The sequence below is a fragment of the Taudactylus pleione genome, unplaced genomic scaffold (assembly GCF_031769625.1).
Source record: "Taudactylus pleione unplaced genomic scaffold, aTauple2 ptg000089l, whole genome shotgun sequence".
Classification (NCBI taxonomy): Eukaryota; Metazoa; Chordata; class Amphibia; order Anura; family Myobatrachidae; genus Taudactylus; species Taudactylus pleione.
The window spans coordinates 7303383-7375471 of record NW_028284491.1 but is presented as its reverse complement, the minus strand read 5'-3'; the positions used below and the strand labels follow the sequence as shown (position 1 = coordinate 7375471).

At 44.6% G+C, this 72089-nt stretch overlaps 1 protein-coding gene across 1 annotated transcript; it reads left to right on the top strand.

Moving 5' to 3' along the window:
• Window positions 1–26750: 26750 nt before the first annotated feature.
• LOC148527325 (keratin, type II cytoskeletal 80-like) lies at window positions 26751–70870 on the top strand. Its single transcript, XM_088469139.1, has 9 exons — window positions 26751–27319; window positions 36970–37178; window positions 42971–43031; window positions 54329–54424; window positions 55802–55966; window positions 61407–61532; window positions 66994–67214; window positions 67632–67672; window positions 69491–70870. Exons 1-9 carry the CDS (start codon window positions 27056–27058, stop codon window positions 69574–69576), a joined length of 1269 nt encoding a protein of 422 aa, XP_088325265.1. The 5' UTR covers window positions 26751–27055; the 3' UTR covers window positions 69577–70870.
• The last annotated feature ends 1219 nt before the right edge of the window (window positions 70871–72089 follow it).

Below are 72089 nucleotides of genomic sequence, written 5' to 3'. Positions count from 1 at the left end.
GAACACTCCCCGGAAATGTATATAACTCATTCCAAAGAAACAGCTTAGAATGACATTTGCGACAATATAAAGTCGGCTCTTCAAGAAAGCATAAAAATATATACCAAGGGGTAATTTAGTATTACATTAGGAGCAAGGTGGTATAGTCTTAAAACTAAATAAAATGCATACGATTCTTTCCCAACAAGCAGTTTGACATAAACAGTAGTAATAATGTAAAATAGCATTTTCAGTAATGCATTAATTCCCTTTATCAAAAAGCAGTTCAGCAATACATTAGTGCTACAGCAAAATAGTCTTTCAATAAATACATGCGTTCCTTTACATATAAGCAATTCAATATAACATCAGTGAAGAAGTAAAACAGTCTTCTATATATATATATATACATGTATTTCTTTACTATAAAGCAGTTCAGCATAACACACACAGATATAGGTATAAGTATCCCATACCCAAGGGTGCAGAGACGGGGGGGAGCGGGTGCTAGTTACCCGGGCTCGGGCTTGCTGGAGGTGCCCAATGGGGGCACGGGTCTGATGCATCCCCCCTCCCTCTTACCTCAAGCTGCTGTGTGCTGGGCTGTAGTGGAAAACTGCTCGCTGCTGCTGAGCTGCACTCGCAGCAGTCTCCTATGCGTCTGAGGGGGAGCGATCACACAGATCGCGCCCCACCTTGGCTTTGCGCTGGACTGAGGGGCTCACAGCATCCCCCTCCCCGGGGTGCGTCAAAAAGGATTAAAAAAAAAAAAGTTTATACTAAGTGGGCGTGGCGATGCCTCCTGCGATTAGGCCACACCCCCTTCCCCTGGGCCCGGCACGCCTCTCTCTACGCCCCTGCGCATATCAAATTAATCAGCACAGTCTGCTGGTGCGTCCTAGTCGCATCTTCAGCAAAAAAAAAAGATGCTCAACGCTAGCAGAGTAGCACAGGACCTGGCGGCACCCTTACACCGGACAAGTCGCTCAATGTTGTGTATTGAGGCTAGATGTATGAGGACACATCTGTATATACATCGTACATGCCACCCTTTCCCTCTTAGAGGGAGGAAAGGCCAGATCATCGTCTTCGAAACACATATTGCTTTTCAAATGATTGTACTATAACCTGTGCAGTAATCTCTCATAAATATGGCTAAAATTAGTGACAGACATAATGTCACACAATCATGGCAGTTTAATAAAAGATACTGTTGACATGTGTGTGCTATTTGGTGGTGGTATGCAGAGTTAATAGCACCCTGTGGAATGCCCTCCCACACACAATAAAACTTTTCACTAGTTTCCAAACATTCAAGTGTTCTCTGAAAAACTCACCTCTTCAGACAAGCTTATCAGATACCAGGACCGCCCACATAACCTTTTACAGTTTCCCTATCTAACTCCCTTCTTATAGTAAACACCTATCACATCTTCTCTTTCTTCAATTTAGCATCCTCCTAACCTTAGGCCAACTTTCCAGTGTGATTGGATTATACAGCCCACCAAGAACATCTGCAATCGGGCTGGACCAATTTGCAATATGTACAGTAGCACCTATCCTTGTGTATCAACACCTATTGTATTTCCCTTTAGATTGTAAGCTTGCGAGCAGGGCCCTCTTACCTTTATGTATGTCTTTTCTGTGTGTCTTTTATGTATGTATGTATGTATGTATGTATGTCTGTCTTTTACAACCCAGTAAAATGTTAATGTTGATTCAAGTTGTAAAGCGCAATGGAATTTGCTGCGCTATATAAGAAACTGTTAATAAATAAATAATAATAAACATCAGTGAAACTGCAGATGCACCAAACAGTCCAGGTACTTAACTAGGTGTTAGGTTTATTAAAGTGTAGTAGTAGTTACTGGTACTCACAGTTACACACTTGTTGATCTAGATGGAGCAAAGCTTGAACAGGACATACAGAGCTCAAGCCAGTGATGTATGGAGGTGGCGGGGCAAGTATAGGCAGGATGTGTTGTACATACAGGCCAATATGCAAGATATCTGCAGGATGTCTAGAGCTAAGAGGAACAAGTCGGTGTGCCACTGTGACGCTCATACACAGTGGTAAGATGGAGCTGCGCATCAGCAGAAGACCAAACAACGGCCATCTTGGTAAGAGGTAGTGCAGTAGTGCACTCCATATTTCAACACCTCCCACACGGCAAACTTCTCCATGTTACACAACTTTTTCTCAAACATTTTTTGCAGCAACCAGTAAAACAATTGAGGGTTAGACAAACAAGAACATATCAACGTTTCAAGCAAGTTCTAGTCCACATTTCTCTAGAAATATGACCAATGACTGTGACGTAACCCTCTTGGTGAGCACCTCTGCAGGATTCTTCTCACTAAATGTGTGAACCACAGCAATGGATCCTTTCTTCACGAGCTCTAGATTAAAGTGATGCCTGATGTCAATGTCTTGGATGTACTATGATGCTTGCTGCTGTACGATAGATTAATCGCACCTTTGTTGTCACACTCAATGTTGATGGTGTCTTCCTTGTTTATAATACTCAGTTGATGATTCAGCAGAGGACACAGATGGTGATACTCACGCAGATTCCTTATAAGACCTCCATGGGTTTATTGCTAATTACCCCTTAAACCAGGGGTCTTTAACCTGTGGAGCTCTGTCGGGTGGCCCGCCGAACGGGGGCACCTGCTCCCCACGGCCAGCCAACAAGCTCCATTTGCCAGTGGCGCGCTGAGATATTGTTACCAGCAGGCGCCCTGCTCCCTACCTGCAACCACCAGCTGGAGGCTGGAGCTCCGGCTTCCGGCTTCTGCAGTGCACTATGGGCTCTATTTACTACAATCCGCAAATTGAATGCACATTGTAGTGTGATATTACCGAGTGAATTCGCATTGCGAATTCAGGCAATATCACAGGGATTTACTACAAATCCCTTGCAGGGACAGAGCTTGCGATAAAGCTCTGTCCCTGCAAATCCCCTTCTGAGCCTTATCACGGTATTTTCGGAAAAATACTGTGATTAAGTGCCCGCGCATGCGCCAACCGGGCGCCGCTGCTACCCCCATCTGGCGCTAAGCCCCGCCCCCTGCGATCGCGGACCCCCCTTCCCCCCCGCGACCCCCCTCTCCCTTACTTACACTTACCTGCATGCTCCAGGCCTCCGGTGATGTTCTCCATTCCTCCGGTCAGGTGATCTCCCGTACTGCACTGGGGCCTGATCATCTGATGACCGGGCAGCAGTGCACTGTGGGAGACCAGCTGACCGGAGGGGAGTCATCACCGGAGGCCCGATCACCGGTCCCTGGAGTCAGGTAAGTAATTTTTTTTTTACTATTTTTTTTCTTTTTTTTACAGTAATCAGCTTGCGGTCTGTTTAGACCACACAGCTGATTACAGGGACCGACTCCCGGCTCTACTTTCCCCGTTAGAGCAGGCCAGGAGTCCGGTAACCGGGGGAGACCCTGGATAACGCCACCTCCAGGTGGCGTTATCACAGGGCTTTCCCCGATATTTTTTTCACATTTATTTTTAGTAACTATGGTCGGATCACATTTCCCATTACAGTTATGGGAAATGCGATCTGCTTTACTAAAAATAAGTGATACTTAGGGCTTGGAGTAGAATTTTACGAATTCTACTCCAATTGCCCTGTAATAACTATAGGTGATACTAACATAATGTGAAAAGGGTGTGAAAACACCCTTTTTCACATTATTTTAGTAAACATAATGTTGATAAATAGAGCCCTATGGGAGAGATGTCATGACGTCTCTACCATAATTCAGACAGAAGAGCAGCCAGGCAGACCGGAGGCAGCAGACACGGGAGCAGGGTTTAAGGTAAGTAGTAGTATTTTCTTTTTTGTAAGTGGCTTCACTACTTCCAGGGGCCATTACTATTAGGGGCATTTCTATTAGGGGCACTATTACTAGGAGGCATTACTATTAGGGGCACTATTACTAGGGGTATTACTATTAGGGGCACTCTTACGAGGGTATTACTATTGGGGACACTATCACTAGGGGTATTACTATTAGGGGCACTCTTACGAGGGTTTTACTATTGGGGGCACTACTACTAGGGGGCATTACTGTTAGGGGCACTAATACTAGGGGGCATTACTACTAGGGGGCATTTCTATTATGGGCAATACTACTAGGGGGCATTTCTATTAGGGGCACTAGTACTGGGGGCACTAATACTGGGGCACCACTAATGGGGTCATTGCATAAAGGGCACCTCTCTTTGGGGCACTACATAATGGGCACTACCACTACTGGGTACACTGCATAAGGGGCATTAGCACTGTGGGCTCTACATAAGGGGCAGCACTACTGGGGGCACTGAATTAGGGGTACTACCACTACTGGTGGAACTACATAAGAGACATTACCACTGTGGGCATTGCATAATGGGCAGACTACTTGGGGCACTGAATAAGGGCTAATACCACTACTGAGGGCACTATATAAGAGGCATTACCACTGTGGGCACTGCACTACCACTACTGAGGGCATGGCATATGGGGCACTACCACTACTGGGGGCACTGCACATGGGGCACTGCCACTACTGGGGCACTGCATAAGGGGCACCACTACAGTGGGCATTGCATTAGGGGCACTACTGCTGTGGGCATTATGTGTAAGTGGTACTACTACTGTGGGCATTGTGTATAAGGGGCACTACCACTGTGGACATTATGTATAAGGTGCACAAATGTGGGCATTGTGGGCATGTGTGTCATACACGAATAAGGGACACGACCAGTAGCAGTCCAAATTTCAAATAGAGGAACTACGCCAACTGCAGGTGAGTCCTGGCCGGTGATATTTGGCAGCGTTTGAAATGACAGTTGGTGTGGCTCCCCTATTTGAATTTTGGACTGCGCTGCAGACCCACCTCTGGAGCCGCCACGGGACACGACTATGTGGTGTAATGTGAATTGGGTTAATCAAGATTGTGCTACTGTGTGGTGTGTACCTTAGTGCCCTCGGGCTTCATTGAATTTTTTAATGTGGACCACACTGTGTAAAAGGTTGAAGACCCCTGCCTTAAACCATCCTTATCTTAACTTAACACTAAACTTAAACAAATAAATAAAGACAAGGACAAAATCACAGCTTGGATAAAAAGGTCACAGCTTTTATTTATCAATTAAATTAATTAACCCAAACGAGGTGGCTAAGAGACGCTGCAATCTCAGTTCCAGCTTTCTAGATGCGGGGACGACTGAAACGCCCCCTATAGACTCACTTACGCTGCAATGGACTCGCCTCCCTCCTGGGCATAGTCCGACACTTCCGCACAGGAAGCGCCCAGGTCCCCCCGCACATAGGAGGAATAAAAAACCTCACCATATACTTTGAGGGCCAGCACCCTCACAACGTTTTCTTGCGCCACATAAAGCCACTGAGATGCAGCGTTCTCCCACCAAAGCCAGCTTCCCAGGGAAACTGGCCCACCACCCATAAAAGAAACTATTCCAAAAAAGACAACGAATCCTCAACAAAAAGCCCTAAACCTAGAGCATTAAGATGTACTTCAGGACGAAAAAATCTAGCAAGGTCCAACCCAAAAAGCTATTCCTAACCACCAAGCCTCAAAATGACAACACATGCCTGTTCAATGCCACGATTACCTTTTTCCTTGCTCTGTCCAAGGCTTATGATCACGGGCACCACACCAAACCAAACTGGGAACAATATCTGACCAGACAAATGCGCACATCCGTCCACAACAACCGAACCTCATCCATAATCTCTCACAGCCTCACAATCAGCTCTAAACCTTTCACATACCAATGCCGTTACCACTCACATGCAACACCAGTCAGGCGCTCCCCATTGAGCTGAAGACTCAACCAATAAGCCTTCTACACAGATGCACACTTCAGGACACGTATGCCTATCCATCGTACATGCTGCAGATCGATGGGCCTGCAGGAGTCAGTCCTGGTGGGAAATTCCTTTCGCACAACCTTTAAGGGCTTTGGAGAGCAGAAACGACTTAGAAGGGTCCTCAAGCCCCCTCAACTTACAAAAGAAGGAAATTTCTGCCAGTGCCGAAGCCACAGATGCCTAAGAGCGACCATGCTGGTAATGCCCCCAAACAAATGATGAAAGCATGCCCCTGGAAGACTTACCTTCCTGAGAGCCCTGTGTATAGAAAGCCTGCCAGTCCTGCCAGGCAGCTGAATAAGCCTTCAGAGTTGCTGGCACCAGCAGCTACCATGCCAGGCCCTATATGCCGGCCTGATAAACTGCCATGCAAACGGAGGGCAAGGTAACCCCCTGCAGAAGCCGCTGATGCCAGCAATCAGAAACGGGCAAAATCAAAATGAGACAAAGTATCAGCAATCACATTATGCACCCCTGGCATGAAAACAAATGCCGGAAGAAAGGCTGGTATCTAAGCAACGCAAAACTAAATGTCCCAAAAGCCGCAAAGCTGGAGGAGAGGAAGTCCTCTGGTTGTTGATAGCCTGCATTACCCCCAGATTGTCACACCAGAACAACACCTGCTGACTACTCAAAAGACCCCCCCCAAAGCTCTACTTCTACGACAATCGGAAACAATTCGAACAAATGCTAGTTGCTAGTTAGGTCTTCCGCATGAACACTCAAGTGGCCAGGACGGAGCACACCATTCACTGTAAAAAAAGGCACAGAAACCAGACAAGCCAGCCACATCGGTGAAAAGCTGTAATGTGGTATTAGCCACAGAGGCAGAAGGCCAAATGGGTTCACCATTAAATAGCACAGAAAACTGGACCAAGGGCCTGATTCAGAGCCGGACGCTCTTTAAGAGTGCTCGTTCTGAATCAGGTCGTTTTTTTTTGTTGTTGTTGCGGTCTCCTGGCCGCTTGCTAAGCTGTGAGAGAGGCCAGGCGATGGTCGCGACCATTGGGGCTTGCGACGAGAGCCTTGTGGTAGGGGCTCGTCCGTCGTAAGCCCCAGAGAGCTTCCTGCTCTAACAGAGCAGGAAGCTCTCCACTGACATCACTGGTGATGTCAGTAGTGCCTCCCACAAACGGCAGGCATTCCTTCGGGAACACCTCCGTTTGTGTAGCCACCCCCCCTCCCCGCCTACAAAACGGGGCGAGCTGTCGATCAACATCGACAGCCGCCCCTTTTGTAGTGAGTCCCCGGAACGAGAGAATTTCTCTCTCGCTCCGGGTCTTGCACATGCGCGCGCCGCGCGTGCGCAGTACTCCACCATCGACCCACTTGCGAGCGCTATGCATATCTGAATCAGGCCACAAGTGAGGAGGTCATCCACAAATCTCAGAAGACAACCACACATGGTGATGAGACTGGCTTGCCCTGGCCGAAGCCCTCTACAACTGTCTACAGAAAACCCACCTCAATGGGTTAAAACAGCAAAATGAAATGATATTAGCAAGGACTGCGCTGTACGCGGCTCAATGCTAAACATCGCCAAACCACTTGCAATTTGATAAGCAACTTGACCACCTTCTAACACGGCTAATGACAGCACCCCGAAATCATGTAGATCTAGATGCCCAACTAAGAAAAGGTAGAGTGGGAACCCTAGATATTAAAATGCGCTACCGGAAACCCCTAAAACCTAAAACAAAGCCGAAGCGGAAAAGAGGAGATCAGAACAGACATAACTCCACTCCGAACCTATAAAGAGAAAGTCGTACAAATAATGCGCAATACCAGCCTGGCAAGTGCCAGCGGAAATGTACCAGTGTAAAAAAGGACTGAATTGCTCAAAATAGGTGCAGGGTGGCACACAACCCATGGGTAAACTGTTATATGAATAAATCGCCCCCAAATGAAAACCCATATATGCATGGTATTGGGGTGTAAAGGCAACGCTGGAAAATAACTAGCATTGCCAACAAAGCCCTAAACCGAAATTACGAATAAGTTACAAGGCCTCAGCAACCAACTGATAAACCACCCTGCAAGCTGACTAAGTAATCGCGTCATGAATAGAACTACATGGGGGTAGGATAATGCTGATTGGGGCGGTACCTCCTGGGAGCCTTATTAGGGGCAACCCCCGGGAAGGACAAGGGGATGGGCCCTATATACTACCCGATGAAACCTTAGCATAAACCTTAACCCGCAAAACATAAGGAAACTACCTGGCAGAAGCAAAATTCGGGGCGCTTGAACATTAAGCTGCCCGGCAAAAAGGTTACTAAAACCGAACTGAAAACCATGTAAAAGAAAGGTAGCGGCCGAATCATTGTGGTACCATGCTAACCAAATACAGCAGACAGTTCAGCAAACAAACGGACAACCTAGCCATGACCAACACTTTTTGCACTATCTACCCGATAAACTGCTACACTCTCGGAATCATGTCGGCAATCCTTGGCTGGGTGTTATCCACCGAGATGAACTAGGAAGGCCGAAAACGACAGGCGGCACAACGCGTGCACCTAGAGTCGTTGAAAGTGAAACCTTCATTTCGCCATGCCCAGTCCACCGGTTTTAGGCAAAGATGCCTTGTGGAAGCACCGGATCCACAGGAGGCCGACGCTGTAGCAAAACCTTGAACCACAGTTCTACATCCTTAACCCCTAGAAGCATAACCCACTTGCCGTACTGTTTGCACCTGAACTGCAAATCGTACTCCTTCCAAGCCACCCCTTTTGAGCGGGTGAACTTATCATGCACCAAGCAAATATACTCAATTACATTCGTATGTTCCTCTGGCCGCGTCTGTAAATAGCATGTCACACCGGACAAACATTCAGGACTACGTGCTCAGGAACAGCAGCCGCACCAGCCACCGTGGGATCCTGATGATTTACCAGAGCTGGGGATGGCAAATCTGAAACTAAAACAGAAAGGTGAGACACCAAAATGGGAGCCGGGGAAGATGCAGGGGGCTGGATCATACAGGGGGCGGCGGCGGAGTGGAGTCAGCTTGCAAATGACCCGCCGCATAGCGAGAGAGGTGAGGCAGGAGTGACGGTAAAAGGTGAAGGCGGGGTCACCAAAATAGGTGCGGGACAGATGGAGCGGGGGGGAAAAAGTATTAGCAAGAGTTCCTGGAGGCCAAAAGGGGGAAACTGTAGGGAGACAAGGTATAGGGGGGGGCGGGGGGATGATAAACAGAGACAGGAGGAGAAACTGAAACAGAAGGAAAAAACAGAGGGATAAACAGTATGAAGCCTGAGGCCAAGAGGCATAGGAAAAGGAAGAAACCTGTGAAAATTGTAAAAAGAGCCATAAGGCAGGGATGCAGGAAGCACTGGGATAGAAAGGGAAGATAAAGGAGTGAAGCTCCTAGCAGGGCCACTAGGGGATAAATGAGGTGGAGCAGCCAGGAGACCTGGGGCATACAAGGGGTCTGGCTGCAGGGGTTGGATCCAATGCATGAATGGATCCAAAATGGCTGCCAAAGTACAAATGGTCGCCGGAATAGTCACACCAGTGGCACCCGTCGATACTAAGGGAGGGGGAGAAAGCAGAGTGCCCAGTGGGGGCCGCAGGAGCGGCCGCTCCTGCTGGGGCATCAGAAGAGAACAAGGGCACAGGCATCAAGCCCTGTGCAGCAGGGAGAATGGACCAAGGCAGCGGGTAGGGGAGAGGGAGGGGTCCGGGCACAGGTGCGTGGGTAGCCGCGGCTCTGAGAGGACAGACAAACTCAGCTAAGTGGCGCGGGGAGGGGGCGCAGATCCACTAGCCAAAACGTAGAAGAAACTAAGGAAAAGAAAAGGAAAGATAATAAAGAACAGATGATAATAAAGTATATGCAAAGTTAAACCAGGATAGGAAAGTAAAGAACAGGGAAAGTGAAAACCAGGAAAGGAACGAAAAATACAAGCAAATCACAGATCAAATGATACTCAGCCACTGGAACACTCCAGAATTGACAAATAGGCTGTGCACAGGACAAACCACACTTATATACATGAAAAACCACACAACAGTTGACCTAAACTAATCTGCCTAGTAACAAGGCTGTCAAGTCAGCCAATCGTCAAAACACCCAGGATTCTTATCTATTCTTAAGCCCATTCAGCTTTTGCCTGCCAGTATCGGGAATCTGCACATGAACAGGTCCTGCGAGATCACACACAGATTACACAGGCAGAGGCAATTGTGGGGCAGTGCAGGGGTGACCTGCATTCTCGGAAATGGGGGCATGTCATCCCCGTTTTCCGGGAGTGCCAAGGCCAGGGTCTGTGTTCATGGAAGTAGACTTTCTGGCCTTGAAAGCTGGCCAGCCTGCGTAAGCTGAGGCTTACTCAGCTGGCCGGTGCCGAACACCAACGATCGACGCGATGGTGATCCCAGGCTGTGCCCTTGCTCACAGCGCTGGGATCGCAGATGCTGACAGGAGGCATCTCTTCACTTCAGATTCAGCATTAGCATTTTAGCAGGATGGAATTGCAAAGCCACTTGGGTGCGGCTTTGCAATTCCATCCACTGCTGAATCAGCCCCTCAGTTCACTCTAAGGGCGGTATTCATTTAGCTGCGATAAAAAGGAAAATGTATTGCCGGAAATGTTTTTGCCCTATTCGCCAGTTTTGGTGTGATCGTTTTGCGTATGTTCGCAATGCGTGCTCCCGTTTTTCGCCGTATCCAATTACAAAAGACGTGAAAATGCACATATGCGATAATTGCACATGGTGAAACTAGCGAAAAATACAGCACATTTTGGGGTAATCAGTCTGTACCCCATAAAAAGCCTTACTGACATAGGAAATCAATATAGAAGTGTATTAATAGCCCTAATAAAAGTTTTTTGGGTTCTTACATTGTGTAAACTGGTTGTTATATGCATATTTGTGTAAGATTGATAAAAAGCAATATTTTAGGAGAAAATAATTGCTTCAGTTAAATTAAGGGTACATTAAAATGGGTGCTAGTAAATTTTTGTGTCTTTAAAGTGCACTTTCAAAAAATTTTTAAAATACACCAGCTACAGTCATCTGCAATGTTTAAAACCCCTGTCCCTTCCATACAGCCCCCCAAAATACTTGCCCCAGTACTTTAAACCCATTTTCCAACATTTTTTACTTTTTAACCCCAAAAGTGACATGTCATTTTTAGGGGAATTAAGTTAAATAATAAAAAAAAAATTCCTAATTATTCATTAGGGGAGTCCCCAAATTTTTAGACAAAACTAGGGATTTTGCAGACTTTTCACCTGCTCTGAGATGGTGAAAACTTTTCACCAGTTTCTGTCCATGGTCTATTCGCACATGCAAACACTTTGGGAATTGGATAGCGCTATACGCACTTATGTACGTAACGTTCGCACCTGCGAACACTTTTCACCAAAATGCGACTTTTTGTACCTAATTGAATTTCCCCCTAAGTCTCTTTGGGGTGAAAAGTTTCCTTTGCTGATTCTGTCAATGCCATGTATTCGGCCTCGGTGGTAGACTAGGCCACAATGGGTTGTTTTTTACTTGAACATCTTATTGCTGCACCCGCCAGTAGCCAGAAGTACCCAGTATAAGAATGGTGATCATCCTCATCTGTTCCCCAGACAGCACCACAGGATGACTCCAGCGTGGAGTTTCCAGACCTGGTAAGCTCTAACTTTAAGGTAGATGTCCCTTTTACATACCTTAGATTTCTCTCAACAGCTTTCCAATGTTAGCTGAATGGTGGAAATTGAGCTCTAATATGTATTAATATTATATTTGATGTATAAATATGACGGTGAGTGAATGGGAGCAGAAATAGGAGAGGCAAAAAGATAAATGATAAGATAACATAAAATAATAAAGCCATATTAAGACCAAATAAAAACTGCAGCACTAAATTTTAAAATAAAAAAAAAGCTGAAAAAACAGAAGAATAGTAGCGCTCCCTATATGGTCTTAGTGTGAGAAAAGCTGCTGCCAGAGAGAGAAGAATTGTGCAATAACTTCAGATACTAGAGAATAACTGGTTGGCTGCGCTGATTCAACAACACTCTTGATGGAATGGTTTAGTAATTATTTGATAAACGATGTGAAATAATAAAGAATAATTTTAATTAAACAATTGCATATTATAAATATAAAATCCTAAATTGTGCATATATGCTTCATACAATACTAATAAATTGAAATGCATACATATAAATATAAAAACAGTTGGTTATAAAAAATATATAGGATGCAAAGAAGAAAAAAGGGGGATAAAAACAAAAATGATAAAAGAAAAAATCAGTATAGTTAATCAGCTCTTCCTGGTTGTTTATATAACAAGCCTGAAGGTTAGAACTGTGGCCCTGATTCAGAGCCGCTCGCTCTGAATCAGGGCCGGGCTTTTTTTTTTTTGGAGCGGCCTCTTGGCCGCTCGCATAGCTGTGGGTTACCACCCACAGCTATAGCGAGCGGCCATGATGATGGTCACGATGGTCAAGACCATCACGACCATCGGGCTTGCGACGAGACCCTTGTGGTAGGGTCTCGTTCATCGCAAGCCCCAGAGAGCTTTCGGCTCTAACAGAGCCAGAAGCTCTCCACTGACATCACTTGTGATGTCAGTGGGGCCGCCCCCAAACGGCAGGTGTTCTCATGGGAACGCCTCCGTTTGGGCAGCCACCCCCCCGGCCCGCCCACCAAAGGGGGCGAGCTGTCACTCAACATCGACAGCTCGCCCCCTTTGGTGCGAGACCCGGAGCGATGGAGTGCCCGTCGCTAGCTGGGTCTCGCGCATGAGCACGACGGAGCCGGCTCCATCGTGCACATGCGCTGTGGGCCACCATCGACCCGGTTGCGAGCGCTTGCGACCGGGTCTGAATCAGGCCCTGTATCCTTTTGGTAAATAAATTTTGTTTCATGGCGATATATGTGGCAGTTTCTTTACCAAAAGGATACAGGTAGGGTGAGTGATCGGGATAGTTTTACCGCTATTGGTTCTATTAGTATATTAGTGCTGTAGTTTTTATTTCATTAATCCCATTTATTTTATTTATTTCTATGTTTTTATTTGGTTTTAATCTGGTTTTATAATTTTATGTTATTGTATCCTTTATCTTTTTGCCTCTTCTATTTCTGCTCCCATCCACTCACCGTAAATATTTATACATCAAATATAATATTAGTACATATTAGTGCTCAATTTACACCATTCAGCTAACTATTATTTATTGAGCAGCTCCCTAATACTGACCAAGCGCAAAAAGCCTTTTCCAATTAAACTAGCTTTCCAATGTTGCCTCTTAGAGTTGGTGGCAAACTGACAGTCTCTACTTATCGCATGCGTAATATCAGGGCAAGTTCCAACACTTGCGCCCATCAAGTGCCCAATGGCGTTTTTATAAGCAACGTTCTTCATGTCTTCAGCTTCTCCCTCATTCATCGGTGACAGGTCTTTGGTTAATCTGGTACCTTTTTCAATAGGAGTGTCTATTGACTTAAGCCGCATACACACTATATGGTGTGTGAATGCAGCAACATCGGCAGTGGTGGACCCGGCTGGGGTGCCAGCATCGGCAAGTGTACACACACTTGCCGATGCCAACCAGCGTCGTACGACAGCAGGGGGTTTGATGGAGCGGTTCCATGCTGAATTCAGCAGCATGGCATCGCTCACGATATCTCCAGATTGGGTTGCATGTACAGCTGCGGGAGTGCGGATCATTGGTGATTAGGACCATACGCACCAGACGATATGAACGATAAGTCATTGAATGATATCGCTATACAACAATGATAGTTTTCCTCCTATATAGAGACATTGATCAGTCTGTGATCTTTCAAAATACAGTTCTTGCAGTACAACATATGACTTGATGTACCAGCATCGACCACTCTGCTTTAGGCCACATAATGCTTTCTTTAGGAAGCAAACTTCTCCTTCTTTGAACATGTTCTCATTATAATGTTCTGGAGGTTCCATGTATATTTCACCTGTCAGTTCTCCATTAAGAAAGCCGAGTTGAAGTCCAATAGGCACAACTGCATGTTATGCAAAGCAGATATAGCAATAAGCATACGTAGTGTGCTATATCTCGCTACAGGAACGTAAGTATCACTGAAGTCAATACCAGGTATCTGCGTGTAGCCTTTTGCAACAAGGCAGTCTTTGTAGTGGGCAATAGTTCCATCTACCTTCATTTTTGCAGAATTCCCACTTTCTCTTGACTGTCTTGCGGTGACTTGGTCTCTCAACTACAGTCCACGTATCATTGTCATTTAGTGACAATTGTACGTACACTTGTCTATAGCTGACTTCCACTCACACCAGTCATTTCTTTAATTTGCCTCTTGGACAATACAGCCTTTTATGAAGATTTGAACTGTGTTGAACCATTGTTTTATTGATTGGTAAATGAAAGTCTTGCAAAACATGTAAGGAAAAGGAAAAATTAAAAGGGAAATTTAAAAAAATAAAGTCACACTAAAGGTGGGCGATTCAATTATACGTGATGTTGGGCTTCCATGTGTATGGGTCACCTATACATACAGTAGCGCAGAGTTTCCCAAACTGCCATTGCAGTCCAGGTTTTAAGGCTATCCATGCTTGAGTCCAGATAGTTGAATCAAATTGACTGAGAAACTAATTAAGTCACCTGCAGGACCGCCAAGAGCCGGGGCGGGCCTGGGTAACAGGGGGTGTGGCCTAATTGTGGGAGGCGTGGCCACGCCCCCTTCAAAAAAAATTCTTCCGCGCCGCACTGTGCGCGCTGGCGAGGGGGGTGCTCTGAGCACCGATCACACTGATCGCACTCCCCTGGCTTTGTGCCGGGCTGAGGGGGCTCAGAGCACCCCCCTCGCCAGCGCGCAGCTTTGTGCTGTGCTGCTGTGAGGGAGGGGGGGTGGCGTCGGAAGCCCGTGCAATTTGTACCCGCTCCTTCCCCCTCTCGGCGACCCTGGTCACCTGTGCTCAAGCATGGATAGCCTTAAAACCTGGACTGTAATAGCAGAGTATGGTAAACTCTGCAGTAGCGCAACATCACGTATTTGCCTGCTTACCCCAAATATGTGATATTCAGGTGGTGATGTGTAGCCATTACTGGCGTTCACGCACCCTGCTGATGGCACTCCAACATCATGTACATAAAATACATTTTATTATGCATAATCACAAGTCATATATAGAACCTTATGGAAGCGGAATTAAATACCGTTTTGCTCAATAAGAACCCTACGTGTCTGATAACTGTGTTTCCCCTTGCTATCAGCTCCAGTAAATCATAAAACCGCCCTTGACAGGATAAAGAAGAAAAGTTTTTAATACCTTTCAAAGCCCATCTCTCCTATTACATGGCTTCCACATGCCATTCCCAGGGACCAGTCACTCTTTTTAATTTCATGTTCATGCCCTTCAATCAAATGATACCACAAACTATGTTTAAGGATATAACACAAAAAGTAGTAAATGTGATCAGCCCTCTGGGATAGATTTGTCTACGATATAGAAAAAGTAAGGGGAAATAGAATAATGGATATGGTCAAAGTGACACACTGCAATGCAGTTCCAGAAATCACACCTGTTACTGCCTTTGTAAGAGTGATGTTCAAAAACAAACGTGCACAATAGAAGAAGGTATCCAGTGAATAAAATTACATATAACTTTATTTGACTGAATGAGTCCTGTATAAACACAATGTTTTCAAAATAGACATTAAGGGCCAAATGTAATAGGATGAGAGCTTAGATAATGTGAGTTTAGCAGTAATATCTCACATTAGTCGAGTTTTATCTTCAAAATGGGAAAACATCTGGATGAGAGTTTAAATCATGAGAGTTTTTTGAGTCTGCAAACATGCGAGTTTCCCTGTTCTCTAACTCTATTACACTGGCTGAGTATAAAAAGTGTGAGAGGTTATTGCTAAACTCTCACATTTTCTAAACTCTCACCCTATTACATTTGGCCCATAAGGCCGGCCATACACGGGGAGATTTGAACACGTACAACACCTCGGTACGTTATCAAATTCAGCCCGATGCATCGCATGCTGCTGTGAATGATAAACGATGCATCTTACAATATGCTTCGGTTACCTATTCAACAGCATGACAGATCACAGATCTTATGGTTTTTCCAGAAGATCTACAATGCCGATGAACAACGGTGGGGACGCGCTTCGCCATCGTACAGCATGCCAAACCACACATGATGTGCACGATTGATCGTTGAGATCAATCGAAATCGTGCACATCGTCTAAAAATTCTTACCGTGTATGGGCCGCATAAGGCCTGATTCAGCAGAGGACAGAATTGCAAAGCTGCACGCTTCTGTCATTTATTTACGGTAATGCAACAGGAGGCGTCATGCCTCCTGCATGCATTACTTATCCGAGCTGCATCCAAGGATGCAGCATTGGATAATCTGTGATAACATCGGCCGGGGTCACGCAATCCGGCCTCCGCAGACACAAGAAAGAGGCCAAGATATCTTCGTCAACCGACGGAGATCCTTGTCTCTTCCCTCTGTGGTGAAAAACCTCTGTTTCGGGATACGGAGGCCATCGCCGCCCCCTCCTGCCCACAAATAGCAGTAGACTGTTAATCACTGCACATGCACAGTACGATTTTCAAAATCCCAGAAAACGGCATTTACGTCATTTTTGCATTTAGTACATCCCGCCCAATGTACCAACCAATCAGCTTCTGTTATTTTTCTAGCACAGCCATAAAGTTACAGTTAAGTGCTGACTGGTTGGTACTTGATCTCTCTCCATGTTATCTATCTCCAAGATTTGATAAATCTCCCCCTTGGAGAAAGAAAAAGTGGAGCAGATGACCTAAGCATCCAGTCAGCTTCTAAACTAAATTTCGTTAGCTTTGTAAGGCTTAATATATCTCCCCCTGGATATTAACATACAAACAGGTAAGAGGACCCTTCTCTCAAGTATAATCCCCCTCCCCCCCAAAACCTAACCCTAACATCGCTACGCTACCTAAACCCCCCACGGCTAACGCTAAAGGCGCCCTGGATTTACCCTTCTTCGGTCTGGTGTCCTTCGGCATCGGGATTAAGATAGGCGTCGGTATTTTGATGCCTATCTTAAGTCTCTTGTCAGGATTTCAGTGTAGGTATTGAGATCGGCAGCATCGCGGTCACTGGTCTCATAAATGCATCCCGTATAATCTATAGGACAATAGGAGTTTGTTGCATGCAATGTCCATGGTAATGTCCTCTCATGTGGCTGGGTGAGTAGGTGAAAGGTGAAGCTTCACCAAGAGGTGTCTAAAACCAAGTACTGGCCCTGCTCCCATTGGTCCTGATTTCAGCAGACAATCAATCCTAATTGACGGACACCCAAAAGTGCATGATTTACAGTGAAGATAGATGAACTCTGTCAAACAGTGGGTATTGTTTGGTGGATTGAGGGCATAATATTCACATCAAACTAATAAACTTCTCAGGTGGCATTAATTAGTCTTACTTCAACGTACTTTCATACTGTTCTTGCCCAACTCTCCCTGATTGTTAGGGAGACTCCCTGAGATAGCAGTAATCTCCCTGACTCCCTGAAGAGTCTAGCAATTTCCCTGATTGCACCTTACCCCAATTATGAAGCTCTGTCGAAGCTGGATAATTGGCTGAGACAAGATCAGTTTAAAATTGCATCGCAGCGACGCCATCTTGCAACTGGCCGCAAGACGCCATCTTGGAAATGAGATCGCAAGATGCCATTTTGCGAATGGCTGCCTAAGCGCCATTTTAGATAAACTCACACTTTAGTACATGTGGCGATATTACTATTAGCATCATGCGATTGCATCTGTGACTATCGCCATAAGTTACAGCGATTCATCAAAAGCCCATTTCATGACTTTACGTAATTTGGGTGTTCTGGATAAAGTGTGTATATTATTATAATTCCCCTAAAGGATTTATTTCAGAAATGGCTGTACAGTATGTCAAAATTGGATTGTATTAGCTAAACAGAGCAAATGGCCACGTGACAACTAGCCTGTGAAGACAAACTTCATGGACATAACGTCTGCTCTCACTCCAGGTGGCCCTGCTCGAATACAGCAAGAGTGTCGTTTGTAGCACCTTACATTAGCAGGCTTTCTACAATAAAATACCTTCAAAGCCAAGAGTGTTATCTGAGGTTTGGGTCTTGTAGCTGTGCTAATTTGCATCTACACAGGCCCTGGGAGAACAAAGACCAGTATTTTGGAGCCTGAAAAGGGTGGGGGCTGCTGGGGCATGAGCAAGTCATGGAACTATAATACTCAGCATTCCACACTGCTAGGTGTTCACTTCTAGGGATAGCTAAGAGCGAAGAAGTGCTCCCCATGTCGGTCTATGGTGGTCTCCCTCCACACAGATTCTCTAAGACTTCAGATCAGCGTTATCTCTGTGCTCTAATGAATTCACGTGCCTGTAGAGGCTCATGCTATAATTGCGTAATCACTGTGAGTTTAAGTGAGATTTAAGTGCACCATTTCTCATACACACATTAATACGCACAATTGCTCTGTTAACTAGTCACATATTAGCGAATGCATAAGACCCTGTATGAAAACGCTGAATATTAGCTCCATGCACACAAATCTGCCCCACGTTAACTAGCGTCTTTACATCAAATCCCACATACTCACACATTACATATTCACATACAAGGTTCCATAAGCTTTAAAGTATAAGATTCAAGTATGCACATTTACTATAATTGCTATGAAATAAAGATTATTTCGTAACTAAGGTTTTATACGTGATAAGTAAGCCATGTTCGGTATTGTACTGATGCGTACTCTCTCAACAGTATTCCGGTAATATCGATGGAGAGATCGCAACATGCATTCTCAACTTATGGACCACAGAGACTTCAAGCAACAAAATGTACATTATATTAACAACTGTTAGGATTTGCATGAGGCGGGAAACCAGAGACCTCCAGTTGTTAGAGGCTGGACTGTGTCTATTTGAACTAACCTGTTAAATTCCTTGTAACATATGCCCTCTCCTTTAGGATCAATGGTATTAGCAACAAACTTCTCTATTGTGTTGTTTATTCCTGGGGGGTATAAATATGTGTGCTCTGACCCTAGGTTCCTAGTCTTTGTGCTGAATGCTGATTGACGAGGGGTTTCTTGCTGATGCCTAACATCTGGACCAGAGAGCGCTGCGTATGTATAATTGTACTTGGGTCTGTATAATCTCTTTGCGCTAAGATTATATGAGGATCATAGCGTGTAACTGCTGTACTTTTACTTGAATAATACTTTGTGCTTTGGAACCACAGGTTCTAGGTCTGGAGTCTTTATTTACTGTATGACTGCGTACGGAAATTAGCGTCATCCTTAGAGGTTTATAGGCAGGATATTAGAAGGTATAGGCAGGGGTATATAGAGGTTCAAAGGCAGTATCTTTAGTTGGGGGCTCATCGTGAAGTCACTTACCCGCTCACACAGCACTTACGGTTATCGATTTCTCACCAAAGGGTGGAGTGGCCACATGCAGGGTTTACCTGCAACTGCTCGGTGCTGAGAGATCGCTACTCGTTTTCGTGTGAGCCAGGGACAAGAGAGGAAAATGTTTGTTTTCCTTTGTTGATAGAACCTTATGTTTAGAGGGGAGCCGCAGTATTGAACACCCGGCTGAATCGCAGTTTTGCACACAGTAAAGACGCACTTTTGTGTACGCAGCTAAAGGTTGTCATACAGTTGTGTGGTAGTCACATTATTGTGTATGCGACTGTCGCACAATAGCGTATACGTAATTCCGGTCGTGCTGCCACGTGTTTAAACAAAGCCATTTAGGTTTACATTCTTTTCAATTGTTGTCAATATCTGGGTTAACATGTATTTTTCTGCGCAGGAAAAAAGTGTGTAACAGTGAGTATTTGTTGGTAGGGGTAACTTGTTCCCTAAAGTTAGAGGTACCGTATGACCTTTAAGGGCTAAGTGCTAGCCGCTCGGTAAGCAGCTTACCGTTCTATACACAGTAGCAGGTGTACATGTTGTCTTGTTGTAGAGAGGTGCGTGGAAGTAGCCAACTTAAACTTCCATAGGTGAGGAAGTTGCCTTCTTAAATCTTATCCGGGTGGGTGGACTAGCCTTCTTCAAATCTTCACAGGTGTGTGGGTGCTGCCGTTAAATCGTCCACAGGTAAGTGAAAGTATCTTGACTGTCTTTCACCAGTTTAAATCTTTATTGAAAAACATAAGAGTTGTCTCAGAATGGGAGCCATGCAAACAATAGAGATGTTAGACAATGTGCTGCTAATGGAAGCGCCGTTTGGATCGGCCCGTCGTATTATGCATACTAAGTACGGTACTTATGCAATAAGGTATTGTGATGTATGGTTTAAAATGACGATGAAGAGTGTTAGACCGTTTCCCAGAATTCGTAGTTTTGATAAAGATGTATTAGATAATGTCCGGGATCACATCAGTCTGATGCGCTCCCGAGAGAAAAAGGTCAAATATTATGAATGTTTAAAGTTGTGGCAGCATGAAGGGGATGCGTGGCTTAAAAATGCGCAAGCAATGCAAACTAGCGTTGCGAGCGCATTGCCAGAGAATACATCCGCGACGCTGAATTGCAATGCGGGCGAGCCACAAAATGGCATGCACGTGCAGCTAGGTAGCGTTGTGGAAGGTATTACCAGCAGTTCACACGCACCACCCCCACCTTATGTGGATGGAGGTGCAAGTACAGTTATCAAAAATACCCATAAAAATGTAACAAGCAATTTGTACCCTCTCTTAAGCAACTATAAAGAAAATGTTCATGATGTGGATGATGAGCCTATTGTAATGTCTGCCATTTCCCATGCTGTACAGATGATAGATGCTGCATCACAACAGTCACGAGTGGTGCCGCCATCTCCATCGGTAACATCAAGGGAAGTGCTAACACCCTCTGCACCCGTAGAGGAAATTGTTAATACCATATGTAGCAGCAACAGATTAAACCCCCAGCCAGGTAACAAGGTCAAAGGTAGCAGCGCTACCGGTCTGCATCCCATTTGGACAATAACTGTTCCGAATGGAAATGCAGATGTGAACGGTGTAGTGCCCATGGGGAAGTGGTAATGCATTGTCCTTGGACAAGAGCAGAACTAAATTCCATCATAAATTATTTCCCCGATCCCAAAAAGGAACTAGCCAAATGTCAGAGATTTTTGAGGAATTTGGGTAGTTCTCATGAGCCAACTAATAAAGATTGGTGTGTGGTGTTAAGGGCCTGTCTACCACGCAATACCGACATGACAAAATTTGTCACGAATTGTGTATGGGATGGTGACGTTCCCTTAACAGACCAAGTAAACCAAGATATTATTACCCGGGTTCAGACCTCACAGCCTGGCTGGAGGGGAGTCACAATAGATACCCTCATAGAATCTGCCATAGAACATGATAAACACATCTCAAAGAAGAGAGAGACCCAGAGCGAAAACTAATGGCTGTCAGTATCCAAGCTCTGGAAGGAAAGACTGTAACATCACAGCCAGTAGACACACCTGCACTATACACACACTTGCACCTGAACAGTTACACGTCCTCACCAATCCCACAACACAGCAAACACATCTTTACCCCACATATCATACACAACCACAGGTCCCATGCTACCCACAAACTTCATACCTCCCACCATCCTTATCCTCCATATTCCTACCCATACCCACCATCTTTCCCTCTTGCTCAACTCCCACAACAATCCTTTCATCCACCCCGTTCAAAAAAGATGTTTTAACTGTCACCAAGTGGGACACATAAGTAAGTACTGCAAAGTGAAGAACACCACACATGAACACGGGTTTCCCATGGGTTCATAGGCAACCCCACTATCTTCTCCCAGGCCTTATATGACTGTTTACAATCTTTTCAACCTGCCAATGGATCTGTTCTAATGTAAAATGTGGACAATTTATTGTTGTATTTAGGTCATGTTTAAATGATATTTAACTGTTGTGCTTTATCTCTCACACGCAGGACACAAGGTTGCTAAGGATAAACGGCAGCCATGCCAGGCTAAGGTCAAATACTCGGAATACTATCCAACCCAGGGGCCAAGGCATTATTTAGAGCAGTAGCCATTAATAACAAGATTTAATGGCAGGAACCTGTATGCAGATACTATATCCCTAGAATTATTCAAAGTGATAGGGGGACTCATTTTACAGGTGACGTTTCCCAGAACATGTGTAAGGTGATGGGTAATAAAACCAAGATCATTTGAGACTGTCATTTCTTTTATCTGTCCTCCCTTTGAGATAAAAAGATGAATAAGAATAACAGAAATTGAAAGTGTTCTTAACTAACATGTCTAATGCAAACTGTCATGATGTCAAACCTGGGGAATTTGTTATGGTCCAAATTTTTTTAGTTCAGGTCTTCTGACTGATTGGTGGAAAGGTCCGTATCTGACAATTGTTGACAAAGTACCACATCCTCAAAGGGTGGCCGGGGAAGATACGTGGGTCCATTCCACTCACTATAGGGAGGTTAACCAACTAGTGGAGATACAAGGCAGAGACGAGGCCGATAACGTGGACCTGTCAATTGCGAGCTTGTGCCGGAAGGATTAAAAAGGTGACGGTGAAATACCTGAGCTAAAAAAATGTGTAGATCAGTGCTCCCAGCAATGGAGTGGTCTGCTGTGGTCATCCTAGTTCTTTCTTCCAGAGTTTTTGTTGTGATGATCTGTTTGGGGATACCCAGTTTCTGTGATAGAGGACCGATAGAGGAGATGGGATTTGATGGCAGCGCTGATAGAGTGGAGTCAGAAGGAGTGCAATGCCAATCAGGGGAGTGTCTGACCAATCTTAATACTGTTATTGTTAAGAAAGCTGTTATTCCGGATACTCGGGGACGGTGTGGAGGTTTATCGTCTGAAGATTCCTGTATTTGTGAACTTTGTGGGTCCCTAGTTGATGAGAATTGTATCCAGCGGTGCCAGCCTAAATATAACCCATACTGGGGTGGGTATCCTTTAGAGGATTATCATAGTATGGTAGGCAAAGTGTTAAATCAAACTGATTGCTGGGTGTGTTCAAATGTGCCACAGGGACAGCATAATGTAGGGTTGGTGCCATTTTCACTGAATATCACGGAAATTTTAGAATTACAGAAAGGGAAAACATTGGATGGAAAATTCCTCTCATCCAAACCACCTCATTTCAAACTCTATCAATTCCAAGTAGATAGATCACTTTTGTGTTTAAACATAACCAACCCCAATAAACCCGGGAGTTGGGAAGTGACAGGGAATAATCAGACGATGACCTTCTCACAAAGAGCTGATAATGAGTCCATAAACCATGATCTGTTACGCTCAATTAAATCTAGTGGGAGACATTTTAGGTACCGGTATGCATTGAGTTCCACCAAAGAAATTATTGGTAAGGTGCCAGATGGTTATTGTGCTAAAATAATACAGCCAGAAACTTGCATGTACCAGATGGAAGACCCAGAAATAGGATTGTTTGCAAAGGAAATGTGCTTAATGATAATAATGCATACCATTCCTTATGTTCTCCCTGATAATGTATATTTTATATGTGGAAGAAAAGCGTATAAGTGGCTCTCCCCGAGTACCGAAGGTTTGTGTTACCTGGGAAGAGTAGTCCCAGAAGTTATGACCCTCACACATGTTGAAATGCTTGGTATACATAAAAACACACCATCACCATATCTTCACACACAATATGAATACAGAGGCAAACGACATATGATACCTGGTGACGTGCACAAAGCCACTCAGTTAATTAGTGAGACAACTGGCTTTCAAGTTTTAGTCGCATTGGATCCCACCAGGATCGCTCGGGGTACATTAAACTTTAGATATATTCAGGAACTTGCTAAATTAATAGATAATATCACCGAGATGTACGATGACACATTCAGGTATACAGGGAGAGAATTGCAAGTGTACAAGAAAGAACTGGTGCAACACAGGCTAGTGTTAAATTATTTAACTGCTGTTACTGGAGGGTATTGCGTAACGTTGGCCACCCAATTTGGAGAAAAATGTTGCACCTAAGTCACCAATGATACCAGCGACCCTAAGGAAGGGTTAGACCGGAAGATGGATGAAATTCTGCAGCTAAAATGGGAATTTCGTAAGAACCATAATGCTTCAGTGGCTGAAGTAGGGGAGAAGATAGAAGGATGGGTTTCATGGCTGAACCCAGTGAAATGGTTCTCAGGTCTAGGGGAATGGGTCCAGGAAGTGATCGCCAGCATCGGCAAATTCTTAATCCTTATACTGATTGTCATCTTAATAATTGGCATATGTGTCCGGTGTGTTCCTATTGTGTTGAAGTGTGGAAAATGTAAAAATAGAGTAAAACGAAAGAACAAAATTATGTCAGTATAAATACCGAGGTAAATACAGAACTGCATTACAACCCTGAACTAGGAAATACCATCATTTAATGTATTATATTTAGACATGCATAGAATGTATTATTGAAATGTTATTTTAAAACATCTCAGATAATGTAAAGTCTCAAATTTCCCCTTCAAGACTGCCTTTATAGGACTGGTGTATCCTCACACCTTTCACATGATCTTCCAAGATCTGCGGTGTGCGTATAATAGTAGTTTTATGTCCCTACTCAGAGACACATTATTGATGGATTAAAAACCACCTTGTGCCATCCCATAATAACACTAAATAGTATATAAATGTAAGCCTAAATTATATTTTAAAATCAGATTGTGATAGCATGTTGTTCGCTATCAAAGGGTGGACTGTCGAAGCTGGATAACTGGCTGAGACAAGATCAGTTTAAAATTGGATCGCAGCGACGCCATCTTGCGACTGGCCGCAAGACGCCATCTTGGAAATGAGATCGCAAGACGCCATTTTGCGAATGGCCGCCTAAGCGCCATTTTAGATAAACTCACACTTTAGTACATGTGGCAATATTACAATTAGCATCATGCGACTGCATCTGTGACCATCGTCATAAGTTATGGCGATTCATCAAAAGCCCATTTCATAACTTTACGTAGTTTGGGTGCTCTGGATAAAGTGTGTATTATATTATTATAATTCCCCTAAAGGATATATTTCAGAAATTGCTGTACAGTATGTCAAAATTTGATTGCATTAGCTAAACAGAGCAAATGGCCACGTGACAACTAGCCTGTGAAGACAAGCTTCATGGACATAACGGCGATTCATCGAAAGCCCATGATTTACAGTGAAGATAGATGAACTCTGTCAAACAGTGGGTATTGTTTGGTGGATTGAGGGCATAATATTCATAATACCGCTGTGAAGCAGGAGCGGGCTAATGCAGCAGTTACTAAAAATAGACCAGCCGAGGAGGGTGAACGTTAAGTCACCCCCTCGGTGGTAACAGCTGAGACTCCCTTCCCCTGCAGCCCTGTGTGACTCACCATCTCCGGCCGGCTGGCCGGCAGCAGCAGCAGTGACTTTTTTTTTTCAACAAACTTTATTTAAAAATGGCCAACCTGACACAGCTCAGGTCCTGCTTCTCCAGTGAGGAGAAGCAGATACTGGCAGCTACAGGAGGCGGTATCAGCGCTGGAGAGGTCAGCAGATGGTAAGTGACAACTCCTCTTAGTAATACCTGGGACACTTAGCGCTGCCATAGGTGTTTATGGCAGCGCTAAGTGCCCCAGGTGCAGTGTGATATTGTAGCCTGCACTTAGCGTTCATTTTTGGGGCGTGGGTCCCCCTAGATTGCGTTGGTTGATCTGTCTCAGGGCACCGCATTATAACACATTTTCCTTTATAACACATTTTAACCCTTCACTGTGTGTTTAATATATATGTACTTCACTTTTTTATTTTCATTCTTTATATGCAGCTGCTCCTAACTATCTCTTTACACTGCACTTTTCTTACTATGGTGGTGCCCTGGGGCAGCTTGGCTGGGCCAGTTTTGGGGGGTCCTGCGCTCTGGAACCGTAGTATGTTAGGGACCTACCCGAAAGAGGTTACCTGGATATGGTGGGTGGGCCCATAACCTTGGCCATGATTATGCTAAAAACCTATATTGATTGCAAAATTTTATTGCATTTATATATATTATTAATAATTTGGAGTTGTGCACCTGGGATTTGTCTGTTTCTGTGCCTGCAATTAGTCTCATCAGGTAGCACCTCCCATCATATAGTCAAGTTGTGCAGTCCAGAAATCCCGTTAGTACATGCTGAGAAGCGCTATGTACAGGAATTTTCTCTGCCTTTTTCCCCCTTTTCTTCCCATCAAACGATAAATGGCCCGGTAACCGCGTGGAAACGCTAGTTTTGCATATTTAAGTTACAGGGCCATTAACGGGCCATTCATCATCAGGGTTCCGATAGGACCCCCTTGGTATTCAGCTAACTCCGAAAACTGAAAGTTCAGACCCGTAGCCCCGCTCCTTCCTATGGGAAGGAGCTTTGGGGATGTGAAGAGGGATCCGAGCCGCCTCCTCACTACCTCCCCGGTGGGTGTGCGCATGCGTGACCTAGGGTCAACGGGGAGGAGGTAAGTAACACAGTTACATCTGTAGCTGCGATAGCAATCGAGGGGACAGCTGCTTGTTGGAGCAATGATGAATTACTCCGGTGTCACGTTTCCCCCGCTGAGAGTTGGATACTTAAGTATCCCTCACAGCAAGTTCAATAGTTCATCATCGGAGGCCATACGGCCTTTGATGGTGAATAGGCCCCCTAGACACACACTTTAGTATGTGCTTTATAATTGTTCAATTAGTAATTTAGTTTAATGCCCGCATTTATGTGCAAATGTATCTATTTCACATGAGATAAATCCTACCATTTAGCATCTGCTTGCGATGAGAGATTATACAGCTCTTGTGAAATAGCTCCCATTACCTGTCCCAGCATGTACTAACACTGACATAGACTGCTGCTCTGTGCCTAGTGTCTGAGCTACTGAAGATGAGCATGTGTAGCAATGAATTTTGTGTTACCATGTGCTTATATTTAACTGCGTAAAGAATGGATATGTAAAAATCTGTACTTCTCTCTGTAAGTACATGTGAGGGATTTTGTGTGTGCCACATTAGCATACCCAGTGGCTGACACCCCGCTGTATTTTCAGGCATCTGGTAATTGCAGCCTCTCCCTGTGTCAGGCACACCCAGGCTGTGTTCTCCCGCTCTGGAAGACAGTGCTTCGTTCTCACAGAAATCTGTCAACAAAAAAAAAAAGATTTCGTTACCAGAGCCCACTGCAAGTATACTAACTACTCCAAATGGCGACTTTCCCCCATTCCTCTGGCTATGATTCGTCCCCATGGAAACCAGGTTGTCTAAGCGGAGAAAGTAATTCATTTCCCAGCCCTCCTCCATTAGAGAGTTATTCAACAGAGTCCTGCACTACTGATGGCTCCTACTCTCAAATCTTTGAAGAGACTTTTACATCAAAACTCAAAGTAACATCTGGTAAGCAGCCGGCACATCGTTCAGAGGATGGAGAGGCCAAGATGAATGCAGCACTGACCTCCATCGGAGACAAGGTGAGTACAAAGGGGAGGGCAGATCATCACTGGATTGTTGACATTTAGGAAGCGAGCGTAAAGAGGCAGTGATGGAGCAGTGCATTCTATAGTATGTCATAATGTTTTATGGTTATCTGACTCTTCCTAAAGATAAAAATGTAAGCAAAAAATCTCTTTACAAGATACCGTCATTGCAAATTCTAATGTGTGGATATAATTGAACTGATTTTACACAGGGGGTGGAGTTTGGGGACTATATAGAGTTGAACTTATACACATTTTGTTGCTTCCCCCCTCAAAATGCATCTTTTTGCGGGATTTAGTTAGCAGACCGGCGGACGGGATGCCGCCGGTCTGAATCCTGACGGAGCAAGCCCGACACGGGTCTTAAGGTAGACGTTGAAATACCGACGCCTATCTTAGTTCCGACACCGGAATCTAGACAGAGGACATCCCGAACGAGGTAAGCCAGGGCGTCTTAGCTGTTAGCCGTGGGGGGGAGTGTTATGTTTAGACAGCATAGCGGGGTTAGGGTTAGGTTTTGAGGGGGGAGGTTAGGGTTAGGCACCCCTGGGGGGGTTAGGGTTAGGCACCACTGGGGGGGTTAGGGTTAGGGACTAAGGGGGCAGGGTTAGGTTAGGGAGGGTTAGGTTTAGGCCCTGATGCTGCCCTGGCTAGCATCGCTGCTGCAGTGACATCCGGAATGTCCTTTGGGTGCTCCTGACACTCTGCAGCTTGTACAACCACCCGGAGTGTCATACTTTTTCCATCAAATAACAGAAATTCCATGGTTGCCAGTTATTGGATGCAGCTTTCAGATGCCCATATGATGGCTGGCTGTGTTGGTGAGAGCACACACCGCTGCCCTGCATAGCAGAGAATACTGAGAATAGATACTGCGCACATGCGCTCATACGCTCGGCATCTATTCGCCTGCTGCTCTGCATAGCGCACAGTATCTATTCTCAGTGTGGGGACAGGTATGTGGAGGTGTAAATGATGTGGGGACAGGTATGTGGAGGTGTAAATGATGTGGGACAGGAATGGTGAGGTATAAATGATGTGAAACAGGTATGTAGAGGTGTAAATGATGTGGGGACAGGTATGTGGAGGTGTAAATGATGTGGGACAGGTATGTGGAGGTGTAAATGATGTGGGACAGGAATGGTGAGGTATAAATGATGTGAGACAGGTATGTAGAGGTGTAAATTATGTGGGACAGGTATGTGGAGGTGTAAATGATGTGGGACAGGTATGTGGAGGTGTAAATGATTTGGGACAGGTATGTGGAGGTGTAAATGATGTGGGACAGGTATGTGGAGGTGTAAATGATGTAGGACAGGTATGTGGAGGTGTAAATGATGTGGGACAGGAATGGTGAGGTATAAATGATGTGGGACAGGTTTGTAGAGGTGTAAATGATGTGGGACAGGTATGTGGAGGTGTAAATGATGTGGAACAAGTATGTGGAGGTGTAAATGATGTGGGACAGGTATGTAGAGGTGTAAATGATATGGGACAGGTATGTGGAGATGTACATGATGTGGGACAGGTATATAGAGGTGTAAATGATGTGGGACAGGTATGTAGAGGTGTAAATTATGGACAGGTATGTGGAGGTGTAAATGATGTGGGGACAGGTATGTGGAGCTGTAAATGATGTGGGACAGGTATGTGGAGGTGTAAATAATGTAGGACAGGTATGTGGAGGTGTAAATGATGTGGTACAGGTATATATTATTTATTACCAGGTATTTATATAGCGCACACATATTACGCAGCGCTTTACAGAGAATATTTGGCCATTCACATCAGTCCCTGCCCCAGTGGAGATTACAATCTATATTCCCTATCACATGCGCACACACATACACACTAGGGGTAATTTGTGTTGGGAGCCAATTAACCTACCAGTATATTTTTGGAATGTGGGAGGAAACCGGCGTACCCGGAGGAAACCCACGCAAGCATAGGGAGATATACAAACTCCGCACAGGAATGGCTGTGGTGGGAATCGAACCCATGACCTCAGTACTGTGAGGCAGTAATGCTAACCATTACACCATCTGTGCTGCCCATATAGAGGTATAAATGATGTGGGACAGGTATGTAGAGGTGTAAATGATGTGGGGACAGGTATGTGGAGGTGTAAATGATGTGGAATAAGTATGTGGAGGTGTAAATGATGTGGGACAGGTATGTGGAGGTGTAAATGATGTGGAACAAGTATGTGGAGGTGTAAATGATGTGGGACAGGTATGTGGAGGTGTAAATGATGTGGGACAGGTATGTGGAGGTGTAAATGATGTGGAACAAGTATGTGGAGGTGTAAATGATGTGGGACAGGTATGTAGAGGTGTAAATGATGTGGGACAGGTATGTGGAGATGTACATGATGTGGGACAGGTATATAGAGGTGTAAATGATGTGGGACAGGTATGTGGAGGTGTAAATGATGTGGGACAGGTATGTGGCGGTGTAAATGATGTGGGACAGGTATGTGGCGGTGTAAATGATGTGGGACAGGTATGTGGAGGTGTAAATGATGTGGAACAAGTATGTGGAGGTGTAAATGATGTGGGACATGTATGTAGAGGTGTAAATGATGTGGGACAGGTATGTGGAGATGTACATGATGTGGGACAGGTATATAGAGGTATAAATGATGTGGGACAGGTATGTGGAGGTGTAAATGATGTGGGACAGGTATGTGAAGGTGTAAATGATGTGGGACAGGTATGTGAAGGTGTAAATGATGTGGGACAGGTATGTGGAGGTGTAAATGATGTGGAACAGGTATGTAGAGGTGTAAATGATGTGGGACAAGTATTTATAGGTGTAAATGATGTGGGACAAGTATGTGGAGGTGTAACTGATGTGGGACAGGTATGTGGAGGTGTAAATGATGTGGGGACAGGTAACTATGTGGAGGTGTAAATGATGCGGGACAGGTATGGTGAGGTGTAAATGATGTGGGGAAGGTACGTGGATCTGTAAATAATGTGGGTCAGGTACGTGGAGGTGTAAATTATATGGGACAAGTATGTAAAGGTGTTGTATTGATGGGAGAGGGGTTTTTGAACTTGAAGATGAGAGGTAAAAGTGTCTATTCCAACGTTTTACAAACTTGAACAAAAACACTGAATAATTACTATACATACATTTTTCTGTACCACAAAATTTTGGAAAGACTTTAATTTGCTGTAAAACACTTTTCCACGATTAATAAAAGGTGCAAAAATCAGCCTTTGACACCTTGAACCCCCAGTACTGCTATCTCAGTTGTCACTGAGTGATGTAACACCCCTGTTACATCACTCCAGGGCGAGCTCAGCATCCCCGGAGATGCTGGGCTGCCCCCAGGCCCTCCCTGCACAGTGAAGAGATGCCATGCGCATCCCAACTTCCTCCCACCGCGGGACACTGCGGCCGCTGGCGGGACAGTACCTGAATAGAAAGAAGAAATATAGGGAGAGAGCTGGACAAAAGTGTAATATTTAATATCACTTACAAAAATCACATATAGTACAATAAATGGATACAATAATACAATAAAATTATATCACAATAATGGACAATTAATAAGAGAGAATTAAATGCTCAAATCCAGGATCAACTGAGTCATATATATGCGCTAAAATAACAATAATAGTTCAGAGCTCCTCATATGGATAAAAGATGGTCTGTTACTGCAATGCAGATCATAAAATGGAAATAGCAGAGATTGTTAGTACAAGCAAAGGTATATGCAGAAAAGCATCTTATACACTTAAAGGATTCACATTCAGCCAGAAAGCGTGTGTGTATAGCTGCATAAGCACGATTGGCAAGAGTCCCGCACATGCACCTAAACCCAGCAGGTAAATTAATAATAATGGCTCGTATGGTCAATCAGGGAACTTTGTATGGGAACTGGGGCCCTGATTCAGAGCCGCTCGTAAGCGGCCGCTCGCTCGCTCCGAGCGATGTTCGCACATCTGCGCATGCGTATGGGTCGTAATGCGCATGCGCCAACCAGTCATTGCGGTCGGAAATCGTGCGCTCGCAAAACAGCGAGGGCCTGCTAATTTGAGTGACAGAATGAGGCGTTTGTGGGTGGTAACAGGGGAAGGTGCTTGAAAACGGGGAGTGGAGATCCGAAAGCAGGCGTCCCAAATGGTCAAAACGGGCATTTAATGGGTGTGCATAATTAACAAAGCAGCGTCATCGACCACGTCACTTGGTTGTCTTTTAGCCTGAACTGCTCGCAGTGATTGCGGGAAGTAAAACCTATCACAAGCACTGCGAGCAGTTCAGACGCCTTTCGATATACTCGATTAATCTAATAAATAGTTGAGATGACGTATGATGCGAACGGCCAGGGGGCATCTTTACAAAATAGCGAGCACATGTTTCGTTCGCTCGCTCAGACATAGAGGCGTCAACAGACCGCAAAGAGCAAGTGCTCAATTTAAATAGCCGGCCCCTTTTTCTGAACGACCGTTCGCAAATAGCGCCCGGCTTTGAATCAGGCCCTGGGTCCGATGATCATGTCAACCTGTAATGTCCCCGTGTTAGGGTCCACACAACACCTATGTGTTGTTGCACTGTATGCCGGCATCCCAGTCAAATCAGTGGTGCAACAAGTACCTGCATTCCCGAATAGCTGGATTGTCCTGCCAGAAGTGGGAAAGTTGGGGAGTATGCAGGGTGGTTACCCCACTTTTTCATGCACTTTTCCCAGTCACACCCCGATTTTGGGAGAACCGCTTTAGGGAAGGGCCAGGCGGCAGTGAGAGATACAGAGCAGCAGCTCCAGTCCTTCCTTCCTGCTGCTCAATGGTGAGACGCCAGGGTCAGAGGAGCGTGTGCTGAGCCCTGAATGGTGGAGCTCAGCAAATGCTCCTCTAACCCCAGCAGATGGTGAGACTACACCAGCATGTCCTGGCAGTGGCAAGGTGAGAGGTAGTCTGTCTGTCTGGTTTTGTCTATGTTTGACCCTTCCTGCCTGTATGTATGTATTTGTATGTCTATGCGTGACCCTGGCCATATGTATGTTTGTGTCTATGTATGACCCTGCATGTATGTATGTATGTATGTATGTAAGTAAGTATGTATGTGGGACCCTGCCTCTATGTGCATGTATGCATGTATGTATGTATGTATGTGCCTGTGTGAGCCTGCCTGTATGTATGTATGTATGTGTATGTCACTTTTATGCATACATAGGAGGTTATTATTGTAAGAGAACCTCACTTACTAGCAGTGAAGGCACCAGAGGTGGGGCTGCAGCGCAGTCCAAAATTCAAATAGGGGAGCCACACCAACTGCCCTTTCAAACATTTCCAAACATTGCCGGTCAGGACTCCCTGGCAGTTGGTGTGGCTCCCCTGCTTGTTAGCATTCATTAGCGGGAGAATTTCCAGCGAAACCTCAGAACTAAATTAATCTATCCCTTGGACTCGGGGTGCCACAAAACAGTTCTGAGACAGTAATGGCTCATACACACTAGACGAAATGCTGTATGAACGATATTGGTGAAAGATTTCCCTTGAACTTTCTGTAGTGCAGGACAAACGATATTGGGTGTACACACTGAAAGATATCTTTAAAGATATCTTTCAGTGAAGTCATCCTGCCACATCTCTGAGCAGGCAATTGCATACACACTGAACGATATGAACGATATATCGTTGAATGATATTGTAATCGTCCATATCGTTCATCTAGTGTGTATGCGACTTAAGGGTGCCATGAACCAAGAAAGTTTGTGAACCACTGATCTAATTTATATCTGTCAATACTTTGTGCCTGCCAGAGGTAAGTACCGGGGGCTGCACCGCTATCGCCCCACACAGTGCAATGGTGGGTATAGAGCCCTACGGGGCATAGAGCCATAGAGTGCCCATGCCCTGAGCATAGAGCAGGACTCCAATACATTGGGGGGTGGGAATGAGGGGTTGGCAATGCTTTTTCTTGCACAGGGCACCAAATTGTCTAGCTGCATACAAACACACATTAGGACAAAGGGGGTCATTCAGACCCACTCGCGAGCAGCAGTACGCTCGCAAGTGGGTCGATGGTCCCCACTGCGCATGCGCATGACGGAGGGAGCTCCGTCGTGCGCATGCGCGAGACCCGGCGAGCGAAGGACTTTCCATCGCTCCGGGTCTCGCACCAAAGGGGGCGTGCTGTCGATGTTGATTGACAGCACGCCCCCTTTGGTGGGCGTGCCGGGGGCGTGCCTGCCAGACGGAGGCGTTCCCATGGGAACGCCTACCGTCTGAAGCCGGTCCCACTGACATCACTAGTGATGTCAGTGGGAGTGATTTTGGCTCTGATAGAGCCAAAATCACTCCAGGGCTTGTGGTTGAGAAACCCGACCACAGGGTTTCACTCGCAAGTCCGATGGTCGCGATGGTCAAGACCATCGCGACCATCTTGTTGCACGCTCGTATATGCTGTGGGTGGTGACCCACAGCTATACGAGCGTCCAGGAGGACGCTCCATATTAATGGAGGAGGGCCCTGATTCAGAGCGAGCGCTCTGGTCAGAGCGTCCGGCTCTGAATCAGGGCCAAAATTTCTATTTAGAAGTAACTTAGCCTAACAATATTCGATTTGGGGCAAACTGATGCAAACATTTAGAGAACACACACATTTGGCACAGACAGCACCTTGGTCTGACCCACTAGCCACTGTGCCACATTCCCAGCTAATAAGTGAAGCAGATCTTACTGTATGTATACCCTGCAGCTCTGCCGTCTCTGCACACAGTAACACATTGGCCCTCATTCAGAGCCGTACGCTCTGAGCAGAGCGCACGCTCTGAATGAGGGCCGGGCTCCATTTTCATGGAGCGTCCTCCTGGACGCTCGTATAGCTGTGGGTCACCACCCACAGGCTATACGAGCGTGCATTGTGATGGTCGCGATGGTCGAGACCATCGCGACCATCGAATTTGAGAGCCGGAGCCTGCGGTTGAGGTTTTCAACCGCAAGCTCCGGAGTGATTTTGGCTCTATCAGAGCCAAAATCACTCCCACTGACATCACTAGTGATGTCAGTGGGCCGGCTTCTGACGGGAGGCGTTCCCTTAGGAACGCCCCCGTCAGGGAGGCACGCCCCCGGCACGCCCACCAAAGGGGGCGTGCTGTCAATCAACATTGACAGCACGCCCCCTTTGATCTGACACAACGAGCGAAGGACTTTCCTTCGCTCGTCGCGTCTGGCGCATGCGCACGACGGAGCTCCCTCCGTCGTGCGCATGCTCAGTCCATAACATCGACCCACTTGCGAGCGGACAGCCGCTCGCGAGTGGGTCTGAATCAGGCCCATTATTCTCAACCATGTGTAAATAAGAGACCGGAATCTGACTACAACTGCCAATGGAAGTGCTTACAGTTTTGTCCTATATAATTCAGTTTTCTCAATGTGAATGAGCTGCACCATAATGGAGTAAAGCATTGTGCAGTACTACCGCAATGGCATTTGTCTTGGTGATAGAGAACAATTCATTACTGTACATCACTCCCAAATGCCAACTGAGTACCATTGTTCTTGTGCCACAGAAGGTAAATGGAGTTCAACCAATTAAATGATCATCTCAGTAGGCAGAATGGTAGCAGAGTGAATGATAGGCAGGAAAAAGAACATATACATTAATCAGGACATGAGTGAGCCCAAACCCACTTTTAAATACTCAATAGGTAAAATAACCAATTTGAAGCACAAGGCAGTTAGCATGACCTGAACTGGAGCTATAAAGGAATAAAGTTCAATATTAATCATATAAACAACAAGACTGAATATGCAATGATCAGAATATACTTTAGTACATTTTTAATTTTGGAATGATTGGGAGCAAAAATGCTCTGTTGAACAAATATTTTTTGCTGCAGGCGGTAGAGTTATACAGATGGGGATCGTTATGTAATAGAGACAGACGGGATCCAGGTGGTCAGAATCCCGACGCCTAGATCCTGACAGGGTTAACAAACTGACACTTGGTGGTCGGTATACAGTAATAACCCTCCCCCTCTCCCTACCCTAACCCTCCATCCCTAGTGCCTGACCCTAACCTCCCACCTAGTGCCTAAACCTAACCTCCCTCTCCCCGCACCCTAACCCTCCCCCCTTAGTGCCTAACCCTCCTCCTAGTGTTACCCCTAGCCCTAACCCTCCCCCCACCCCGCTACTTACCTTCGGCATCCAGGCAGTCGGGATGCTGGTACGGAGATTCTGACCGGCGTCGGTATTCTGACGCCGGTAAGGTAAGCGTCGGCATCCAGACCGCCGGGATGCCGAACGCATGCCATACAGATGTGTCCTCATACACCTAGCCTCACTACGCCATATGGCCTAAGACACCCAGCGCTGCTCCGAGAGATGTAGCAAACCGTTTTTTCTTTAAGGTTATTTGTATCAGAGATGCAGCAAAAAAAAAAACAATGTGTACTAGAAACGCTGGGCTGAGACTTTATACGTACAGGAATTTGTTTTAAACACACATAAAGTCGCAGTTGAAGTACAACGGCACTTGGCGTGAGAAAAAGCTGCGGCTGCTGCATTGTAGCACTTAGTATACAGATTCAGACTCGCGCACAGATATACAAATGTCACACACCAAATTGATCAGTGCAATCTAGTAAAATAGCGAATAATGAAAAACGATTTCCAATTTATCAAAATAACCTTCTTATTTTAGATAACAAATGGATTCAATTAATTTAAGATTGTAGTGTACAGTACAAGACCAGAGGGCTTATTTGCTCCAAAGAAACAGAATTAAATAAATGAATACAGTCTTAGCATTCTCTGATTGATATTGAAGTTGAGGGGTAGTGAGATATTGCTGTAGATTCACCAACTTACAAGTATACAGTAAGCAGGCTTGCCTACCCTCCCGATTTGGCCGGGAGCCTCCCGATTTTCGGGTGCCGCTCCCGGCCCCCCGGAAAGGCAGGAAAGCCTCCCGGAAGTCTCCGACCCTCCCCACCTCCCTCCTGAAAAAAAACAGAAATACCCGCAGCGGGGGGCCCTGTGACGCGATTCGAGCAGAATCGCATCATCGTGGCCCCGCCCCCTGCTTCACAATGCCGAAAATCATGGCATTGTGAAGAGGGGCGGAGTCACGATGACGCGATCGTGTGGCCTCGCCCCCAGTGTGAAACAAAATGGCCACTCCGCCCCCAATGGCCGGCCCCGCCCCCCGCTTTTAGCCGACAATCAGCTCCCTCCCGGAAGGCTGGAGCTGATTGTCGGCAAGTATGCGGTACAGGTGGGAAAGTTTGCATGTTACAGTTGCCCTATATCTGAAAAATGATAGCTTTATTATAACAGAGGCAGCCATACCATATATAAAATGAACATAGGCAGGTTGTGTAAGGACAATGACTAACCTATTTTGACATAGAGGCGCAATGAAGGATTGTTAGTGAATTTGATAAGAATGTGAGAAAAATGTGCCCAGGCATTTACGCCCCGCATAAGCTAACTCTGTACGGTATGATAGCAGCATGAGATAAGAGGGAGCATGTAGACATCTGCTTGTGGAATCTAATAGATAAATGTTATATGAGGTAAATGTCAGACAAACATCAGCGGATAGCATAGGACTGATTAGGAAACATAGGAACGGCATACACACACTATCATAAGAATACTTCTTCTGCCTTGCCATGTTTTGTAGATGAAATACCTGGAAAAGCAGCGTGAGATATTGAAGGACCGATGGTCTATGCTGCAGGTAGAAGATAATTCCGAAAAAGACTTGGAACCTATTTACCTGTCGTACATAAGTCGCATCCTCGCACAGGTCAACAGTGTGAACAAGAAAAACGACAATACACAGAAGAGTCTCCTGGACATGATGGATTCAGTCAATGACAGAAAAAACAAGTTAGTTTGGGGGTGCTGGGAATGGGTGCTGGTTAAAATTGTCACTGATTGCCAGGAAGATATTGTTAGTAATTAGCCCAATCATTCACTTCTCTATCACACGCTTCTTTCCTCATCATTACTTCTCCGAGTCACTAACATGTATATATAATTGATCAGGTCTTTACATCTGAGTATTGGGTTGAATATCTGGAATGCAGACTGCCCCTGACTTCATGCTTCTTGTTTTTCCAGTCACCCAACACATACATTTAGGTTCTGAACAATTAAATCTGCTCTGATCGGACCTTGATTGCAGACATTATGGAATCACACATTTTCAAATGTTGAACCAACTTTTTAAAAACTAGTACTTGGGCTGTCCAGATTTACAAGTTTTTGCGAATCTTAAAGGGGTTTTACAACTTGGAACAACCCACATCACTGTGGAATAACCACTACGGTGCCTCATTGTTAGGAGTACACAGCCATTAGCTTATAGCCACTGCCACTCAGCACTACAGCCATTAGCTTGTAGCCACTGCCGCTCAGCACTACAGCCATTAGCTTATAGCCACTGCCACTCAGCACTACAGCCATTAGCTTATAGCACTGCCGCGCAGCACTACTGCCATTAGCTTATAGCCTTCACTCAGCACTGATGCAGAAGAGGGAAAGCCTTTCTGTATAAAATGCATAGAACTGAAGATGTATATTGAATCCAGTAACTGATCAGACAGGTGTAATGTTTAATGTACATTTCCCATTCTAGCAGATCGAATGACAGAACTAGAGTGCTAAAAAGCTGAGACTCATCCATTTGGTATTGAGCATCAGCTGGTGTATGGTTAGAGTGGGGGATACAGGGAATGGCCCACCACCAATGGGTACATACTAGTAAAGAGATGAAGTTGTCAAAAAGGGTATGGTATATTTTGTCCTTGGCATTCATCATATAGACACTGATGAAATGTCAACATGATTAGAAATGTCCCGGGTTGTCTAGTGATGACTTACCTGGTACGTCAGCTGCATCGGTGTCTTCTGGGTCCAGCTGTGACATCATGATGACTTCTGGCAAATAGTATTGCTAATCCTACCCCTACCCCTAGTGCCTAACCCTGCCCTCCCATAGCCTAACTCAAATCCTCCCCCTCCAGTCCATGCAGAATGTCGACTTTTCACATGTTTCTAATGTCAACATGCTGACATGTTCAATGTCGACATTTCAACAATCTCAGTATCATAACTGTTGACATTATGGGGTACATTTACAAAAGTGCGAGTTTTTAGAAGTGGAAATGTTGCCCTTAGCAACCAATCAGATTCTAGTTATTATCTTTTAGAAGGTGCTAGATAAATGCTAAGTAGAATCTGATTGGTTGCTATGTGCAACATCTCCACTTCTAAAAATCTGCACTTTAGTAAATATACCCCTATGACTTCCCGTCATAAGGAAGATGTTTAAGTAAGTTATAGTAAAGGTAGACCTATTTCTCCAGCCAAGTAGTTCCTGGTTTGTCAGAAGTATTTGCAATGTCTTTAATGAGTAAGTACCACAATCTGTATAAAAGTGTTGGAATTACCCTATAAATACTAAATGACCATTACAGTTATGTGATGGGTAATGCTAATGCCAACCATACATGCAGCAATGTTATTGTTTGGCATGACCATCAAACAGCAAAACCAGTGATAAATTTGGTCGGCATATGGGTAACCAAATTGGGTGTGGAATATTTGGATGTCATTTAGAATGTCTACAGCATGCCGACATGTTATTAATGTCGACACGGCAAATGCCACATTGTGAATGTCGACAGTCTGCATGTCGACAATGGAATTTTATGTTAACTCTCAGTCTAAGCCTAACCATAATTGCAGCCTAACCCTAACCCTGAATTGAATTCTAACCCTAAAATGATGGGTCTGGCTGTTGACGCTTGCAATGTCGACATTACGGCCACCATATTGGTGGAGGTCCTCATTTAACACAGTTTACTGCAAGAATTATATGGGAGGCAACTTTACACCAGACTGTCAGAGTAAACAGAAAATCTGCTAAGTGAAAAAGAGAGCTGGATCCTGTAAGAGCAAACTCTGATGTTAATTGGAGACCAAAGGCAGAACTATAGCGGGTGCAGGGGAAGCAGTTACTATGGGTCTGGATGTTTACAGGGCTCGGCTAACATCAGCAAGACTGACGAATGGTGCAGTAAGAATAGGTGACACTGTATTGAATACAGACAACGTCAGTCTACAAACTTCTAGCCACGATACTAGTGTATTGAATACAGAGCCGTAAGTAGACTTTTTGGTGCCTTGTGCCAGAGAGCATTGGCGCCCCCCCCCCCCATTTTTTAAATAGGGACATAAGATAGTGCACCTTAAAAAGGGCCATGGCCTCATGGGGAAGGGCCAGGGAAGTGATAGGGGAGGCCAGGAGATGCAGGGGATAAAAGAAGAGGAAGCTACAAGTAAGAATGGTAATAAACAGGATAATTGACAGGCCCCAACAGCGCCCCCTGCCCTGCGGTGCCCTGTGCCATGGCACTGGTCGCACTACCCTAGTGACGGGCCTGATTGAATACAGTACTGAATATATGAGATTGTGGCAATTGGATATTAGATTATCCATTTCAACCAGCTCGCCAATTAGCAGTGGATTGCTTACAACAGATCTGGGGCGGGATGCAGCAAAGCTGCATTTTGGGGGTTTGACCGCATTTCTCGTATGCACCAAGCCCCAGAATGGGATGCACTCCGGGGCTTGCTTGCGGTGGGTAATGCCATCTTCCTGATGGCATTACCCTATAGAAGTCTATGGTCTTCTAATCCGAGAGTGCTGTGAGAAGGATCCAATCGGATCCCTCCCTGCACCCCCTGCATCGCATGCATCATTCTGCGCATATGCAGAAGGACACCAGAGGGGCTTCTGGGTCATAGACCCGGATGTCTACATCGCAAATTGCCGCTCTTCCCAAGAGAGCAGTCCTTTGTGGTGCTCTTCATGCTTCCCGGCGTTGCTAACTCAGGCATTCATGCAAAGGGAGGAGGGATGCTTCGCATTGAATTCTATAGGCTGCATACTTGCATACGGGCACATCACAGCCTCGTAGAATCCTATGGTGACTGCTTTGCTGCTGACCTTTTTGAAACATATGGAGACCCATATGTATTGCTGTAAACATCAGATAACGGCAGTTTCCTGAGCTTCTAACACTTTTTTATACTTGATACTCCCACCCCACGCATTACCTTTTGGGCCTTGCTGTATATCAGTCTCCTTGATGAAGATGAGTGCAACTAATTTCAACTGCAGTTTATTTCAACTGCAGTTTACTTTCTAAATAAAATATTAATTTTCAAGGATTTAGGGCTTCTCTGTATTCTGGTGATGGCCATCGTCAAGTAACGCTGGTGGTGACCATTGCTGGGAGCCTAAGATAGCTTTCCAAAACATGGGGAAGCTAGTTTCCCCATGCTTACCAAGGACAGTGGTGCTACCTTCAGTGCTGACTGTCCTCCTGTTGTCATTATTAAAATTAAAAGTATTTTTTTTCTTATTGCAAGTATATTAAAAAAAAAATCCTCTTTTTTTTTACGAACACTGCACTTGAGACCAGGCTTCCAGTGCAGAGCGCATGTGTGCCAATGTAATGCCGGGTCATGCATGACCAGAAGGGACCCCAAGTCACTGATTACTGCTGCCAGCCAATGTTGCCTGGGAACTGAGTATTGATCGGCTGGCAAGCGATGAGCAGTAATAGATACAGTTTAGTCAGATCTATTTGGTAAATGGGACACTTAAGATGATGTGAATTTAGGACAAGCAGATATTTGAGAACCCTGACGTGGGCATCAAGCTTAAATATTTTGATAAAAATGTGAACTAATACCTTATAGTTTAATTTTGCTAGAAATTAACAGATTAGCATTGGTTAGGACAAGCGCTGTCAGCAACTGCCTTTTTGTTTTGTATCCATATAGGGCATTCATATTGCCATTGCAGCTGGTACTGTATCATAAATGAATAATATAGTATTTACCGAGCGCAGGTGTATTTATTTTCTGTGTTTGTGTCTTGGTACATATTTAGGAATAATAAATAATGTATTAGTTTATAATTATACCTATTAAGCTGATTCACAACAGATTGGTTATATATAACTTCTTGATTTGGTGAAACACCAATTGATGGGAGGAACCAGTAATTTACAGTTAAAAAACAAATCAGCCCTGTATGAGCTACACCCCAGAATTGTGAGAGTAATCTGGTTTGCCAGTATAAAGCTAAAACCAGTTAGTTATGTGGTTAGACAGAAAACTAAGGGGTAGATTTACTAAAGCTTCTATACATGAAAAGTGAAGGTGTTGACCATATCAAGCATATTCTAGCTGTCATTTCTGATTTTATATACAGTATATATATATTTCTTTAACGTTTAGTGAGCAGGTGCTTGTCTTAATGAACACAAAGAAAAGGGTTACACTACCACTTCATACAGATGCCAAAATACCTAGTATACTCATATGTGTCCACATCTGTAAGATCCAAATGTTCAACACTGGTAGGACACATAGCCAACAATGACTTCATAGAAGACTAGGGGCAGGGCGCATACCGCCACTTATCGCATGCATACCAGCATTTAGTAACGCCATATGCACAAATATTTAAGCAAAGGACAGCTCTCCTGATAACAGCTGTCTTTTGCTGTGTGGGTTTATGCGCAGAATGATGCGTGCGCTGCCGCGGGTGCTGGGAGGGATCCGATTGAATTGTCGGCACTGGGGAGCCATCGTTAGGCTGCCATCGACTGAACGGAGGACCTCGCAGATGAGGAGGACTTTGCTGGACCTCGCAGGAGGGGTAAGTATTGATGAATACCAGTGGCAGTTTTGTTTGTATCACTGCGATACTACCCAAAAACTAAATATGCCGCTGGTATTAAGCTTCATTCATAACTGGGGCCCTCAGTTAGGAATGCAGAAAGAAGCCCATAGGCTTCTATTGGGTAACGCTATCTAAAGATGGCTTTTCCCACTGGGTTCAAGCTCTGAAATGTATTGCATTCCGGAGCTTGGCACATATGAGTCGGCCAGTGCATGCGCGGGCTGTGAGGGGCTTCTTTTAGGCAACGCCATCTATAGATGTATTGTTTAACGGGAACAAGCTCTGGAAAGCTTCACTCTCCGGAGCTTGGTGCATACGGTGATTTAGGACATTTGACTGCCTATTTAGCATTGATGTATCCCACACCAGGTGTGGTCTAACTGGACTTCCCAGCCTTACAAGTCAACATTCTAGTGATACTGATTGATCCTATTGATTGGGATTTGCAATTTGTGTCCAAATAGGTTCAAAATCTCAGAGTGAGTATAGTCTACTGTTCCAAAAAGACATTACAGCGGCTGTCTGCACACAAAGCACAGTAATTAATTTTATACATTATACCTGGTGGAGGTTCATGCTTTGTGTGTGATCACATCATATATTCCTGTGCTTTCATTCTTATTTGTCAAGCAATGAAATACATTTTAAATTTGTAGTCAAGAGATTAGTCCTTTAATACTACCAGTCTCTGGTTCCAGCATTCCACAGTGTATCCACACACCTGGCAAGCTTGGTTATGAAGCCGTTCCCACAGCACTGAGAACCTAGTGACATGCCTGTTAAGCATACATATACACACACATATATATAGCCTGGAATTATACTGTTTTTAATGTACACAATGAATATTCAGTTTGTCCACTTTTCCCAAATAATCAGTGCAACATTACCAGCATGTTCTGTGCACTTTCCCTAGGTATGAAGATGAGCTGCATCTACGGACAGACATGGAATATGCCTTTGTGCAACTGAAAAAGGTAATAGTGTGATGTACCAAATTCACCTTTAAAATAGATTTATGCAACTGTATTGGAAGTAACTGCAATATCTACTGTAAGTAAGGATGAAATGGTTTGTAAGCCCGTTAACCAGTCATTTCATCTAAAAAGATTGTAATTTACCAGATAATTCACATTATAGTTTCCCAATATAAATTATGAGGATTTTATATTAAGAAGACATTCTAAACAGAGAAATGTCAATAATTAAGACGACTATGGCCAAAGCAAAGTACCAGATATGATAATCAGTATGATAATAGTACTTATTTATTATTGTGTTGGACTGATTCATTGACCATACAGCAATTGTCAGCATGGGTCATTAATGAATGGACCACACACCACAAATTAAAGTACAACCATTTGTGTCAGTTTTCCGCTTATCATGTAGCTAGATTCACCCCAAAGTGCAACGAAACTGTTCATCTTGTCAGGTGTTTGTGCATGATGATTGACCTGAGCATATTATGTTAACTAATATCTATTTATTTATTACCAGTTATTTATATAGCGCACACATATTCCGCAATGTTATACAGAGTATATTTGTCCATTCAGTCTCTGCCCCAGTGGAGCTTACAATCTATTCTTTACCACATGTACACACACATACCTATACACTAGAGTTCATTTACGTTGGGAGCCAAACCGGAGTACTCGGAGGAAACCCACGCAAGCACAGGGAGAATATACAAACTCCACACAGTTAGGGTCATAGGGTCACAACCTCAGTGCTGTGAGGCAGTAATGCTGACCATTACACCGTCTGTGCCGCCCAAACATTTGTTTTGAATGGTAGTCACAAAAACAAGTTCTGTTAGTTTAATAAAAGGAAGGTGAAGAGGGCTTTGTGTTCGTCTTGGATGCCCTTCAGCAGATTTTCAGCAAACCCCAGTTATTGCGCTCACATGTCGGGAGTTGAGCACCACTTGTCTTGTGGTAAGTGTGATGCCACCACAAGAGAAGGGACCAGGATCTCCTTGTGCAGTGAGAAGAACTGTTCTGGAAATCTGATTGCAATGTGTGGCGGGTTGCCAATCATGCATACCCCTACATGGCACCACATAGCGTATGAGCGCCATGACCAGCAGGAGGCAGTTAAAAAGGATGATTAAAAAAAAATTAAAAGCACCTTCATCCACACATGTTATTAAAATAATAAAAGTTTTACATGGAGGTTTCACTTTCATATATGTAAAGAAGGTATAACTAAGCTTACTTACAGTATACTGAATAACTTATGTCCATATATTCTACTGAACATGTATAGAAAATATAACAAAATGTTACCATATGCATTTATTTTATGACTACATAAAATGCAAACACAATGAGTATAAACTTAAAATAATTTAAATTACAAACAAGAGATATACACTGTATTATAATAATACAGTACCACCAGTACTAGATGTATGTGACTAAGCTGCCAACATTACAGACAGACCTGTTTTCCCAGTCACTGCTGGCAGGTGTGCTGCCTAAGTAATACAGTATGTCCGACACCTGTGAGGAACTGCTGCCTCAGATAGTGGGTGGCAGTCAGTGAGACCAGGCAGGATGGCATAAATCAAGCTGGCATATCGTCTCAGCAGAATATTAACAGACAGCGATCTGTTATAGTAAGCTATCAGCTTGTATTTATTCACATCTGTTGTTATGAACTTGTGTGCACCTAATACATAGGTACACACAAGTTCTAAGATTTTATATGTACTGTATATACAGAGCATATATGTGTGTATATATACAGTATATATATAAAAATATGATGTTAGCGGTTAGAATAAGGTGATAGATTTCTACTTTCTGCATTAGTGAGCTGTTGAGTTACTCATATCCTAATAGTAAGACAAACATAGGAGATATATTTTCTTGCTCCACTTGTGTAATATCATATGTATATCATCATTAAATACACACTTGTGACAGGATGTAGTTATGTGACCGGCGGCCGCAATGCCGCCAGTCTAAATTCCAACAGGGGAAGCCCGACAAGGGACTTAGGATAGGCGTCGAAATACAAATGCCTATCTTAATCCCTGATGTCGGAACACAGAAGAACGCCAGCCCAAACGAGGTAGATCCGGGGCATCCATAGTGTTAGCCGCGGGTGGGGGGGTTAGGTTTAGGTAGCATAGCAGGGTTAGCATTAGGTTTTTTTGGGGGGGAGGTTAGGGCTAGGCACCCCCAGGAGGAGAGTTACAGTCAGACACTATCCAGGGAAGGGGGGGGGATTAGGGTTAGGCACTAAAGGGGGTGGGTTAGGTTTAGGCACGAAGGGGGGAGTCATAGGTTTAGGCACTAATGGAGAGGAGAGGGTTAGGGTGCGGGATGGGGAGGGTTAAGGTTAGACTACAAGAAGAGAGGGTTAGGGGGAGGGTAAGTATACTTACCCGACCTCTGGGCCTGATTCAGAGCCGGACGCTCTGACCAGAGCGCTCGCTCTGAATCAGTGCCCTCCTACCTAAAAATGGAGCGGGCTCTTGGCCGCTCGCATAGCTGTGGGTTACCACCCACAGCTATAGTGAGCGTCCATGATGATGGTCGCGATGGTCAAGACCATTGCGACCATCGGGCTTGCGACGAGACCCTGCGGTAGGGTCTTGCTGCCGCAAGCCCAGGAGTGATTTTGGCTCTATCAGAGCCAAAATCACTCCCACTGACATCACTACTGATGTCAGTGGGGCCGGACCCAGACGGTAGGCGTTCCCATGCGAACGCCTCCGTCTGGCAGCCACGCCCCCGGCACGCCCACCAAAGGGGGCGTGCTGTCAGTCACCATCGACAGCACGCCCCCTTTGGTGCAAGACCTGGAGCGTCGTGCGCATGCGCATTAGGGCACCATCGACCCGCGGGTCTGAATTAGGCCCTCTATTAGGATACCAACCATCGGGATTCCGCTGTCGGTATTTTTGACAGGAAGAATCCCGACAGCTGGCATTACATACCGATTCCCTTTTGACTACTAATCCATGCCATGTAGATTGACCTTGGTATCTTGTTGGGATATCAATCAAAAATTCCCCAGTTTCACCTATAGTATTTTTGGACCAGGCCTTCACAGCCAGCAATTACTGAAGCTGCCATGTGTCAGAGGGGAGATGGCATAGCCGTCATATAATAAAGGGGACGGCGTTGTAACATTAATATAAGAATTTTCATGTGTGATCATCATCTCTCAGGCTGAGAGTTGTACAGTCTATTGGCTGGTTGTCTGAGAAACATGGTATACCGGTATACTTGTTGCATAATAACATATACAGAAGTTGTCAACACCTGACAATTCCACATACTGGATTAAGCTGTCATAAGGTTGCTCAATCAGTTATACCAGTATTGTTCCGCAGATAAGATCTTTGCTAGAGGCAATATGACAGGAAAACAAAACCACTTGTAGCCTGTCGGAAAATCATCATTAATATTTATGTTCATGGCTTTAAACTTTCTGGTGAAAAAACAAAAACTGTCACTTCACTTTGGGAGCACTATAACTGTAACATTTTCCCCTAAAATAATGCTCATTGCAGCCTCAGCTATATATTAAATAAATTATCCAAAGGTAACAATAGGGCTGTTTGTTTTTGTGTTTTGCATTTTTGCTGGTGATTGGTGCACTGTGGCAACTTGGTAACACCTGCTTTAATTTGCTATACCCAGTAGCGCATAGGTTGGAATGACTGGCACTGTTTAGGCACTTTTCCTATTAGGCTCTTGCAAGCTATTTCTGGATATTTTATAAAAAGTTCTATTTTTATACGTTTGGCCTTTTTTGCCCTTACATCTTCTTTTTATACTTTAAAAAAAAAAAGACCATAGAAAGAGCAAATATCAAAGTTACAGCAATAATCCAGTATTTCAAGAAACAAAACTATTCCCAAACATTTAACCATCTACATTAAATTTTCATATGAATTAATAAAATAAAGATTATACATCCCAATAGCATAGGTCTCAAAATTCAAATCATTTCCTGCTATCTAGGTTTAAAGCATCAATTTGTGGAAAGTGATTTTCTCCTTGACCATGAGTGTATGTGAGTGATGGCCCCCATACACTAGTGACGGATTGTCGCGTTCCTGCGATCCTGAGATGCCGGGTAGTAGGATCACGATCAAAATACAATCATGAATAGCAAATCTGTGAAATTTAACATGTATAATTTCACCGATCCTCCAACGGATCGTGGAACATCAATGGCCAATCCGATAGCAGGATCGAGCTAGTCATCATCAGTCGCCTAGTGTATGGGTCCCTTATGTTAGATTTTGAGCACAGCCACATCTGGCTCAGAGAACCTCTCTAACTTGGTATATGGACATCAAGGACTGTACTATAATTTTGATTGAGATTTTTGTTTGTCTAATCCGTGATGACCAGTTATGATCACATCAGAAACAATATTTCCAGACGTAAAGAAACTACAAATGTAAGTGATACAAGGCCCCAGAAAACTCCACAAATGAAGACTGTCCAGATTTTTTTCTCCTTAAACCCTTTAGATGGATTAAAAACCTTGGGGCTGATGTGAAATTAAACATGTGATTGGAGAATATCTTGTGTTGTTTTGCACTGAGCATGATTCAGAGCTGAACGCACACAAATCCCAGCTAGCCGTAGCATTTTGATTGCATCTACACTTACAAAGTTACGACAGAAGAGGCTGAACTGTGTTGCTTTGGGGGCGTTGCCTATGTGGGAATGCCATGGAACAGCCCAGTTAAAGGCTCTTCAGTCGAAAGTATACATTGTAAATTAAATGTACATAACGCTATATCACCGGTACTTGTGTGCGATAAGATTTGGTACATGTGCAGTGCAATAACACTCAGGATACACTCTGTAATTGGGTATATGTGTAGCTGCATCAGCCCCTAAATCTCTATCCATCTTGCAGATTTTCTTCTAAATTAAATCTAATCCTGTGTCCCAAGTTAATCAGAAAAAAAATATGCTCTACACAAAATATAGATACTCGGAAGGAAGATATTACAGGAGCTCAGTGACATGTCCTACTCTTATACAGGTTGAGTCTCCCATATACAAAATGCTTGGGACCAGGGGTATTTTGGATAACGGAATATTCCGTATTTTGGAATAATTGCATATCATAATGAAATATCTTGGGAGTGGGACCCCAAATATATACACAGAATGCATTTATGTGTTATATACACCTTATACACACAGCCTGCAGCTCATTTTATACAATATTTTCAATAATTTTGTGGCTCAAGCAAAGTTTGTGTACATACATGAAATAAAGTTATGTTTCATTTACACCCTATACACGGAATGGGTATGAAATACCGGCGGCCGCAGGAGCAGAGTGCGAAGTAGCGGAAGCCCGACAGCGCTGGAAAATCCCGATCGTGGATAGGTAAGTATCCACTAACCTAACCCCCCTAACCCTAACCCTCCTTAGGGGTGCCTAACCCTAACTTCCCCCCCAAGTGCCTAACCCTAATCCCCCCTCTAAGTGCCTAACCCTAACCACCCCCTTCCCCGCTACCTAAACCTAAGTCCCCCGGGGGGTGCCTAACCCAAAGTCCCCCCGGGGGTGCCTAACCCTAACCCTTCCTCCCCCTAGCCTAACCCTAACCCTCCCGGGGGGATGCCTAACCCTAAGTCCCCCCCCGGGAGCCCTAAACCTAACCCTCCCCCCCCGCGGCGCCCGGCATCAGTACGATCGTGATGCCGGGCGCCAGTCTCCCGGCGTCGGGAAAATGCAGTCGTCTACATCTAGACGCCCGGCATTTCACCCTTGCCGGGATAAGACAGTCGGGAAGCTGGCTGCCGGTATTTAGGCAGTCGGCTTCCCGATTGCTTCTCCTATACACACAGCCTGAAGGTAATTTTATACAATATTTTAAATAATTTGTGCTTTAGACAAAATTCGTGTACATTGAACCATAAAAAATCAAAGGTTTTTATTATCTCAGTCATGCCAAAATAATTACGTATTTCGGAATATTTGGATATGGGAGACTCAACCTGTAGCAGCATTACTGCCCATTCGTTTTCTGCTGAACTGTATTTATGTGCAGCCATGTTATAATAACCATCAGCCTGTTTCCCTTATATATTTAAGATGGGATGTAGTTATGAACGGCTGCCGGTCTCAATTCTGACACAGGAATCTTGGGAAGGGATTTAACATAGGCATCGAAATACCGACGCCTATGTGAATCCCAAAGCCAGAACGCCGACAGGGCGCCAGACCAATCGTCCTCAGCCAAGGGTAAGTATATAAGATTTTGAAATTTCACTGACTTGTTAAAATGGGTTTCTAGAACTGGAGTATGAAAAGGTCAGAGCAGCTCAGACAAATGCTTTATATCAGACTTCCAGGGTGGATGACTATATTTAGCAAAAATTTGCATTTGATACAAATGAGAACATACTACAAAGCATCATCTAAGCAAAACAAATTATTCTTCCTGGCATCGTGCACCTGCTGGGGGAGTCGCACTCTGCTACCACTAGATTTGTGCCTTTTACCATAGTCCCTGACAGTATAGACCCTTCTCCTGGTGTACAGCTGTGCGTCTGGCGCAAACTTTGCCTGTCTGCAGAAGCATCATCCGAATTTCTCACCAGCCTCATGCTAGGTGCAGAGTATGGCCTCCAATATATGCGATTAAGTGTCTGAGTCAGCAACCGCTCCCACAACACTCCCATAGGATGCCAATCAGACTAAAAATATATTTGTGCATCTGTTTAGCCACTTTCCAGTCAGCAAACAGACATGCCAAATGCATACAATTCGTGTGGCTAAATCGGTCCTGTGACCCTGTACTCAGACAACGTGGAATGAATGCTCCGTGCAACTTTTTTAGGGATTTAGACGCATACGCAGTTGCAAAAAAATCACCAATGTACGTGAGCATCGGCTTTGCGCGTGACTCAGTCCCTATACGGGATTGTGCATTGTAGGCACATGTACTTATAAAATACAATAGTAAGTGAAAAAGACTTTCCAGGTGTCCTCTTACTCTGCTGATTTTGTCAAACACTAAAAAGTTTGTAATAATTGAGGTATTGTCCTAAAATGGTACCAGGGTGGAAATTATTCATCTTTTCCATCATGCGTATTTCCAGCTGGACCCACAAATCTGCTAAAAGTCACACCGAGTGTTTTGCATGGCGCAGTCCCAAAATGCGCAATGTGGGCGTGCTTAGTGGATGAGCGTGAGGCAGACTAATAGATGCATTTGCACGGAAATTAAATGTTCTGCGAGCTTATGTATTTTGCAGTTCATGGATTACTCTATTTATCTGCAAAATTCAAGGAATCTTTCTGTAAGGTAAAATATGACAGGTCATTTCTGGAAAAGCCACCACATTCAAAAGTAAACTAAACGGTATCCTCATGGCTTCATGCATCTGGCCACAGATCTGTTATTTCTCTTGGACAATAACCACTTTTCTAAAATGATTTTTCCATTCGTTCATTTACATAATACAACAGCATAGGGGACAAAGACTTTGCAGGTGATGTACCGGAGGGCTATTACAGTACTGAACCACAGGCATCCCTTACATCTAAAGCTTGAAACTGTGGCAACAAAAGCTGAATACTTTGCTTCTGCTGCAAGCAACATTCTCATTAGAGAAACTGAGATATTGGGACTGATTCTGATTTGGGAGCAAAGCAATAAAAGCAAGTCAGAGATGACACAAGAGGGGTCCGTGATGCGTCTTTAGTAGCAGCGGATCTGAGAAGTTATGCAAATGCTGCAGGAGCCGTATTTACAAATGAGACCCCCCACTGCCGGCTTCTCAGATCCGCTGCAAGCATCTGAAGACGCAGCATCGGATAAACATCAGGAACATCGCACAGACCATTGGCCATCTGAGCAACCCTAAAGGCCGGTACACACTAGACGATGTCTAGTGATTACCGACCTCGTTAGTGGCAGGACCCGGCAGGGTGCTGACATCGGCAACTGCGTACACACTTGCCGATGCCGGCAGCAACAAAGCGAGGGCAGCATGGCCCTCGCTAACGATGTTGCTGACGATGTGCAGTAGCGCACATCATCAGCAACATAACGGGTACACACTGGCCTATGTGCCCGATATGTCGTCCGATCCGGCCAGAACGGACGACATATCGCATTGTGTGTACCCGGCATGAGGTTGCTCAGAATGTCCACGGCAACTAAGCTGCAGAGGCCAGTGAATTTGCTTTGGAAATACTGAATGGCTGGCTTTGGCACGCCCCCAAAACGGTAGTGAGGACCTTACCTGCGAGAGATTACATTCTTAAAGGATTTAGGGTGGGATGTACTACTAAGCATCGCATTTGCGATGTGGTACACCCCGCATTTTATCGGGTACATACAGTGGTAGATTACCGCGGTATGTACTTATAATAACGCAAAGGACAGCTCTACTGATAAGATGTCCGAGGAGAGAGGGACTTCCGGGTAAAACCCCCGAAAACTGCATTTACTACATTTCTGCGTTTAGTACATCCTGCTGATAGCATGCGCAAGACCCGGACAGCGATGGGCACTCCGTCGCTCCGGATCTTGCACCAAAGGGGGCGTGCTGTCGATGTTGAGTGACAGCACGCCCCCTTTGGTGGGCGGGCCGGGGGGTGGCTGCCCAGACGGAGGCGTTCCCATGAGAACGCCTACCGTCTGGGGCCGGCCCCACTGACATCACCAGTGATGTCAGTGGAGAGATTCCGGCTCTGTTAGAGCCAAAATCTCTCTGGGACTTGCGGCAACGAGACCCTAGCACAAGGGTCTCGTCGCAAGCCCAATGGTCGCGATGGTCTTGACCATCGCGACCATCATCATGGCCGCTCGCTATAGCTGTGGGTGGTCACCCACAGCTATGCGAGTGGCCAGGAGGCCGTTCTAAAAAAAAAAAAAAAGCCCAGCCCTGAATCAGGGCCATAGATTGTAAGCTCCACTGGGGCAGGGACTGATGTGAATGGCCAACTATTCTCTGTAAAGCGCTGCGGAATATGTGTGTGCTATATAAATAACTGGTTATAATAATAAATAATATTCATCAACACATAAAATTATTTGGTGATAATTAGGATTGCATGGAGTTCTGCCTAATTACCGGAGGAATTCATCATTCCTCCTCTCCATAAGTATCTACAGTATTCTGAAAGCTGTCAGTTTTGCGATGACGGCTTTTTGGAAAATAGATACTTTATTCTTGCTGTGCCTACCTTACTGCAGCTGTAATCAGTGCTGTGCCTACCTTACTGCAGCTGTAATCAGTGCTGTGCCTACCTTACTGCAGCTGTAATCAGTGCTGTGCCTACCTTACTGCAGCTGTAATCAGTGCTGTGCCTACCTTACTGCAGCTGTAATCAGTGCTGTGCCTACCTTACTGCAGCTGTAATCAGTGCTGTGCCTACCTTACTGCAGCTGTAATCAGTGCTGTGCCTACCTTACTGCAGCTGTAATCAGTGCTGTGCCTACCTTACTGGAGCTGTAATCAGTGCTGTGCCTACCTTACTGCAGCTGTAATCAGTGCTGTGCCTACCTTACTGCAGCTGTAATCAGTGCTGCGCATGCATCGCTTCCATTCACACAAGCGGCTGCGCAGCACTGTTTACAGCTGCAGTAAGGTAGGCACAGCACTGATTACAGCTGCAGTAAGTGTTACTAATATTAAATTAGATTTTTTTTTCTTTTTGTAGAGAATGTTCTCCCCGGCGCTGCATGCTGCTGCAGCGTGAAGCGTCTCACCTCTGTATGTTCCCCTGTGGCACTAAGCACTTACAAGTGCCACCAGGGAATGGACAGAGGGGAGAGACACTTCAACACTGCAGCAACATGTAGGGGAGGCAGCCAGCCAGGACAAACCACAGAAGGGGGGGGGAGGAGGAGGGGAGTCCCACTGCTTCACAAGCTACCATGTAAATGGCAGTTTGTGAAGCCATTCGGGGGTTGTACGCCATCTGAGGATGGCATACAGTAACATCATCAAATTCCGAAAATACATAATTTTCGGAATTTGATGAATTGCCTAATTTCCCCACCCCCATACTAAAGTATGGGGAGTGTGGAAATTAACGCAGCAGGACCGTAATCAGCAGATATCAGTGCTATCGCCTGCGTTACAAGGTACATAAATAGGACTATTACTTAACATTTACTATACTAAGGAAAATGGGGGTAAAAATGATAATTATAGGATCATAGTGTAAAAAGGAACATTCTTATTTAGTGTAAATCCAGAAAAGTATTTATTGCTTTCATGGACTGACCAGACTTTATACAGTGACACATGGGTGTGCTTGTACCCTAGGTAAAAATAAATGGTTGTCAAGGGTGTACAACTGTTTTTTTTACTTGACAACAGTACATTACTCATACAAAGGTTCCAAAAACGTTGGAATACCTTGGATCATTTCACAGTCATTGTTTTCATCTTATGTGTCACATTATAAAAACAGTTAACTGGAATGGAATGCTTGTTGTAGACACACAGCGTCTGTAAACAATGGGACCTGCGAATACAAAGCACAAAGAAAGTGTATTGTTTGCGCTATAAACTCCGAGTAAAATTATTAGAAAAAATTACACACCTCCGAACATCTCACACACAGCTAAGACATTAGAAAGTACTAAAACATAAATTGATTCCTAGATGAATAATTTTTTAAATAAAGGCCAAACACTTTTGGGATAAATTTACTAAGTAGCAGTTTTGGTGGCATTTCAAAATAGCAGCGGATTTAAGGCGGTTTTCAGATCTAATTGGGAGTATTTACTAATTGGTGGGTTTGGTGTCGATCCCCAGTGGTAAATGTTAACCCGTCATAGCTATTTTATTCATATTCATTTACTTGTGCTACTCTATTTGTTATAGAAAGCAGCGTTCAAGTAACATAGAAGCAGCCCACAGTGGATTATTCTTTTCATATCCATTTAATAGAGCTTTTACAGAAACAACATTCACCTGACATCATAGAAATAGACAGCCGGCTACTTTGATTCTGTGGGTTTGTGAGAAGTGTAAGCGGAGAAGGAGAAAGTTATAGGAAAGTATAAGGAGAAAGATATAATGTGATTGGTAATTGTGGTGGGTTTTTTTTTCAAAAAGTTGTCTTGTTTCTTGTTCTGTATTTGCTGGGAGCACGTAAATCACTGCTGTGTAAGGTATCACTAGGCCTAATGATTTCTTGTGTCAGATTCCTATATATTTACAACATGATGTAAAATGTATAATGCAAACCCTTTGTGCATGCGACCTTAAATATCAAGTCTCATCACATGTGTGCATATTGTGTACAGGACGTGGACACCTGTAGTCTGGACCGTACAGAACTGGAATTCAAACAGCGGGAGATGAAAAGTTTAATTGAGCTGATGAAATCTGTCTATGAACAGGTGGGTCAGAGTCTCTTTTCTGTTTTTAGCAATGGGCCACATTGGGAACCACAGGGGCAAAGGAACATTTGCTTACTGTTCCACGTAAAAATGGGTTCGGTACAGAAGACAGTACAGGAGGTCGACAAGTACAAAATATCAACAGGTTCAAAAGGTCAACATAGAAATGGTCGACACATTTTTTCTCGTTTTTTTTTTTACTAACCCTATCTTCACCCTAATCCTCCCCTTGGTCCCTAACCCTAACCCTCCCCTTGGTCCCTAACCCTAAAAATTAAAAGAAAAAACATGTTTCGCCCATTTTTTGGTGTCAACCAATTCCATGTCAACCTTTTGAACCTATAGACCTTTTGTATAGAACCCGTAGAAATAGATCAAGCAGGAATGTGAATGGTTCCGTTGCACTACTGTCATCACTCCCAGCCGGCATTGCTCAGACTGATTCAGAGGTTGACGGTAATGAAAGCCACGACTGCCAATGCCGCAGCCGATGGGATTCACATAGAGTCACTGACCGGCTGCGACTAAAAAATAACAATTTGTGTTATAAGTTGCAACATCAGTCGCACCATTGGGCATTATGCAGCGCTATGGTTGCTTAGAATGTCCGTCGGAAAAAATGGCTGTCGGTGCTTTTCATAGCTGCAATAAAAGACGCAGTCACTGGCCGCAATCCACCCATGGCATGCATCTAGCTAGCCACCCCCCTGATGACCCCCAGGAACACTCCCTGAAATTGCTAAGTTTGTTCTGCGTCCCCCGGCGGTAACGCAGGTGCAGTGCTACTTGGATACATGCGCTCACTAAAAAACATCAGCTACTTGTGACTGAAATCGACACTGTGCACACTTCTGAATACGCATACATGTAGAGTATTCCTTTCACAATCATCCTCGCACTATTACATACACTGTGACATATACTAGCCCCATTACTGTACTTTCTATTGTTGTGATCAACATGACTCAAGTTTTGTTGCACAATTAAATAAAATTAGATTAGAGGTGGGTGTAGTGGAGCAATGTTTGACTACTGCACATGTATCTCTGTGCACAAGACAGCCGCACTGCTCCTGTACGGCGACAGGTTTGAGACGGCGTTCGCACCGAGGATTTTCTTGCAAAGCAAAACTTTCTGAGACAGTATAGGGTTGCTCAGATGTTCGATGTGCAATCGATGTATGACCCGTGTTTTGGCGTCTCTGTGCACAAGACAGCTTAATCATTAGCGTGCGGAATCGCAGTCACAACGGGATTTGTGTGAACCTCTGAATCAGGCCCAAAGTGTGGTGCACAATAGACCTGGGTATTAAAGTACCGATCTTCAAAATAAGCAACATTCCTTGGCATTGAAACTGTGCTTGACTTGTATGTAAAGGAACTAAAAGAATTGATGGCGGAGTCTGAGGACATATCGGTGCATCTGAGCATGGATCATGGCTGTCCATTAAACCTGGAGAGTTTGGTGCAGGAAGTGAAAGAACGTTATGAGAGTATCGCAGCTCGGAGCCGTGAAGAGGCTCAGGCACTCTCCAGGAATAAGGTAATAGCTATACAGAGATACACAAACAATGATTTACACCTGCAACGAAAATCTGATAATTTCATGTGGAAACCTAGCATGTAGAAGACTGTGTAAGCCAGAAAGAGGAAAATAAATAAAAATAAAGTATTTCTACTGCTCTGTGTTTTTGTTAAACACTTGAGGCTCTAGTCATCATCACTTATTCTATACAAAAGCAGGTGAAGATGAACAATTGTAGAAATTAAGTTTTCAGGCCATTCATCATAATGGTAAAGCAGGAGATATCACAGATATCTCCTGCAATACAATATTTTCGGATCTTGACTGCGGGAGCATTCACCATCTTCGGATGGCGAGTGCTCCCGCTGCCTACGGGAAGGAGTTCCGGGTTTGCGAAGAGGGATCCTTTTGGATCCCTCCACCCCCTGTATGGCTCCTTCCGCCAGACGCCGGGGCTCATGTGCGCATGCCCACTAGTTTCACTGCTCCGAAATGATCAACTGTCTCCACACAGGAGCAGTAATGAATTGCTCCAGCTCTCACGTCGAGTAGGAAATTTTTATTGGGGTCCCGATAATTAACATGTTGAGTAGAGCCCATGATCATGTAATGTCATGATCACTGAGCATCTTTTCCAACTTCACTGTGGGGAGCTCTGATAAATTTTAAAATAAGGGGCAGTGTGACGTTTGGCCCAGGAGTCTTGCTCACTCTTCCAGTCGGCCGGGAGTGCCACCTGGTTTTCAGGAACATCCCGGCCGTACCGTGAGAGTAGGTAAGCATGTCCTATGCTAACCATTTCATGCAGGTTATAAACAGACAGTTTGTGAATGTAACATTAGGTAACTCCTAGATTGTTCAACAGACTCAACATTTCATGTAGCTCTCTCAGAACCCCAGGAGTAGACAACCCTCCCACATCCTGTCCTCTGTCGCAGTGAAGTGGGAGGGGCTGTGATGACATGATACGCTGTGAACTGCATCATCATTGCCCTCTACCTGCTATAAAATGCCATGAACCGCGGCATATTGCAGTGGGGGTTGTGATGACATGCTATAAACTCTCTATCGTCAGATCACTCTGCACACACAGCCACACACATACAAAACCTTATACTAAAATAAATACACGGACATCAAGATTGCCGGGGAAAATGGTCAGCCTTTTTTATTTATAACTAAAAGCTATTTAATGAACTATCTAGAATGAAAAAAACATTATCAAAGATTTAAATATGGTCGCGGGAATTCAGAACGGCCTACAGACTAAAATAAGTACATTATTTGAAAAATAACAAAGGATAGGCCAAAGCCCGCTTTGACCTATAGCATTGGGACCAACTGCCCCTCCTAGAACAACTCGCAGGGATACCGTGGGCCTTCTGCCCCACCCTACGAGGAGAGTGGCCTAACTACGACTTGAGGGGCCACTCATGCATCCGTGAAGGCAGGACCCATCTGGATCGGTGGTCATCCAATGCACGGCCTACATCACCCTAATGCCAACCCAGCTGCACACGTGACCCCCCAGGGAAAACTAACACCATTCCACCAAATAATAATCCTAACCCCATAACACAGGCCGTTCATGAACCAGGCCACCAACAACAGCTGACACCAAACACTACCGAAACATTTAGGGATGGGTGGGTGGGCAAGATCTGGAAAAGAGAGAGGGCAATCCAACGTTGCTTACCCATAAAACCAACAATGACACACCCCTTCCAGCAAACCTGCTTCTGCTATTGGATACTATAACTGACCCCTAACCTCCTCCCCAAACATTTCAACTTTAAGTGTCCCTGAGTGTGCAGAGTGCCAGACTGGAGGTTTATGACTCTACTGTCATATAAAATGACCTCCGTGTTCTTATACATTACAGTTGCCCTTTTGGAAGCTATTAAAACTTGACAGTGATTCTAAGGAACAGTCACCATTGTTATGTGAGACAAAGATTTCATCATTATGATTAAACCTAACCCTAACACTCTCCTTGGTCCCTAACCCTAAAAATTAAAAGAAAAAACATGTTTCGCCCATTTTTGGTGTCAACCAATTCCATGTCAAACTTTTGAACCTATAGACCTTTTGTATAGAACTCGTAGAAATAGATCAAGCAGGAATGTGAATGGTTCCGGTGCAATACTGTCATCACTCCGAGCCGGCATTGCTCAGACTGATTCAGAGGTTGACGGTAATGAGAGCCACGACTGCCAATGCCGCAGTTATATGCATGGGCTCACGGCAGAAATGTGTGATTGCTGGATGATGCAATGCTCTGTTTATGTGTTGTAGCTAAGCTGATCACTGTTTTCACAAGCTGCTCTCACTGCTGATACCTGTCATGTAGTGTTTAAAAATAGATCATCAAAATCAGAAACCGAAATGAAATCGAGAGTTACAAAGAGACAGTAGTAATCTAATGACCATTTTTTCTTTAACATCTTGCTATTTTACCTCAGGATTGGTTGTCCATAAAACTTGTGGACTACCTGATCATTTTCAATCACGGGTCCACCCAGGGGCGGTTTAAGATAGGAGGGGGCCTATGTGCAGCCTCCGTACTGTAGACTCCGGTCTCGCTATGTTCCTGGAGACTTCTCTACCGCGCCATTTTACCTGTGATTTCTGTCTGCACTGCTGGCCGACGTGGGAATCCAGAGAGGTAAATATAATGTAATATGGGTGCAGGGTGTGTGGGTTGGGCCTCTCTGGACCCTTCATTAGGGATATGCCAAAGGGCCCACCTCTCCTTTAGAACAATAACTACTATTTTTTTTGGGTGTGTAAAGTAAACCAGGGAGTTAGAATGTATAGATAAATAGAGGATCGCGCCACAGTGTCTAACCCGGACCAAGAAGACACACAATCCAAATAGTAGCAATAATATTTTTTATTTTTATTCTGAAAAATATATTATTGCTACTATTTGGATTGTGTGTCTTCTTGGTCCGGGTTAGACACTGTGACGCGATCCTCTATTTATCTATACATTCTCGATTGAAATAGGGTGTTGGGAGACCCCTAGAAGAGCTGCCTGTCACGATTCAACTGTTGATAGGTGGGCGCCCTTATATTCTCCTATTGATTTCAGGGAGTTAGAATGTAGCCCCCAGTATCAAAAATGTCTTCATAGTGAGCGTTAGTGCAATACATACATACCTACTCTCCCGGAAGGTGCGCGTGGATTTTTCGGTAGCCCCCCCGCACCTCCAGAAGAGTTTCGAGATATGCCACATCCCACCCATTTCCTAGCGAAGTGGACAGAATGGAGGAGATAAAAACAGGAATCACGAGTGCATGGGGGAGGTGCGGGGCTAAATTATGTGAAATCGTATCATTTAGCCCCACCCCCTTCCTACGTACCAGCGATATGCTGTGATGCGGGCCTAATGACATCACAGCCCGGCCCACCCAAAGCAATCAGCTGCATCCTCTCTTCAGGCTTCTCCCAAGTATGGTGTAATAATAGCCACAAGCCATTGGCGTATCTATAATGGTCCCACCGTGCACCCTCACACACAATTATACTTACCTCTCTTAAGTCCTGCATCGGTTGGCCCTGCAGATAGCACTGGGAAAATAGCACGTTGGCCATTTCCCTGGTGATTTGCACATGTGCACTAGAGACGTCTCCAGACACCATGTTCTGAGAGACTTGCGTATGCTTCCAGAGTGTAGGGGGCCCGCACGGAGCCAGCACATGCACCTGCTGCAGTCCTCGTAGGCAGAACATGAATGCAATAGCCAAGGACTGATACAATCCACCACAAAAGAAAGAGTCAGAGAGTTTCTCAGGGGCACAAATGGGCACGCTTTTGCCAGTATATGGGATGTTCCCTCAGTAAAACTCTTGAATAGTTCTCACATACCAGAATATGGCTGTAAACAGTAAAAGTAACATGACCATCTATTTAAATACTTTAGGGCAGATTCAAACTACGGAAGGAAAACCATGTTTGTATTTTCTGGCACAGCGAGCAAAAGTATTGCTTCCATCCCAGATAACCCACAGAATCTCCCCCTTTATGTAATTCTAGCTGTTGCCCGTGGCTTTGTCCATGATGAAAACACCTCTGGCAATATTTATTTTTTTTGGAGGTGTTCTAGGTGTATTGCTTTGCATAGGGGCCCTGTCGCGGGAGTGGCCCATGTGACCAGCAGCGCTATACAGACTGGTGGTAGCACCCACCACTCACACGTCACTGTGTGCCCTGTAAACACACTATACTATTCAAGTGATTGCAGGCCCAAAGCACCTCTTCCCCTTCCCCCTTACTGGCCGCCCGCCTGGCTCCACACCTATCTCTTGCATTTAAGATGTTAATACATTTTTATGTATGCTTTAGCTTGACGTTTCAAGATGAAACAAAGTGCAGGTTATTTCTAGGAGTTTCCACTACTAAATAATAAATGAGGCAGTTTTCATGAAAATCAGTAATTTTTTTCACAACTTGGACAGACAGACACAGTGGCGTCCCTCCCAGTGGTGACACTTGGCGCAGGGTGGGGTATAGTGTGGGCCGATAAAAGCGGGCATGCGGTCTTAGTCACTCCGGGGCTCTCGGAGATGCGGACTACCCCCAGGGAACAGTCTGTGTGCAGTGCCGACTCTCTCACTAGTGCTGCACATAAGGCTACAGCATAGCACCTGGCTCCTGTCACTGAGGAAGAGTCAGCACTTTGCTGTTACCCCTCGGCGGGTGACACACGGGTGCGGCCCGCTCCCCCTTGTGACGCCACCGGACAGACACAACTTTCTTATTATTTTAGTATAGATAATAAAAATAAAGTCTAACTTCTTCAAAAATGTATCTCTTTTTCCAGATGTGTCTACATACAGTACATCCTTGTGCGCTAAACAGCCCTTCTGGTCGCGCCATGACTCAGGAGCGCTGAGCATTTTTTCATGTAACTTTTTCCCTTAATCTGCATCTTATACATAAGGCAATGTGAATAGGATGCACAGACAGCTTATGCTGAATAAAATGATATGCGGCATGCCTATATTCTGTGTGTGATTGCGGCTGTATCTGAATGTTAAATACAGACTGTATCACAGCCGCTGACACTATAACGTAGCATTTCTCGTGCAGATACAGCCGCAGTCACACACAGAATATAGGCATGCCGCATATCATTTTAATCAGCATAAGCTACTTGTGTGTCCTATTCATATTATATAAGACACATTTCAATGGAAAAAGTTGCACAAAAAGACACTCTGTGCTACCGAGTCACACGGCACTCACGCGTCGTGTGTAAGGCGACTTGTAGCATACGGAGGATAGATGTATGTGGATACATCTGCAGTTTAGCTAGGAGTCATGAATACAAACATTTTTTTTTTAATCCCAGGTGTTAAAAAATACAACATGTTATATATGTAGTGATGGTACTCATTGATGGTTACTATGCTGTAATATTCCTACTGGCTCACTCTTGTGTCATTGTACAGTTACAGCAAGGGGTCCTACAAGCTGGACGCTGCGAAGCAGACCTAGAGAGCAGCCGCAGTCAGATTACTCAGATGAACAGCAAGATCCAGCGCCTGAGGTCAGAGGTCTTAAGCATTCAGAATCAGGTAAGAGCTTGGTGTTGTAAGGTTCATATGGGTAGATGTACTAAGCCTTGGAGTGACATAAGGTGGAGAGAGATAAAGTAACCACCAATCAGTTCCTCATTGTCATTTATGAAACACATCTTGCAAAATGACAGTTAGAAGCTGATTTGTTTGTACTTTGTATCTCTCCAAGGCTTAGTACATCTCCCCCATAGACACTAAAGATGTGGGGGTTCAAAACATCCACCCCTCAGCAGCCCAGACCACATGCTAGGCCTTCAAAGACATGCAGGGGTCTATGTACTAAGCCTTGGAGAGAGATGAAGTACCAACCAATCAGCTCCTAATTGTCCCTTTACAGGCTTTGTTTGAAAATGACAGTTAGGAGCTGATTGGATGGTACTTTATCTCTCTCCAAGGCTTAGTATATAGACCCCACAGTATCTACTGTTGTGTAATGGATAACCTCCTACCTTTTTTCTTGGTTGGTTGGTAATACTCTTGTGCTAAGTGTATGTAACAGTACCTAGATATCAGGAATCTGTAACAGAGGGAAAGGGACTGTTTGCTGTGCTCTGTATAGGTCTAACACTTCTGTATCATCTTGGAATATAGTACTGTAGGTAGCAGAAGCACTTGTGGGGCAGGATGTGTACAGCAGACTGTATATAATATCCCTGCCACTGAGACCTATTCCTCATACATGCTACAGTAGCTAGAACCTGCTAGAGGCTTAATTATGTAATATGAAAGCACCTCTGGACGCTTGCTGCAAATTAAATGCTAATGCGACTATGCACGTCCTAAAGTGTACCTATCTCTGCGATCACACCGCCCCACTCTAGCCATCATCATTATCATTGGCACTTACACCTACCCCAAGCTGGGTGCAGGAGATCCATTTGAATTCGGCATCCAAAACGCATACAGGTGACTATCTAATGAGTAACTGGCTATGCGCCCAGGGCACATCCACAAAACGGTTCTCTTGCGGGTGTTCTCATTGTTACTGCCAGTTACCACCCAGAAACACCGCAGCATCCGCAGAGGAACGGCTGATATGCGCACCGCTCTGAGTCCTGCGTAGGTTCCGCAAAGATGCATACGCAGCTGGTGACGCATGAGCAGTATGCGAGAAATCACTACATGCGACCGCATACAAAGGTGCGTATGACTGAGAATCAGGCCCTTTATCTGACCGCAGAGGAGAATAGACCACTAGTGATGTGGGTGTGAGCCTCTCTTGTAACCTAGTGGTCCTGTCATTAGGGCTGGAGGAACTCATTGTAAAAAAAACCCAAAAACTGTGGTGTAGATTATTTGTAATTTACACTATTATATATTGCTCTGTCCATATCTATGTTTGCACCATCATTCGTTAGATCGGTATAAACTGTACAGGCGCACTTCAGGCATATAAGTGTTTATATTATAATATAGTGCAATTATGTATTAGATTACAGTGCACATATGTATGTAAAGGCTGATACATGTGCATTTGGAGCACACGTGTAGTACAAGCCCATGTATCTTACGTTGAAACATTAATGTACTCCCAACTGTAAATGATCTCAAAATAAATATGTATAGAACCATTGTGCAGACACAAAATGAACATTACACTGAGATATATTACTGATATTTACACTTATATTTATATTGTTAATTTGTGGAGAACAGGTTGGGAAGTTCTATATTAATTGATTTAGGCATTTGTGTGTGTTTAATTAGCGCCTTAATATGCACACAGAGGATACTGATCCATTATTTACATGTTCAATTTAAAAAAAGGTAAAACATTAAAATAAATCCATTTGCTGCGATTTAACAAGAATATCTCTGTTACACCAAATTCTGGCTCATTGAACACTGGTTTTAAGCCATGTCACAGCGTCGTGAAGCCCATTTACACCTCAGGCTGGACCCTGGTTATTGCCAGGGCTTCTCCTCTGACAGCGCTTGGAGATAACATGGAGATGACTGTGTAAAGTAAATGGGACCCGTTTACATTACCCCGTAACCCGGATCCAACCCTGCTTGATACCTGAGTTGGATTGCCAGGCCTGGGTTATTTTTCTGGGACCCGTTTACATTGAGCCACGACCATAGATAACATGGCAATAACCAGTGTTATTTGGACAGTGTAATTCTGCTTTTCCACTTAAGTCCTGGGTCTGACTCGAGATTTGGAACACAATTCCAAAACAGGTCAGACCCAGTACAGACCCCTTCTCTACTGCTGCGCCGATCCGTGTTATTCCCGGATCAGCGCCATCAGGGCTTTTTTTTTGGTAAGCGAGTAGGTTTTTTGGCGCCCCCCTATGCAGTGCCCGTGGTAGTGGTCCCCCCTGTGCAGTGCCCCTTGTGCCCCCATTAGTAAGCTTATACAGTGCCCCCAGTAGTAGTCCCCCCTCTTGTAGTGCCCCCATTAGTAAGCTTATACAGTGCCCCCAGTAGTAGTCCCCCCTCTTGTAGTGCCCCTAGTAGTCCCCCCTTGTAGTAATCCCCCCATTGTTGTGCCCCCAGTGGAGGTTTCCCCCCCATGTAGTGCCCCCAGTAGTAGTCCCCCCCAGTAGTAATCCCCCCTTCAAGTGCCCCCAGTAGTAGCCCCCCTTCAAGTGCCCCAAGTAGTAGTGCCCCCAATAGTAATCCCCCCTTCAAGTGCCCCCAGTAGTAATCCCCCCTTCAAGTGCCCCAGTAGTAATCCTCCCTTCTAGTGCCCCCTGTAATCCCCCTTCAAGTGCCCCAGTAGTAATCCCCCCTTCAAGTGCCCCCAGTAGTAATCCCCCCCTTCAAGTGCCCCCAGTAGTAATCCCCCCTTCAAGTGCCCCCAGTAGTAATCCCCCCTTGTAGCCCCCCCAGTAGAGACACACGTTATAAAAAACAAAACAAAAAAAAACCACTTACCTGAAACCCCCGCTCCCGCTCCCGCCGCCGATATCAGCTACTCCCGACCATTCTCCAGGGCCGCTTTGCATTATGGGAGAGACGTCGTCATGACGACGTCTCTCCCATTACCCACTGCGGGAGCCGGAAGATGGCTCCCGCAGTGGGAGCTACAGCAGCCGATGAGAGTCTGACAGACTCTCATCAGCTGCTGAAACAAACACACAGTTGCCGGCTCCGGCGGCTGTGTGTTTGGCACTGTGTAGCGCTGACTGAACTCCGTCCGGTCAGCGCTTCACGCGCGGTGCAGACTGTGTCACAGAGACACAGTCTGCACCACTGAAATCTGCATGGCCGCGGCGCCCTTCACTACGTGGCCGCGTACCATGCGTAACCATAGAACCGGCCCTGAGCGCCATTCACACTGCACACGGGTGCAGTGCAACACTTCTTCCGGTGCTTGGAGATGACATCATCTCCAAGCGCAGAGAAACGCTGAAGTCCCCATGCTGTAAACGGGACTTGGAACAGTTTACACTGCAGGGTTTCCACGGCTTGATCCTGTGTTAAACCCTGCGAGTTACCCGGATTGGTTTGCTCGACCCGGGAATCCAACCCTGGCCCCTTTTACACCTAGCAATAACCCGGGTTTTAGCTGTGGTGTAAAAGGCGTATCCATTATGTCAGTTCAAGTCCTACTCCTGAGCACTAATTAAGTTAAATCAAGAACAAGAATTGTAAATACTATTATAATATATGCAGGCATTTGCACATCATTTTGTCGAAGTACTAATAATATCACATTTAAACAAAATTCAAATGGTAATTTTTTTGGTCAAACTGTACTTTATTAAGTCTATTAAATTAGCCATGCATTGTAACGTTCTATATTCTTAGCCTGATTTATAGTTCTGTGTCCAATATAGTAATAGAAGTCCAAATGGGACTTAAGATGAATTTACTGAATCACATGGGACTCAGGGGGAGATGTATCAAACCTTCTAATGAGGACAAGCGGATAATTTGTTATAGCATTATGAGTTTTGTACAAACTCCTTTAGATTATAAACTCTCACGAGCAGGGTCCTCTTCCCTTATGTGCTTTCTCCTTCTTTCATACCATAATCTTCTCCCCACTGCCAATCCTTGGTTCAGCCGCTATACTGCTTATTTGGGTACTATGACTGCTGATACAGAAATGTTTATAGACCATATCTATGTTCTGTAATGGGGTTGGGTATGAAACCGACCCTGGAAGCCCGAGACATCATAATCCCGACGTCGGCTGATAAGTATCTTTAACCATCCCCTCTCCCCCCCCTTAACTCTCCCTTGGGGGTGCCTAACCCTAAGACTCGGTGGGTGATGCCTAACTCTAAGTCCGCCCCTGTGGTGCCTAACCCTAACCCCGCCACCCCACACCCTAAACCTAACCCCCCCGGGGTGTGCCTAACCCTAACCTCCCCCCCGGTGGTGCCTCACCCTAACCCCCCCTTCCCCTAGCCTAAACCTAACCCTCCCGGGGAAGTGCCTAACCCTAAGCCCCCACTGGAGTGCCTACATCTAACCCTCCGCCCCCTCACACGGCTAACACGTTGTGATGCCCGGCTAACCTATGTTTGGTATGCTGGGCGTCGGGATTTCGACGTGGGACTAATGATAGGCGTTCGGTATTTAGACACCTATCTTTAGTCCCATGCCGGGCTTTCAGTGTCGCGATTCTGGCGGTCGGCATTTCGACCGCCGCCATCCTGACTACATCAACTGCAATGTAAGTCACTTTTTGTTTCTGTTTATGCACTTTGTAAGGCACTGCAGACCCCTTGTGGCGCAATATAAAGGCCGGGATGTACTAAAGGAAAAATGCGGTAAAAGCCTAGTTTTCGGGGGTTTTACCTCATTTCCATATGTACTAAGCCCCGGCAGCACTTTTATTGGTGCAGAGGGTAATGCCAGAAAAACCTGGCGTTACCCTATAGAAGCCTATGTGCTTCTTACCGCACCACACTTACGACGCTTCGCCGCCGCCCAGCGCTGGCTGGTCCCCACTCACCTGCTCTCCATGGTCGCCGGCCCGCGCTCCTCCTGGGTACAGCCCGGGGCTTCCTGCACAGATGACCAGCAGGAAGCTCACGGGGCTTGGAGGGGACGGGGTCCTATGGAGACCCTGTCACCCGGCGTCGTCTGCTTCGCAAAGGGCAGCTCTTATCGCAAGAGCTGTCCTTTGCTATATTTATCACATATGCAATTAGCAAGGTTGTAGTGACTGGCGGAATGGTCACCACAACCTTAGTACATCCTGGCCAAAGGATGATGATAATGATAATAATAATAATAATAATAAGTGGAGGCTCCAGAGGTGGGGCTGCAGCACAGTTCAAAATTCAAATAGGGGAACCACACCAACTGCAAACCTAAACGCTGCCAAACATCTCCACCCAGGACTCACTGGCAGTTGGTGTTGTTCCTCTATTTGAATGTTGGAGTGTACTGCAGCCCCACCTTTGGAGCCACCACTGATAATAATAATACATAGCAAAAAAACTAATTTCCTAACTCAAATATTCTCCAACTTTTCTTTTGTTTGGTGATTTAGTGTTTACATTTGGAGCAGCAGGTGTCAATGGCCAAGACAAACAGTAATACTTCCCTCCAAGATGCCAATGCAAAGCTTGCTGAGGTAAAAGAAGCACTGCACAATGCCAAGCAGGAATTTGCCCGGCAGCTGAGAGAATACCAGGACCTATTGAACGTCAAACTAACTCTGGATATCGAGATTGTCACCTATGAAAAACTGCTGGAGGGAGAAGAGAGCAGGTGAGAACATGTTATTCACATTGATTGTCCCCACCATGTTCCATGGCTTATAAAGTGGAGAAGTATAAAGTACCAACCAATCAGGTCCTAACTGTCATTTTTCAAACACAGGGCCTGATTCAGAGCCGCTCATAAGCGGCCGCTCGTTCGTTCCTACCGATGTTCGCACAACTGCGCATGCAGTCCCTCATTTACAAATGCTCCCTGTCAATCACTCTGTGTCCAAGTCCTCACTGCGACCGCCGTTGGAAATGAAACTTAGTACATGTGCAGTGCCACTCATACGCATGCGATAATCGCTCCACACCTCAAATATTGGCATTGCGTCCGCATCTGAATCAAGCCCTATATTTCTAATGGCTGTTTCACATTGATCAGGAATGTTCTTTATTTTCTAACCTACGTTTTATTTTGCAGGATACAATCCCCCACTGTTGTCAATGTTTACTGTGAAACCGGTGAGTCTCCTTTTATACCATCCTAAGGAAATGTTGTTTTACTGAGTGTTACAGGAAAAAAAACAAAACATTATTTTCTTGGTGGAAACAGCAAACTACCTATTTTTAGATCCTGCCATTTTGTGTTCTTCTTACGTATAATGTACTGATAGTCAGGCTAACCCTATCTCCAGAAGAGTTGACTCAATGTCCTTCAGGCCTCTAGCTGAGGAATAGAAAGTTTGTCACACAACACTAATGCCGCACATACACTTGCCGACAATGAAGAACTGCACGATAATGATATCGTTCATTGTACTGTGCAGTGCCCACACTGAACGATATGTCATTCAATGCAGGCACCCTCCCTCATCCCTGAACATGGTCAACCTGACGATATCGTCAGGTTGACCGTCATGTTTGGACGATGAGCGTTGTCGATAACGACCAGCGGAAGCGCGCATCGCTGGTTGTTTATGACATTTTACTGGACGATTTATGAACGATTAATGAGCGATTGAATGATAACGATGTCGTTATCGCTCAATCGCTCATTTTAATCGGCAAGTTATTGCTGGATATGCACTTACTACAATTTAAGGATACTCATTCTTCAGCAACTCACAAAAACAGTACACCACAACACAATAACCTGCATACAATGTGATCATGTAGGGCAGTTCTAAAAAAAACAAACCATGAAGTGAAAAGAAAATATAGACTGTGCACAAAAATATAAACCAGATACAATAAAATGGGCTTAAACAGATAAACCTACGTCTCAATAGTTCTTGGTGCATTACAGCTATGTGTGTGGAAAATGTGGTGTAGAGATGATTGTGAAGTACTGTCGTCCTTAGTACTACCAGTGAAAGTAGCTCAGCATTTAGGCCATAGAATTCTAACTATGATCTTCCAGCCCAGAAGGATCAGACATATCATAAAGGGCTTTTATGGGTCTATGTACTAAGCCTTGTGGAGAGATAAAGTTGATGGAGTACCAACCAATCAGCTCTTTTCATTCTTCAAACACAGCCTGTAAAGAGACATTTAGAAGCTGATTGGTTGGTACTTTATCGCCATCCAATCTCTCTCCAAGACTTAGTACATTGACCCCTTAGCTCAATAGTGATCCGTGGCAGGTAGTGAAGGAAAAACCACACATATGGGCATGGAGAAAAATAGGGTGTGATTTGGGCTAGTTCACACTCTCTACCAGCAGAGACAGCAGTTGCACTGTGGTAGCAACCAATGGTCTGGTAGCCTCCTAGAGATACAGACCTTGTCAGTGTCATATAAATGTGCCTTTCCCTACAGTAATAAGGTGTAATGCTCAAAGGTTCACATGCTTAAGTACTGTTTGCTAATTTATTGTTATTAAAAAAAATGAGGAACAAAGTATAGTAGGTCCTTTATTCCCACCATGGCCAACCATGTCCGCAATCATATTTGGAATATTTTTGTAGGTTGACAGCCATTAATATTTATTCACCAGTATACGGGTTGCCACCATACTGGAGGTTACATTTGACATTAAATCTACTTGTATCTGAGTGAGCTAGTGTCCTAAATGCCAGGGAGAGCAGATCTTCAGGAACCAAGGAGCTGGAAGAGAAGCACAGTGCATTTCAGACAATAAAGGCTTCTTCTATCCCACTCCCAGCCTTCCACACCGGCTATAGAAAAGTCACCAATGGAGGAAAGATGGTCCAGTGCAAATGATAATTAGAAAATACTTCAGCAGCTGGGATATGTTTCATCATACCAGGCAGGATTATAAAGGAAATATTTCCTAACATACACATATGTATCATTAAAATGTCCCTTTTTATTATGCAGATGTGAGGAGACCCGATTTCCAAAGATCCCGATCTCGAAATAGCAGCAGCTCGTGGAGCATGAAGAGAAATACGTCTGATAATTGAGTGGTGTCTATTGTAATGAATTCTCTCTCTCTCCCCCTGTCTCCCGTCTATCATTCTTCCTGCCATTTCCAGACCTCAAGTTACCACCAATAAAATGTATTAATTAATAGGTCAAATTCATATAAAGCACGGTTCATTATCAAAGGCTTTTTATTCTTACCAATTTCATAGTTTGGGTATATTTTCCACTTTAATAGACGGCAATACAATACTATTTGCTACTGTATACAGTACCAGAAAAACTGAACTGTAAGCAAGAAATTATGCAAAAAAACTAAACTTTGTTGATAGCAACTATTTTAGAGATAAAATCTGCATTTGTATTTTAGGTTTCCAAAACATGTTTTTGTTATTTCTACTCATATAAAATGTCTCTGATTTGTACCACTTTTATTCTTGTGATGAAAACAAGGTGATCTATAACTCTTAACTAAGCAAGGCCTAGGGGCCTGTACCGATGCTGCCTCCGTGGCTCCTGTATTTGGCTTGTAGTGTGCCTGGAATGGCACCCTGTACCCTTAGAGAGTCGCCATAGAGGCAGCCGGCATACCCTTAGGATTCTCCAGGCACTCATTTTCTTCCAGGTTCCAGCGAGCCCGACCTCTTGTTGCAACGCCTTGTGTGTTGGGGACCAGCTTAGGGTGCATTATCGCTAGGGATGGCTATCGACCATCGATGATTTGTAATCATCAATGGTTTATGGGCGATTTCAAATATTTTTCACATCGGTGGGGGAGAACCAGATGGTTTCCCTCCTTCCATGGAAAAGCATAACCGAATAGTTTTTTTTTACACAAGGTGTCGGGACACTGAACATAGCTCCACCCCCCGACACCAACGAAGCCACGCCCCCCAGTTCTGATTAGCCCACGGGCCAGTCAGTCATAGAACAGGGATGACAATCGGTTGGTCAAACCATTGATGGTCATCCATTGCACAGTTGGAAACTATCAATGGCCAGTTGTTATTTTGCCATCGATGGTTACCATACCGATGGCCATCCCTAATTATCACCCTGCTACAGCCCTGTCACTAAGTATTTGTATATATTACAGTACACCCTGATCCCTCCTTATTCAACAATTGTAGCTGCTGTCTCTGACACAATATTAGACGTCCTGCATATAATGTATATTCTTGTTTGTTACTAGTAGTTCTTTACCATAAAGCAACTTGCATTTTAGGTTTAATAGCTTGTCACAAAACATTTGCAATATATTAATGAGAGATGTATAATAAAAATCTAATTTTTATTACTATATAAACTATGATTTTTTTTAAATTTAAACAAGTTACAAAAAATGTCTAACTGGCTTCTCGTGAAAGGAAATGTCATTCTTGTGTCTCAAACAACCAGTTATTTTTGTTATTTATGGTTCCTAGAATGTGAAGTGTAGGTGTAGAGCCTGGGGGCAGGATGATAACACACCTGCTCTCTTCCTATTGGCCTAAACGGCCCTCGCCGTCATTAATGATCTCTGGTCTCCTGTCTCCTCTTACCAGTGTCACGCAGTCAGCTGTCATTAGCAAAGGGTCATTAATGATCTCTGGCCTCCTGTCTCCTCTTACCAGTGTCACGCAGTCAGCTGTCATTAGCAAAGGATCCCTAGTCTCGTTTTGTTTTGTTTCCTATGCTCTGCTCTGTCCTCTATTGACTACTAATGTGTATCAGGCTTCTTATATGTCCCTTCATATCAGAAACATTTAAAATTAGAGAGACTAAATTTTTTTTTTTTACCTAATATCTCTCTTCCCCCACAATACCAACCATATACCAATCACCACTCACTGATTCCCATATGTCAATCATGCAGGAGAAGAGTGCCATATCAATCACAAGGCTCTATTCGCAATGTAATTTGCATATATGCAAATTATCTTGCCCACAATGCATCTAGTTTGTTATTGATGCCCTCTTTTCCTGTGTTGTTGACATATAGAAATTAATATACAGTGCATTGCATGTAGTAAGTGTTCTAACTGAAAAAAATATAAATAAACATATATATATATATATATATATATATATATATTTATTTTATCTCCCTATTTCTGCAGGCTTGTAAATTGAACTACCCCCAGTGTAAGTATAGTAAATTTATGTTTCCTCACTCAGTTTGAGGAACTTGCCATGATCCTGGTAGGTTGTGGATATTTCCATGTTGGGGAATAGGACAAGATCCTTATGGACAGTTTTTATTCTTATGTGGGTTGTCATCCTAGTGAATTATAAAATGGAGTTGTTAAATAGCATAATGCAGTATAGACAGCCGTATTTGAATATATGTAAATTACTTTACCCATAATGCATTTTGTTTGTTTTTGACGCAATGTTTTCAATCTTTTCCTGCGTGTTTTTTGCATAAATAAATTAATAAATAGTGGGTTGCAATAGAGTAAGTTCTATAAAAGATATATATATTCTCCCTATTTCTACAGGTGTGTGAATTAAACTACCCCGAGCGTGTCTTAGTTTTTTTTGTACCAGTAGAAACAGTCATTGGAGGGGGACG

What these genes read in the sequence shown, in the direction of transcription:
- LOC148527325 (XM_088469139.1), top strand. Translation starts at nt 27,056, where the DNA reads ATGGCGACTTTCCCCCATTCCTCTGGCTATGATTCGTCCCCATGGAAA. An exon ending in GTCAATGACAGAAAAAACAA is followed by an intron (nt 37,179 to 42,970) that starts GTTAGTTTGGGG and finishes CACTTTCCCTAG; the next exon opens with GTATGAAGATGAGCTGCATC. An exon ending in TCTTAAGCATTCAGAATCAG is followed by an intron (nt 61,533 to 66,993) that starts GTAAGAGCTTGG and finishes TTGGTGATTTAG; the next exon opens with TGTTTACATTTGGAGCAGCA.